Source organism: Monodelphis domestica, chromosome 3 (assembly GCF_027887165.1).
Source record: "Monodelphis domestica isolate mMonDom1 chromosome 3, mMonDom1.pri, whole genome shotgun sequence".
Lineage (NCBI taxonomy): Eukaryota > Metazoa > Chordata > Mammalia > Didelphimorphia > Didelphidae > Monodelphis > Monodelphis domestica.
The window spans coordinates 470,560,785-470,632,873 of NC_077229.1; the positions used below are offsets into that span (position 1 = coordinate 470,560,785).

The 72,089-nt window shown below is 38.1% G+C and overlaps 1 long non-coding RNA gene across 1 annotated transcript; it reads right to left on the reverse strand.

Annotated features, from left to right (window-relative positions):
* Positions 1 to 29,841: 29,841 nt before the first annotated feature.
* On the reverse strand, positions 29,842 to 47,105 carry LOC103097446 (uncharacterized). Its single transcript, XR_001628781.2, has 2 exons — positions 45,313 to 47,105; positions 29,842 to 44,955 (listed from the first exon to the last, which is right to left on the reverse strand). It is a non-coding gene; the product is annotated as an uncharacterized LOC103097446 (long non-coding RNA).
* Between the last annotated feature and the right edge of the window lie 24,984 nt (positions 47,106 to 72,089).

A 72,089-nucleotide genomic window follows, 5' to 3' on the forward strand; every position in this document is an offset into this window, starting at 1 on the left:
CATAGTGCTGTCATGAAGACCAAATAAGATAACTAATGTAAAGTATTTTGTAAACCTTAAAGAGCTACATAAATGCTAGCTATTATTATTGTTAATAAAGTCCATCCTTAATACAGCATAACTTCATGACCCATAATTCTATGAATTCCAAGAATTAGAAGTGGTATCTAAAGCAGATACCACTTATCCAGAAGGTTATAATGACACAATATCCAGAAACAAGTGTCATATGGTTTAAAAAAATATTAGTCAGAAGTCCAAGTTCAAATCACAGATCTACCCCTGTAAAGATTAAAATTAATCTCAATAATTAAAAAAATATTATATTTTAAGAGATTTATTAATGATCATTAGAAGTAAAGGAATAAAAAGGTAACAAAATAAAAACCACATGCCCATGGCTAATCAACCTGTTTAGACCAGGCCAGAGCAGCTTGCTCATGCTCTCTAGCTCTCTCACTCTCATTTTCCTTTCTTTCTCTCTAATTATAAATAAAAAACTACCATAAAAGTCATTCTGACTTGAGTAATTCATTAGAACTTAGTAATTAAATTTCTGGTGACCATACTCTTAAATATTCAGTCCAACCAAAATTTTTACCCCTTATGTCCCTTACTACCTATGTAACTTTGGAGAAGTCATTTACTGGGAGTGGATAGAAAGAGACAGAGACAGAGAGACAGACAGAGGAGTTCCTTCCAGAAATGTGTCATGTGAGTTCAGTAACTAGAGTCTGAGTGTTGCAGACACAGTTGGCTCCAGCTCATCCCAGAGGGAAAAAAAAAAAAACAAATACCTCTGATGGGAATTGCTGGAACTGAGACTGCTGGTTATTGTCATTTCTTTTGAGATAAGGGAAAGGGACTATTCTCCTTTCATAAACAAAATAGGTATTTCTATAGGATTTTCTGTCTGCTTAAACTCTTTCCAATTTTGATTGGTTTCATATAAAATCATGATCATAACTTTTCTGGGATGTCTATCTGTACATTCATTCCTAGCCTTTGTGGTAATTAGATAACTAAACAGAATGTTTCCCTCCTCTCCCTTGGAGGCTGAGCTAAATGAAAGAGAATCTCAGGGTTGGGATGAATGATGCTTCCATGTAGATGAACCACATGGGTGAGGAACATTTACTCCTGGGTTAGAGTCATGAATAGGTAAATTTTAGGGGCTTCAACTGGCTAGTGTTTCAGTGAAGAGTGGGGACCAAAGAATACTGTCATGGACCAGGAGAAGGTCTCACTCTCTGCCTCTCCCCCTCTCCTAGCCATCTGGTAAGAGGAGGGATAAAGGATCTGAGAAGATGGCCATGCACTGGGAAGCCCCCTTGGTCCCATACACCAGATTTAAAAGGGTCAGAGTTATTCCCTTATCTAAGCCAGGCCTGGCCTCACAGCACTATCTGCTAGTTATCTGATGTATACCTTGGAGATAAGAATACTGGGGCAAGGAGGATGGGAAGGGCACCATTTTCAACTCTCTGAAAGATTCAAATATTGGAAAAGGTAATATATAGTCTCTGCCATTGCTGAGGATGTGAATTTTAACTCCATAAAAAGAAAAACATCAAAGCAACTAGTTTCAAATACAACTTCTGCTGCTTATAAGCCATGGGATCTTGGACAAGTCATTTAAAACTCTAACTCTCAATTTTCTCATCTGTAAAATTATGGGATTGGACTAGATGACCTTTAGAACCCCCTCCAGTTCTAAATCTATGACTCACTCTATAAAAGAACTTCAGGAAGGTGAAGTTTCCTCTTATGAAAGGAGTGTCTTTTTCCCCCTTTTTTCTTTCCTTGTTACATTAAAGTTCCTAGGTATCTCCCTTCCTCCCTCTCTTCTCCACACTGGAGAAGTTATCATTTGATGAATACATACATATATATAGATATAGATATAAATATAGAGATAGATAGATAGATACACACTATATTTTGCTTGTTTTTATTAATCAGTTCTTTCTGTGGAGGATGACATCTCCTCTCAGAACTAGATAAATCTAAAAAAGAATAAACAAGAAAGAAAGGAATGTTTTGAACTCTTTTTATCTCTCCAGGCCTATGATTTTACTTGTGTGGAGAATAGCAAAGAAACTCCCTTTTGTTCTATAATTTACAGCATAAAGAGTTTCCTGGGAGTACTAAAAAATCAAGTAGTTTACCCCAAGACACACTGGAAATATATGTCAAGAAGAGGTTTTAATTCAGATTGTCCTGAGACTCCAGTCAGGTCTCTATCCACCATCAGACACTACCTCTTGCCTTGTAGAAAATAAGAACTTGATAAAATGTTTGTTAAGTTGAATTGAATTAAAAGAAAAATTGTGTGGCCATATATAAGTAATATTGCAGAAAAATATTCCTATATTCAGAGAGATATTGGACTAGATTAACTTTATGGTCCCCTTTGATTCTATAATTTTATCATTCTGGAAATATATTCAATGAAGCAGGCCTGGCAAGACTCCTACTCACCAAATATACAGATTCAATTATGATACTTCATAGGGAAATAGAAGATATTGCTAGGAGAAACTGAGATAGTAACACTACAGACTTAAGTTCTGGGTAAGAGACTGACTCAATGCCCTGGGAGCACAGGTGATGTTCCAATGTCTTCTACTAGAAGGTTGAAACTCTAGAAAAGGAAAGAAAATATGAGAAGGGAAAGGATGTATATGTAGATGGTGTCAGATTAAAATTGTTGTTGTTGTTGTTGTTTTTCCTGAACTATGGCTTAGGATATCAGAATAAAATACAATCTACCTTAAATTAGACTGAACTACATCTTGGGGAAAAGTGGTCTTCGGCAATAGTCATAGAAAATTGATCAAAAGAGTTTGAAAATAAATGAATGCCAAGGGACATGGGGAAAATCCAGGTAAAATATAAAGGAAGAACACAATAGGTACTCCAATAAAGGGTCAAAGAATGATAGAGAATAAGGTAAGTGTTTCTCTGCAAACTACTTTTTCTAAGATCTCTCTCAAGCAAGCATTCTCTTTTTCATGAATCTCTGGCCCATTAGGTAAAGATGGGAAGAAGGGGAGAGACATAGCATCTACACAGACAAGTATAAAATAATTCAGCAAGAGAAGAACACGGAAAACTGAGGAAGCTTCATGGAAGGGATGGTGCCCAAGTATAACTTTTATGGTAAAGTTTCTGATAGGCAGAAATAAGCACACTTTAGTCAGTCAATAAACATTTATTAAGTGCCTACTACATATCAGACAGACACTGCTAAGAACTAAGGCTACAAAAAAGAAGCAAAAGATACTGCCTGTCCTCATGGAGCTCACAGTCTAATGAAGGAACCTACAAGCAAACAATCATGTACAAACTAAATGCAAGATAAACAAGAAATAATTTTTAAAAAGAAGGCATGAGAATGAAAAAGGGTTGTTGCAAAGGCTTGGGATTTCAGTTGGGACTTAAAAGAAGCCAGTAAACTTTGAAGGATAGCTAGAGAAAATGCTGGGAACCAAGAGATGGACTATTTAATCTGCAGAACAAGGAGGCCAGTGTTACTGTATTGAAGATTACATAGTGTAAAAGGGAATTTTTCATTCCCTTTGTCTATTTTACATTAATCCAAGCTTAAAGTATCCCTGCTTAATATTTAGTAAGTCACTAACAAAGAAAGTTCACACGCCAAAAGGTCACAAGCACTGTACACACACACACACACACACACACACACACACACACACACACACACACACACACACATACACATACACGCTAGGCAAATTGAAGGCTGTGATTGATTCCTGAGATATGATTGATGAGGAGAGCTGTTGGGCAGATTAAACTGTATATAAGTGGGAGCCTGAGAGAGATTGAGGGTCTTTTTCCAGGTCTTCATTCTTGGCACTTCATTCTTGGCAGCCTTTAACCTAGGGAACATGAGCTCTGTTGAGATTCTTGGCGGTCTTGGCCTCTTATCTGCTGAAGGTTCTCAGCAGTTTTTCAGAGCCTTTGGCTCTTTGGATTTTGGCTTCCAGACTTTGGATTCTGGTGCGATTAGAATTCAGATTCACATTTGAGGTCTGGAGGCACTAGGATTAGGGCTTAGGGCATTTTTAGCTAGGTGATATTTTCTACCTCTGTCCTATATTTCCCTCTTTAATACCTCTACCTTGCTGAAATAAAGCTGCTAACAGCCTACTTACTCATAGTTTAACTTTAACTTTTATAAACAGTGACCACAACAATTCTTTTTTTTAACCATGATTATCTTTGTCAAACCAAATTTTTAATTATTATATTTGGCAACCAATTTTTAATTATTACAATAGGAAGGAATAGAGGCTAAGACTGGAAATGTAGGAGGTGGGAGGTTAGGTTCTTAAGGGCCTTTGGATTTTATATTTGATCCTGGACGTGATAGGGAGCCATGGCAATATGGTCAGATCTATACTTTAGGAAAATCACTTTGGTGGTTAAATGGAGGAGAAATTGGAGTAGGGAAAGTTTGACTTGAGCAGACCTACCAACATGCTACTGTAATTGTCCAGGCGTGAGAAGATAAAGGCTTGCACCAAAGTGTTGACAACGTCATTGGAAAGAAGGAGGTACATTGGAGAGAGGTTGCAAAGATGGAACTGACAGGCCAGGGCAACAGAATGGATTCAAGGAGGGAAAGGAGAGAAATAGTGAGGAGTTGAGGACAAGGACAAGTTTTCAAGCCTAGGTGATCAAGAAAATAGTTGCCCTCGATGGATGATAATATAGGGATACAGGCAGGATAGGGGTACAGTTTAGGGGGGGAAATAATTTCATTTTGGATATGTTGATTTTAAGATGTCTACTGAACCCTGAGTTCAAGAGGTCTAATAGGCAGCTGAAGATGTAAGTTTAGAGGTCAGTAGAGAGGTTAGGGTAGGATAGGTAGATTTGAGAATCATCAGCATGGAGATGGTAGTTAAATTCACAGGAGTGAGGAGATCATCCAGGGAAGTAGTATAGAGAGAGCAGAGAAGAGGGCCTAGACAGAATTCAGTGGGACACCTACATTTAGAGGGTGGATTTACATATAGGTGGAATCAGGCAAAGGAACCTGAGAAGGTAGTAGGCAGATAGGAAGGAAGAGAACCAGGAGAGAGTGGCATCCTGAAAACCTGGAGAGATGAGGGTATGAAGGAGGAAAATTATGATCAACAGTGTCAAAGTCTGCAGAGAGGTCAAGGAAAATGAGAACTAAGAATGGCCATTGGATTTGGAAACTATGAGATGATTAATAACTTTGGAGAGAACAGTTTCAGTGGAATTAGACCAGAAGTCAGATTGTAAGGGATTAAGAAAAGAATGAAAGGGGAAAAATCTATTGTGGATCGCCCCTTCAAGGAGTTTAGCCAGAAAGAGCCAAAGAGATGTAGAAGGTTAGTTGGCGAGGATGAAATGATCAAATGAGGGTTTTTGGGGAATGGGAAAGACATACCCATTTTTGCAGGCAATAGGGAATGAGTCAAGAAATAGGGAGAGACTGAAAAGAAGTGATAGAATGGGAATGACAGAAGGGGTGATCTACTGGAAGAGAGAGAGAAGGGAATGGGATCTCTTCGGCAGATTAGGGTTTAGCCTTAATAAAGAGTAAGGACACCTCATTCATGGATGACAGAGGTGATGGAGGAGAGAGTGCAGTATGCATGTGTTTGAGAAGAGATGAGGAAGAAGGGAGAAGAGAGAGCTCATGGTAAATGGTCTTGGTTTTTTTCTATAAAATATGAGGCAGGGTTCTCAGGTGAGACAGTGGGGAGAAGGAAGAATCATGAAACATTTGAGGAGCCACTATGGAGAATGGGATAGTTAATTGATGAGGAAGGTATAGAATTATCTAGCAGGAGTAAAAGCTCAGTTGAGGGTATGTAACATAAATCAGAATTGCATGATTTTCTCCATCTTCTCTAAGCAGCATGTGTGTAAAAGCAAAGGTTGAGCCTTGGCAGGGTGCATGGCAAAATGATAAAGGGTCTAACCACTCAGCAAGAGGACAGTATAGAGTCAAACTGGCTCACCAAGGGGTCAAGAAGAGAAGAAAAGGGAAGAGTGGCTAATGGAGGGGGGAGAGGCTGGAAGAGAATTGAGGAGTCAAAGGATTAAAGGTCATAGTGTAGACCAAGAGGAAGGTTTTATAAGGGAAGGCAGAGGGAAAGATAAAATAACAATAATGGATAATGGTTGTATAAAGGGATTTTAGAATTTTTTAACATGAAGGTGATACACTTGTGAGTGACGGTAAGATCAAAGGTATGATAATCTTTGTGTGAGGCTGAGTTGGGGTAGAGAAGTAGATCATGAGAAGTGATTAGGTAGAGGAAGTGAAGAGTCAGGGTGTTTAAAGGAGAATCAAAATGTTTATTGAAGTTCTCTAGTATAAAGATAGCAGGAGTTGTGGAGGAGAGAAAAATTGTGAGTCATGTACTGAACTCATTGATAAAGGAAGGGGAATGACCTGGGTTGGGGGGGGGGGGGCGGGGCTCTGTAGACAACAGGATTTTGACTGCTTGGTAGAAATGAATAGTATAAATCTCAAAGGAGGAAAGGTGGCTCAATAATGGAGGTAGGAGAAAAGAAACCTGGAAGTAGCAATCAGGAGCAAGAGTATTCCAACTCTTCCACCTCTGCCAATGAGCTGAGGGGAATGACTGAAGGTACAGCCAGTACTGGAAAGGGTGGCCAGGGGAGGTCTTCTGTTTCTGTAAATTCCCTTTTGCTGCCAACTTTCACACTTTTACAGATTGCTCTTCCTTAGGCATGTCACTCTTTTGCTCAAACATTTCACTGGCTCCCTACTACCTACTAAGTAATGCTCAAATGCTCAATCTTGATATGGCCCTCTATGATCAGGTGCTATTCTGTTCAGCCTTCTATTATATTACTTCTCTCCATGTACCATTTTGCTTTAGTCAAATTGTATTTCCCCAAATATCCCTACACTTTCCTGTGACCATGATTTCATTCACTTTATGCCTAGAATGCCCTTCCTCTACTTATTCATCTTTAAATTCTTATCTTTTAAACACTTTTACATATTTCTTCTGGAAAGCTTTTCTTGATTTCTCAAGTCAGTAATGACCTCCCCTCACTTTTACTTAATACCTCTCATTGCTTTTTATATATTATTTTATATTATAGTTATTTGTTTATGAGTCATATTTCCCCTACTATACTGCAAGCTTCATGGGCATGAGAACCATGTCTTATCTAAACTTTGTATTTCTCCCAATGTCTAGCATCTTACTATGCACGTAGTGGATATTTAATAAATGTTTGTTGAAATGCTGAATTGAATTCTGCCAAAAGCCGAGTATCTGATAAGCTCTTAAGTTATTTAATTGACACATTATTCCCATTTCTCATACAATGTTATAATTCTACACTCTCATGCTCTGAAAATTAAAAAAAAATGACAGGTATTTTTTATACTTCTAGAAAATGCCAAAAAACCCACCCCCAAACCCAAAAGGTCAAATTAGACCTTTTTTTTTTCTTTTCTTACCAAGAAAACTATAATTCACAGGGAAAGACAAGGGTCACCACTAATGGTATAGAATTATATGTTAAGCTATTTGTGAATGATAAAGGAGTCATTTCCCAAGGGTGATCTGGACCAAGAGTTTTTAAATAACTCCAAATGCCAGAAATGAAGAGGTAATAGGAGCTACCACATACTTGAAGAGGAATCTCCATTACAAATTCCCTTACAAACTGTCAGCCAGTCTTTATCTTCATTAAGGAGACCAACTACTTCCCATAGTAGCCTATTCTACTTGTGGGCAGTACTTAATTATTAGAACATTTTTCTTTACATTGAGCTAAAATCTGCCTCCCTGAAATTTATGCCCAGTGCAACTATTTCTGCCCTCTGGGGCCAAATAGAATAAATACCTTCCACATGACAAATATCTCTAGACCGCAATCATGTCTCCATTAAGTTGTCTCTTCTCCAGATCAAACATTCCTAGTTCCTTATGCTGATCCTTGTATGGTCTGGTCATCAATCCTCTCTTCTTCTCTATTCATCCTCCTTAAGCACAAATACAATCAATGGCAAATGAGAAGGAATATAAAATGATGCCAGACTGAAGGTATATCAATTATTGTTACAACTTCAGAACACACCCAAACAGAACCCACTGAACTAGTGTTTACCTCCTATTTTGTCTGCTGATATCATCTACTTCATCACCTGTGTCAACCAGAGCTCCTTTTCCTAAGCAAAGCCATTTTCATGGATGATGAGAAATGCCTTATGGTCCAAAAATGTTTCCTTTCCACCCTAGCACACAGTGATTACTATGAAATCTGACACAAATCCAAGACTGTTTTGGTAATTTTCAAATTCCCTGACAATGAAGTTACTGCTTTTGAAGTTTTCAAATGGAATAGCTATTGTTCATTCTATTTGTACCACTCCAGAAGAGCATGAGCAATTTTAAGCCATATTCTCTTCTTATTATTTAAGAAAATGAGCTGTGGAGAATTCAGCTAATACCACAGACCAGGAGGAAGCAGTACAGCTTAGCTCTCCACACAAGTGCCCCAATAATGATCTAAGAAGAATGTAGCAATTGGGAAATTTAGGAAAAATCATAGAGCTCCATATTTCTAACCAAATGTCACAAAATTGACCTATGGGTGAGTGACCATGGCAAGATTTGTGGAACAGGGATCAGAAAGTCAGGGCCCAGAGCTCCAAGTTAGGCTAGCAGCATAGGGATGCCCAGAGATGATTAATCCGGCTCTAAATCAGAGCCAACAAGCTGGGGTCTTTCAGATGGGTCAGGAGGATGGAACTAAGAGCAGTTAGGTCAACAATATGAGGAGGATCAAAGCTAATGTTGGATCTAGTCCCATCAAATAAGACTGAAGTCCTAGGGGGAAGCTGGGTAGCTCAGTGGATTGAAAGCTAGCCCTAGAGACAGGAGGTCCTAGGTTCAAATCTGGCCTCAGACACTTCCCAGCTGTGTGACCCTGGGCAAGTCACTTTTGACCCCCATTGCCTAGCCCTCACCACTCTTCTGCCTTGGAGCCAATACACAGTATTGACTCCAAGATGGAAGGTAAGGGTTTAAAAAAAAAGGCTGAAGTCCTAGAAATAATTTTTTGGTTATGTATGGCTCTTGTAATAAACAAGGAAAGGGAACTGGAGAAAAAAGAATAAAGTAAGGAAGAAAAGGGGAGAGGGATATTTAATATTTCAACTAGTTGGGGGACCCAAACAAACAAGGAAAGGGTGAGGGATCAAATGTTACTTGAATTTCATTCTCATCTGAAATAGTAAGAGGAAAATAAAACACAAAAACACTCAAGCATATTTGATAGAGAAGTACATTGAACTCCATGTGAAAACTTGAAGAAAAAGGGAGAGAGGAAAGTGGAAAACTGGAAGATGCCTAGAACGAGAGAGGAAAGAGTTGTAAGTAAAATAAACCCCAAGTTCAGAGTAAGAAGTTGGGAGTATGGTGTAGGTGAAACCAAAAAGGGTCCAGGGAGTGAGAGCTATTTACATCAAGCATAGTGCATACATGCTAAGCACAGCCCTCTTCTATGAAAGGAAGCAATGGGAATAAAAAAAAAAGGTTTAAAAAAAAGTTCAGAAGAAATATATACCAAATTCACAATTTGTTGCACAAACAAATTCAATGCAGTTAAGACAAGAAGTTTAGCAAAGAGGGGAAAAAATCTTTTCAGTGTTTTTCTGATGAATGTCTCATTTCCAAAATGGTACAGGGACTTCTTCAAATTTGTCAGAATAAGAATCATTCTTTCATTGATAAATGGTATGACAGAGGCTGGTACTAAATAAAAAGTGCTAGGCTGAAGAGTATGTAAAATTGATCACTTCGACAGGGGAAGGCTCCAAGGGATTGGAATCCTGAGGAGGAGAAGACTCTGGCTTGTAGAGTGGGGGAGCTCTCCGTCTGGAGAAGCCAAAGACAGAAGGAGGAAAAAAGACTTTCTCCTGAGGGTTACCCACTTTTCCTGCTGGTGGCTGGAAATCTTTCCCCCCAACACTTCCCAATTGAAGGAACTTTCTGAAGAGAAACTTGAACAGATTTTACCTCAGCTCCCATTGCCCAGGGGTGAATCAACCTGACTTCCTCTCAAGGGCTCAGGCTGCCAAAGACTGAGTTCCCCCCAATTCAAGGAGGGAGGAAAAGGGCTTAGATAGAGACAGGGACCCCTTTTCCCACATTCCTTTTCCATTCTTCCTGGCCTGTTATTCCTTTGGCATTACCTGATTGAGTTGACATTAAAAGTTATCTGTTCCCCAAGCTGAGTGTGAGTGAACAGATCAAGGGGAGGGTCACCAGCAGGAAAAGTGGGTAACCCTCAGGAGAAAGTCTTCTTCCCACCTTCTGTCTTTGGCTTCTCCAGACGAGAGCCCCCAACTCCTCTACCAGCCAGAGTCTTCTCCTCCTCAGAATTCCAATCCCTTAGGGCCCCTCCCCTGTTGAGGTGATCAGTTTCACACACTCTTCAGCCTGACACTTTTTCTTTAGTGCCAGTCTCTGTCACACTGGTCAAAAGATATAAAAAGGTAATTCTCAAGGGAAGAAATTCTGGCTACCTACAGACATAAGAAACAATGCTCCAAATCATGAATAATTTCAGAAATGTAAATTAATGCCACTTTGAAGTTCTACCCCATACCCATCAGACTGGCTGTTCTCCTTCATGATGTCATTGGTCCTCTTTGAAAATGAAGGGGAAACACCAATATTGTAGAATGGTCAAATGTGATAGATTTAGCAACTATTAGCAAATACAGTGATCCAGGGCAATTCTGAGGGACTTATGAAAAAAAGTGCTATCTACCTCCAGAGAAAGAACTGGTGGAGTAGGAATGCAAATGAAAGCATATGATTTTTCACTAGTTTATTTGATTTTATTCTTTGGGTCTTTGTTTTTTATGATATTATTCACTTACAAAAATGAACAATACAGAAATATGTGTCCTGTGATAATACGTATATATTCCAGATTGAATTGCTTGTCAGCTCCAGGAGGGGGAAAGAAAGGAGGGAGGGAAACAATTTGGATCCTATAACAGAAAATTTACATAGAAATTTGTTATTTCATGTAATTGGTAAAAATAAGTAAATAAATAAATAAAAATGAGAATGGAGGGCAAACAACAAATATCACATTGGTAAATCTTTTTTTTGGGGGGGGGGAGGTGAATGTTGGCGCACTCTTGGGAAAATAGGTACAATGGTATAGTTATTCTGGAAGGCATTTTGGAACTATGGCCAAAAATTTTATAAAGAATATATATTCTTTGACCCAGCAATAAGTACCACTCCTAGGTTTATAACCCAAGGAAATCAAAGAAAGATGGAAAAGGACATATGTGTACAAACATTTTATAGAGTTTCTCTTTGTGGTGATAAGAAACTATAAACTAAGGTGGTACCCATTAAATGGGGGGGGTTGGCTGAAGAAATTATGATTCAATGAAAGTAATGGAATCCTATAGTACTGTAAGTGAACCAGAACTTAAATCCAGGAATTTATTATTATGACTCCAGGAAACTGAAGCAAATAGTGAAATAACCAGGTTTAATCACATAACAGGTTGGTAAAATCAAAAGTCTGTTGTCTCTGTTCCTCTCAGGCTCTGAAGGCAAGATGGCTATCCTCAGGCCTGGAGCTCTCAAAACTGCAATCTGACTAATGTATAATGTTGAAAATAGGTTTAATGAAGTATGTAAATGAAGTAAACAATGACTGGGTATGGGTGGAGGGCCAAGGAAGTCCCTAGGCTAGTAAAACTATGCTTTTTTATGAAACTCTATGAGAGTTTCACAAGTCTCTCTTCTTTTCCTTTCAAGCTATCTCACAACTTTCCTGACTGTGCTATGACTCCCCAAAATTCCCAATCTTACTTTTCCTAGTCTTTAGCCTCTCCAAACAGTTTTTGGTAAAGGTATCAGGTCACATTGGCTAGATCCAGGTTGGTGACCAAAATGGTCTGATCACCAAAAGTCAAAACATCACAGATAGAATTCAATCAGATCAGGAAATGACTGGAAGGAATATCTCAGGATCAACAAGAACCAAACACAGGAGTACACAGGGAAATCACAAGCAGGATGTGAGGATACCAAAGTCCAGAAGCTATGAACTCTCTCACTGCTCCCAAACTTCTCCTCCAGGGCTGGCAATTAACACCCCCCCCCCAAGTCTCTCTCTCAAAATTCCAAGAGAGCCAGGAACATTCTTTCCCTTGCACTCCAGCCAAGATCTTATAGTTTTCACCCTGCACTCATTGCACTTTGCTTTACCTCTCATTCCTTTCTCTCAATAGGTCAAGTGACCTGTCCAGGGCCATACAGACCAGGGCAGGTAGATAGAACACTGGACCCAAAGTCAGGAAGACTCATCTTCCAGAGTTCAAATCTGGCCTCAGACATGTACTAGCTGTGTGACTTTGGGTAAGTCATTTAACCCTATTTGTCTCAGTTTCCTCAGCTGTAAAATGAATTGGAAAAGGAAATGACAAACCACTCCAGAATCTTTGACAAGAAAACTTCAAATGAGATGACAGAGTCAGAAACAACTGAAATGACTCAGCAACAACATAAAGGTGCCAAATAATCTAAAAAGGATACATGATCCGCTTGGCTTCTAAAGCCCTACACTCCCTGGCTCCATACTACTTTTCCAGCATTGTTTTATATTCCTCTCCTTAAATCAATGTGCCTTTGTCTTTGCTGGCCTCACAGGCCTCTTTCTCTTTACTACTGCCTCTAGGAATCCTCGGTATCTTTCAGAGCTCAAGCATCATTTTTTATCTCTTGTATTTTTTCTTTCTGATCCATCCCACTCCCTACCCCCAGGGTACAGTGCCCTTCTTCCCAAAATTACTTTTCATTTATTTTGTCTGGATAGGTACATAGATATACACATGTATTCAAGGGGAGGTTAATTTGTATTCTAGGGGTTGTTTATTTTGTATAGAGGGAGGAGAAAAGTGAGAGCTTCCCTTTTCAAATCGGGGGTTCAGGGGAGATAGCTGATGTTTAGGGTTGGCTCAGAGAGAGAAGAGGGGTTTTGAAGATTTTCCCCTTCTGCCTTCCTTCCTTATCTAAGGCTGCTCTCCCAGATTTGCTCTTGTCCCTTCACTACTTGAGACACTTGTTCACAGCTTGAGGAACAGATAACTTTTAATGTCAACTCAATCAGGGTAATACAAAGAATAACTAGCACAGAAAGAATGGGAAAGGGAAGTGGGGAAAAGGGGGTCCCTGTCTCTATCTAAAACCCTTTTCCCTCCCTCCTTGAGTTTGGGGGGAACTCAGGCCTTGGTAGCCTGAGCCCCCTGAGAGAAAGTCTGGTTGACTCACCCTGGGTTTGGTCCCTTGGCCACAGTTCAGACTCAGGGCAACAGGAGCTGAGGTAAAGTCTGACAGAGATTTGAAATGTCTTTTTCAGGTTTCCTCTTCAATAGTCTTTTCAATTGGCAAATGTTGGGGGGGGGGGAAGATTTCCAGTCACCAGCAAGAAAAGTGGGTAACCCTCAAGAGAAAGTCTTTTTCCACCTTCTCTCTTTGGCTTCTCAAGACTAAGAGAGTAACTCCTCTACCAGCCAAAGTCTTCTCCTCCTCAAGATTCCAATCCCTTGGGGCTCCTCCCCCATCAAGGTGATCAGTTTCACACACTCTTCAGCCTGACACTTTTATTATGTGCCAGCCTCTGTCACACACAGAAACATATTTATTTGTTTATAGAAATACATATTGTCTCCCCTAATTGAATGTAAGTTCCTTGAAGGCAAGGATAAGTCTATGTTTTTTTGTATTTGCAAGGTATTTAATAAATGCCTGTTGATAATGCTTTTGATCAAAGAAACCCATTTGTGATAAAGTTCAACATTTGGTAAATACCAAGGCAAAACTTTAAAGAAATCCTCTTTCATACATGAGTTAATAAAAATATTTTTGCTTGATTAAAGTAAAAGATGTTTCAGGATGTTCCATGGTCATTACTGGCTTCATCTTGTGACCATCTGGAGACCAGAGTGGCCAGCCAAGCCATGCAAATCCACACATACACACACGAATGTGTGCACAAACACACGCACACACATACACACTTTTACAAAATTCATTGGCATCGTACTCAAAATTTGCTCTGTTCTGCGAACTCTTCTGGCATCCAAAGTCTATTTCATCCACAAAAAAGCTTTTCAACAAATTGAGGTAGGTTATAAGCTTCTTTGAGATGATATGAATTCCTGGTCTTGGAAATATGATTTGGAAAGTTTAAATGTTTTTCACTGGCTCCAAATCCAAGGCTCTTCTCACAGCATAAACAAAGAAGAAGAAAAAAGGATACAAAGGAGAAATGAAGGACATATTTAAAAAAATTTTCAGGGCGAGCCAGTCCAAACAATGAGGGCTACAAGTGAAAAAGCAAACTCTAGTAAAAAATAATAGCCCTGTTTTAGCCAGGATAGTAAACATATAAACACACACTCTCTCTCTCTCTCTCTCTCTCTCTCTCTCTCTCTCTCTCTCTCTCTCTCTCTCTCTCTCTCTCTCTCTCTTCCTCTCTCTCTCTCTCTCTCTCTTCCTCTCTCTCTCTCTCTCTCTCTCTTTCTCTTTCTCTCTCTCTCTCTCTCTTTCTCTTTCTCTCTCTCTCTCTCTTTCTCTCTCTCTCTTTCTCTCTCTCTCTCTCTGTCTCTGTCTCTGTCTCTGTCTCTGTCTCTCTCTGTCTCTCTCTCTGTCTCTCTGTCTGTCTCTGTCTCTTTGTCTCTGTCTCTCTGTCTCTGTCTCTGTCTGTCTCTGTCTCTCTTTAAAAAACAGCACAAGAGGGCAATTAAGTGGCAAAATTGATAGTGTGTCAGACCTGGGAGATCTAGGTTCAAATTTAGCCTCAAACACTTCCTAGCTGGGCAAGTCATTAACCCCATTTAGTTAGACCTAGTCCTTCTGTCTTAGAGTTGTTACTAAGATAGAAAATAAAGATTTAAAAATAAATATAAATAAATAAAAATTTAAAAACACCATGAGAATAATGGAAATGAAGTAGAATGTATGAAAGAAAATCTATTCCCTTCTTTGAACTTACAAGAACTTGAATAAGTATCTATATATGAAACAGGAGACTGAATCTGTACTGAGATATTTTCCCTTAATAGCAACAGAATTGTCATTTATTATTAATAATATAATTTAAAATATAAATAATATTATTATCTAACCTTAATGACCTTAAATACTATCTCAGTTCTCCACTTCATCTTACCCATGTCAACCTGCTCCAGGGGTTTCCCTGCAGACATGAATTTGTGTGCTTGGCTTAAGAATGTGAAGAGTGGGAGGAAATGCAAGAAAATCCTAAGATAGATGTCATAGGTCACTGTGTTTAGGCCAGAGCTGATTCTGTGGGGTAGATGGCTTACAAAAATTTATTTTACAAATTTTAGAATTATTAGAAAAGACAAAAGTGTTTAAAATAACCTCATTTTGTGAGTTTGTAATAAATTTAGTAAAGAGTTGGGTCAGGTTCATTTAGGTAAAAACAAAACAGGATTTAGATCCTAAATTATCTAGCCTGGCTCTCTGTTCCCAATTATAAAGTTAGTCACTGAGGTACTTGGTTTTAAAATTAACTGTAAGGGAACCTTTTATGATGGAGTAATTTGGAACATTAAATCAGCCAGTTCTCTACATCAGATAATAGACACAGAGACAGAATGATTGAAATGAACACTAGTAGCTTTGTCTAGGGCCAGCACTATACAAAGCAAGATGGAAGGTAGAGCAAATACAAAGAATTTAGACAGTATGTAATACCTGCCAATCCACATAACTTCAGTTCTAAGGCAGAGGACTTGACCTGAATTGTCCAAGTTGGCTATCAACACAACCCAAATCAGCTGGATAAGCTCCAACTCTCCAATTTACTGATGTGTATAGCTTCATCAGATTCTACCATTGGGATCTCTATAGGTTCTCTCAGTGACCTTTATCATTTAAGAGTCAGAAACAGCTGGAAAGACCTACATGAACTGATGCAGAATAAAATAAGCAGAACCAGGAGAACATTATACACAGTAACTGCATTATTGTGGAATGATCCAATGTGATACACTTTGCTACTAACAGCAATACAATGATCCAGGATAATTCTGAGGGACTTATGAAAAGAATGCTATCCACCTCCAGAGAAAGAACTGTTGGAGTATAAATGCAGATGAAAACATATGATTTATTGATTGTTTATTTGGGTACATGATTTGGGGTTTTGGTTTTATATGATTATTCACTTGCAAAAAGGAATAATATGGAAATGTGTTTTGCATGATAATATGTGTATAACCCAGATTGAATTGCTTGTCAGCTTCAGAAAAGAAGGGAAGGAGACAACATGAATTTTATAACTTTGGAAAACTTATGTGGAAATTTGTTATTAAAACAAACAAATAAATAAATAAATAAAATTTAACATGAAGAAAAGAAACTTGAAGCACTAAAAAGTTATACAAATAGAAAAATATGGGCAATAATTGAAAAATAACCATTTTTATCATAGGAACACAGAATTTCAGCATGAAAAGGCAAGCTAGAGACATGCATATTTTGCTTATGACTTTGTTTTAATATTTTAATTTTTTATTTAAGTATTTTTCCAGGGTTACATGAGTCATATCTTTTATTTTTTTTAATTTATTTAATTAATCAATTTAGAATATTTTTCCATGGTAACATGATTTATGTTCTTTCCCTACCATCTTTCCACCCCCTTCCTGTAGTCAATGCTCAATTCCACTGGTTTTACATATGTCGTTGGTCAAGACCTATTCCCATATTATTATTTGCAATAAAGTGATCGTTTAGAGTCTATACCCCCAATCATATCCCCTTCGAACCATGTGATCAATCATATGTTTTTTCCTCTGTGCTTCTACTCCCATAATTCTTTCTCTGGATTTGGAAAGCTTCTTTCCCATAAGTCCCTCAGAATTGTCCTGGATCATTGCATTGCTGCTAGTAGAGAAGTCCATTACATTCAAATGTGCCACAGTGTATCAGTCTCTGTGTATGTTCTCCTGGTTCTGCTCCTTTCACTCTGCATCAATTTCTGAGTATAATTAAAAATCTATTACTCTAAAAATGAATTACATTTCCCAGAAGCCCACTGACTTCCTGTCATTAAATACTTCCTGTAGATAGGGGATATTAGGTGGGGATGTGGAAGGTCCCACCTCTTTACTTCCTGTCCTGAGCTTGGTGGTGGTAAGGTGGATGTTTGAACTGGCTGATCAGCCATGGGCATGTGCTCTTTATTTTGTATCTTCTTTATTCCTTGATTTTTAATGATCTTTAAAAAACCTTCAAAACTATATTTTTATTATTAAGATAAAATTATAATTTTTACACCTGGAGGTCTTTCCATTCACATAAAATACCTCCAGTTCATTATTCCTTTGAGCACAATAGTATTCCATCACCATCACCACACAAAAATTTGTTCAGTCATTCCCCAATCAATGGACACCCCCCATTTTCCAATTTTTTGTCACCACGGAGAGCGCAGCTATAAATATTTTGTACAAGTTTTTTTTTTCCTTATTTTCTCTTTGGGGTACAAACCCAGCAGTGGGTATGGCTGGATCAAAAGGCCTTTAGGACCTTTTGAGCATAGTTCCAAATTGCTCTCCAGAATGGTTGGATCAATTCACAACTCTACCAGCAATACCCAATTTTGCCAAATCCCCTCCAACATTTGTTACTTTCCTTTGCTGTCATATTAGCCAGCCTTCTAGGTATGAAGTGGTACCTCAAAATCATATCTTTTTAAAGGAAATACTCACAGAAGATAAAACATATTTGAAAAAAAAATCATGTGCCTGGCACTGTGCTAAGTTCTTAGGATATCAACAGAGAAGTAAGATGATCCCTGCTCTCATAGAGTTTACATTATTTATTCTTCCCTATTACATTCATTGCTATTAGGGGGAAGACATTATATAGAAGGGAATGGGAGTTAGGAAGATGGGACTTCTGTCTAGGGACTGATTGACATGTCCTTTCCACGAATGGTAATGTTGGTTTGATTTTTATTCTCAGAGCTAGTGATAGGCAGAGGGTAGGGTTGGAGACGGTATGCCAGTGGAGGCTAGGTAGGACCAGCAACAGCTTTCTGCATTGTCAGTTAGATATGGAAAGCTCTAAGAAATCAGGTGAGAGCGGTGAGGGCACCTAGATGGCACAGTGGATAGAGTGCCAGTTCTGGAATGAGGAAAACTCATCTTCTTGAGTTCAAATCTAGTATATGGCCACACATAAACACACACAGAGATTTAAAAAAAAAACACACAAACAAACAAACCAGCAACAACTATGTAACACAGAAGATAGAGTGTCAGGTCTGGAGTCAGGAGGACCTGGGTTCAGATCTAGCCTCAGATACTTATTAACTGTGTGATTCTAGGCAATTCATTTAACCCAGTTGGCCTTGGTTTCTTCATCTGTAAAATGAACTGGAGAAGGAAATGGCAAAAAATACTCCAAGTATCTTTGCCAAGAAAACTCCAAATGGGGTTATGAAGAGTTGGATACGTTTGAACAACCAATCAGGAGCATAGAGCCTCAGGGCTGAAGCTTCTGTACAATTTGACCTTGGATCAAGGAGTCACCACATTGTCAGAAGAGATACTGTAAACACTAAAAGTGCAGGATAAGAAAGAATTCTTTAAATTTACAGTGGAGGAAGATCCTCCTCTCTGAATTTAATTTCTTTTCTCTTTTTCAATCCTTACATTCCATCTTAAAATCAATACTATGTATTGGTTCTAAGGTGGAAGAGTGGTAAGGGGCAGGCAATAAGTGACTTGCCCAGGGTCACATAGCCAGTGAGTGTCTGAGGCCAGATTTAAACCCAAGATCTCTAGTTTCCAGGTTTGGCTCTCAATCCCCTGAGCCAGGTAGCTCTCCCTCTGAATCTGATCTAGCATTTAGGGAGCAAATTATAGCTATGCCCAAGCATTCCTATGGGGCAACATCTCTTTTATACAAATCTACCATATCCTGTGACCACAAGGGCTAGTGGACTTTTTCCACCTTTGTCCTTTACCTGCCCTCCCAGTTAGCTCTGCGGTTACCTGTCTTTTCAAAATAAGAACTGGGATCCCAAAGCTTCAGTTACACTCCTTCCTTCAGATTCCTAAGGAACAATTTTATTTTTGGCTCTTATCCCAAATAGGAAATTAAAAAGGAGCCCAGAGTACAAACATGGATCAGGTATAGAACAGGCAATGTTTTATTTTAATATAGAAAAGGAATACCAAGTAATAAATAATTAGAGAATGATTACAGTCAGTTGAAAGACTAATATTAAAGCCTCATTGGGGCATTTGCAAAAAGACTTCTTTGTCAGAACTTTTTATTAGTTATTTTACATTTCACTACAATGAGTATAGCCTAATCAATTTTAAGTGATCTCTTTCATATTCTCCTCAATCCTCTCCCCATCTCCACCTTCCTCATTCTTTTCCTTGGTGGACAATATTTTTCCTCTCCACCAATCTGCTTCTGCCACTGTTTGGATGGAATTGATCAACTGCTTGGGTCCTCAGGAGTTGAGAAGACATTTGTTACCCTTTGAGGTCTCACAAGGCTTTGTTGTTGCTGACTTTTGTTTCCAAGAAGACCAAAAACATCACAGTGTGATGCTATAATATGCAATGAATTGGATTTAAATAAGGAAGAACTGAACTTTTGCCTCATTCTCTCTTCCAGAGTATTCCACGTCAAGATGAAAGTCAGGATGGCTGGCAATGGCTCAGGATGTGATGGAAGACTTTGGAATCTTTGATGCCTGACCAAACTAAGCATTCCCTAGTACCTGCTTCAACCAGCTTTATGATCATTGGAACAAATTGTCCTCATCTGCCCATTTTGCTGAGTTCTCTCAGTCTTCACAGGCTTGGGGTAGACTTCCCCTAACTTACTGATGGGTTTGAAGCCTGCCAGTTTAGCCCATCTCCCAAGATGGTTCTGTTGGAGTGTGGCTGCTATCCATGCTACAACTTCTTGGGGCCACAGGTGAGAATTGGGTGAAAAGTAGACACCAAAAGTGGATAAGCAGCCCTGAAAAGTGCTCAACGAACTCTCCTACCACAGGTGTCAGTCCTCACTAAAGACCTCATACACTCTCCAAGACCCTGTACCAAGGAAAAGAAGACACAAACAAGAGGCATTGTAATATACTAAAAATAGATTTTCCTAGGAAGCCAAGAGCTCCCAGCCCAGTGTGGGGAAGGGCTTCCTTCCATCAGCCCTCTGGAGCTGAATCTTACTTACACAACAAGGTGGACAGGAAGAAGAGCCCTGGGAGCTGATATATTAATAGAGTTCTGGTCCAAAAGTCAAGTAAAAGAGTCATTATGGCTAACAAAAGAGCGATTACAGTAAGGGTTTAGTATCCAAATATATAAATAATTGACAAAGATCTAGATATAGATATCTATCCACATATCCATACATATATAATAGCTATTTTTCAATAGATAAGTGGCCAAAGGACAAAATGCATATGAATATATGTTTGTATATATAAGTCATTCTCCACTAGATAAGTGGTCAAAATATAGAGAAAACAGTTCTCAAAAGAATGGCAAAGTATTCATTCGTACATGAAAGAATGCCCCAGTCATTAATAAAAGGAATGCAAATCAAAACCACCCTGAGGTTTCACCAAACACCCTACAAATTGGCAACATTACTAAAAATGTTGGAGGGAGGAAGGGAGTGAGGTAAGGAGGGAGGGAGGGAAAGAGAGAGGGAGGGAGGGAAGAGAGAGGGAGGGAAGAAAGCAAGGAAGGAGGGAGGAAGGGAAGGAGAGAGAGATAGGAGGGAAGGGAGGGAGGAAGGGAGGGGGGCAGGAAGGGAGGGAGGGAGAGAAGAGGGAAGGGAAGGAGGAAGGGAGAGAGGAAGGGAAGAAGGAAGGAAGGAAAGAAGGAAGGAAGGAAGGGAGGAAGGAAGGAAGGAAGGAAGGAAGGAAGGAAGGAAGGAAGGAAGGAAGGAAGGAAGGAAGGAAGGAAGGAAGGAAGGAAGGAAGGAAGGAAGGAAGGAAGGAAGGAAGGAAGGAAGGAAGGAAAAGGAAGGTAGAAGGCTACTTCCAACCCATCCTTTCATGGAAGTGGAAGATCTACCAGGTCATATTGCACTTACTTGGGGACTTTTTCAATTTATAGATCAGGTTTTCTTCCTTTTTCTTCTACTATAAAAATTACTAATTGTTATAAGGGATGGCTCTGGGAGGGGAGAGGATGGATACTGGGGGAAATTATGATGACATTAAGAATCAAAGAGATCAGTAAAAAAAACTTAAAAAAAAAGAAGCAGAGGGGTATCAGTGGCTGATCTGATGTGTGTATGTGGTGTGGTGGGGTTGGAGAAGAAGAAACTCCTTCCTAATGCAATTCCCCAAGGCCCAGGCCTTGGCTATGGTCTACTTTTTCTCATTGCCATTCTAACTCCTCTATTTCTCACTTCTTTTCAGTTTTGAAAAATTATTCACTATAGGGAAATATATATGGGGGGACTATAATAACAAAATAAGGGCCTAATTAAAATTTATAGTAAGATTAAGAATGCATTCTGAATACACTACCTGAAAGGAATTTTAAAATTTTCTACTGAGTTTCTTTCCTGTCAGTCGTTTACCATGTCTTATCCTAGGCAGCTAAGTGGTATGGTAGATAGAGTGCTAGACTTGGAGTTAGGAAACCCTTAGTTCAAATCATGCTTCAAACCTTTACTAGCTATGCGACCTTAGACTAATAATGACTTCTTTTAGAGTCCATTTCCTCATCTCTAAAATGAGGATAATAAATAGCACCTATCTCCCAAGGTTGTTTGAGGATTAAGTTAACTAATATTTGTCCAGCACTTTGCAAATCTTAAAGTGCCACATGTAAAATCTGTATTCAATTATTTACCATCTTTGGGATGGAAAAAGGAGGGGGAGAGGGAATTAGAGAGGGTGGAAAAAAAGAGTGAAAATTTGGAATGCAAATTGTTTTAATGTTAATGTTAAAATTGTTTTTATTTATAATGGGGGGAAATTTTTTTAAAGGACCTATGTGTACAAAAATCTTTATAGCAGAAATTTTTGTGGTGGAAAAGAACTGGAAACTGAAAGGATGTCCATCAATTGCATAATGGCTGAACAAGTTGTGGTGTATGACTGTAATGGAATACTATGGTTCCATAATAAATGACAAACAAAATAACCTGGAAAGATTAATATAAAGTGATACAAAGCGAAGTGACCAGAACCAGGACAACATTGTACACAGTGACAATAATGTATGATGATCAATTGTGAATCACTTGGCTATTATCAGCAATTCAAGGATCCAGGACAACTCTTAAAAGACCCATAATGAAAAAGGCTATCCACCATCATAGAAGGAACTGACAGTCTGAATGCAGATTGAAGCATATATACCATTCTTCACTTTATTTCCTCCATGAATTTTTCTCTAGTGAAAGCAATATGTGTCTTGTTTCACAACATATTGAACATGGAAATATGTATTCTATGATGGCACATGTATAACCTATATCATACTGCCTGCCTTCTTGGGCAGGGGGGAGAGGAAAGGAGAGAAGAAGAATCACAAAAATGTCAGAAAATGATCATTAAAAATCGTATCAACATGTAATCTGGAAAAAAGTTTAAAAAACTTTAAAGTACCATATAAATGTTAGGTATAGCTATTATTATCTTCAGTTGCTTCTGAGTTAACTGTTGGTACTTTGGTCTTCTAAAATATGTTCTCCTTGATCCTCAAGGTCTGCATGTGAGAAATTAGGGCCTGAGAGATGGACTGGCCTCTCTGCTTTACAGACCCTTTAGTTCAGTTACTCATTATGATCTTTAGAACTATGGCTTTTGGAGGGGTATATGAATATTCTCTTACAATAATGACCAATAGGGAAGTACATCTTGTATGATATTACGTGCATAACCCAGATTAAATTGCTTGCCAGATATGGGATGGGGGAGTTCTTTGGTTCTTATAATTCTGGAAAGCATATGTTGAGTATTATTATGTAACTGGGAAAATAAAATATATTTTAAAATAAAATTAAAAAAATAAACTATGGCTCTCTCACCTTAGATTTGTAGACCATGGTCCTAGAGAAATATTATCATACATAAAACTATTGAGTCTTGTATTTGACTCAGTGGTGCCATTACTAGGTTAATGCCCCCAAAGAGAAAGAGGAAAGGATTCATATACACAAATATATTTAGAGTCACTTTTTTTTAGTTGTGAAGAACTGGAAACTAAGGTGTCCATCAATTTGGGAATGACTGAATGAATCACAGGGTATACATACATAATGAAATATTGGGATGCCATAAAAAGTATGTAAGGGATGGTTTTAGAGAAAGCTGGGAAGACCTGTTTGAACTGATGCAGAATAAGGTAAACAAACAGAAAAACAATTGACATAGAACAATATTGTGATTTCATGGTGTAGGAGATTCCTAGTGTGGAAAGGCAAATCACCTATATTATTACTAGGTTGTTGCCTGTGGCTCTAAGATGCTAAATAACCTTCCTATGGTCATAATCCTACCTGGTACCAGACAGACTTTGGGTCTTTCTGACCCAAAGACTCCCCCTCCCTTCCCCCCCCTCTCTCTCTGTCTGTCTCTCTGTCTCTGTCTCTGTCACACACACACACACCACATTCCCTCCAGCCAAGGTGTCAGTGTGACTTAGGGATCCTTTCAGATTATTAACTTGTCTCAAGGCAAGAATATACTATTTGGTCTAAATTATTCCCTAAATTACCAATGCAGGTTATTAATGGGCCTATAGGTCTAATTACATATGCAATGGTGACTGATGATAGTAATGAGCTTTTGTAATTAATGTTCCATAGAGGGCATTGCTAAATCCCAATGATTCTACCCTAGAATATTGCCTGTGTGTATTAATTGAAAATGAGTTTTGGTACTTCTCCAAATTGGGGATTACAATAAACTCAAGTTCACTTCTATGTGCCTCCTTACTCTCTAAAGAGCTTCCCTGGACAAAGAGCACTAGGAAATTTTATTGGCAGTTTATAATAGGATTCACTGAAATTGTTTTGACAATTTGGTCCCTCAAAAATTTCACATTAAGCCACTAGAGTTCCACAGGATCAGTGCTGAAGCTTGCTCCCCATCTGACAGAAATGGCAGACTGATGATGCAGAATGAGGATAGACATTTTCAGACGTGGCTAGTGTGGGAATTTCATATACTTGACCGTGCATATATACATATATTATAATTGTTTTATTTTCTTTTTCAGGAGGATAGGAGAGAGGTAAGAAGGAGAGAGAAATAAATGCTTTATTGGGGGAAAACATTTTATATGCTTGCAACAAAATACTATTGTGCCATAAGAAATGACAAACAAGATGATCACAAAAGAAACTGGAAATACTTATATGAAGTGGTGCAACTTATATGAAGTGAAATGAGCAATCTGTTATACACAGTATAATAATGCATCATGATCAACTATGAATGGCTTAACCATTATCAACAAAGCAAGGATCCAGGACAACTGCAAGAGACTCATGACCAAAAAAAAAAAAAAATATATATATATATATATATATATATCCATCACCATAGAAGGAACAGATGGAGTTCAAATACAAATGGAAATATTATTCTTTACTTTATTATTTCTATTAATTTTTCTTTAGTGTAAGTAATATGTGTCTTATTTTATAACATGGAAATATATATTATATGATAATATATTTATTACCTGCATTCTGCATTAGAGAGGGGGGAGAATGGGGAGAGAGGAGAGAACACAGATTACAAAATGTCAGAAAATGAATATTGGGAAATTGCATTGATGTGTAATCTGGAAAAAAATTTAAATTTTTAAAAGAAAAAACACTTTTAAAAGTGAATTAGAAATGGGACCAATAACTATTTTTAAAAATGTATCTGTTACTCTGAAGGACTTATGAGAAAGAAAGCTGTCTACATCTAGATAAAGAACTGTGGGAGTAGAAACACAGAAAAACATGTTTTATCACTTGTTTATATGGATATATGATTTTGGGTTTTGGTTTTAAAAGATTACTCTATTACAAAAATGAATAATATGGAAATAGTTATCAAGTGATTGTACATGTATAATAACCCAGGGCAATTGCTTGTCAGCACTGGGAGTGGGGAGGAAAGAGTGGAGGGAGAGAACAAGAATCATGTAATCATGGGGAAGAAATTTTTAAGTGAAACTAAAAAATTAAATAAAAAATAAAATAAGATTCATTTGTTATCCAAATATGGCCGCAGATACTCCTAGCTACCACAACTGCTAGCTCTTCTGCTTTAATCTCTGAACCCATTCTGATTCCTGTAACTCCCTGACTAAAATGCACAGGACCCCTTATGGCTCTTTCTACATGAAACTTCCTTATAGAAATCCTAAAAACTTCTAAAATAAGATTGTTATTAATTATTTTCATAGTTTAAAACAAAAAAGACAGGAATTGTTTCATTTATATCTTTGTGTCTTCAGTGCTTGATGCACTGTTTTGATGCTTGATAAATAATACAGATGCTTGATAAAAATTTTTCCATCCAAAAAAACCCTCAAACAAAAATAAGATCATTTATGTGTATCAAAATTTCTCACCAACCCTAAGGAATCCTGGCAGGCCATCTTGCCCTGCATTTTCAAAATCCTCAGCCACAACCACAATCACACATCCCATCTCTCTTCTTTTTTCTTCCTGTTCCTCTTCCACTAGTCTTCAAATTCTACTACCAGCTTTGTACAAGTTGAGCTAAGAGAAACATATTTCTAATACTTCAAAACATTCTAATTTGTGGGGCTTGTTTACAGTTCAGAGTTAAAAGGTAATTCAGAATGGCAGCATATTCCAATGGAAAGAATACTGGTTCTTTTTTTTTTTTTTTAAACCCTTATCTTCCATCTTGGAATCAATATTGTGTATTGCTTCCAAGGCAGAAGAGTGGTAAGGGCTAGGCAATGGGGGTCAAGTGACTTGCCCAGGGTCACACTAGCTAGGAGGTGTCTGAGGCCAGATTTGAACCCAGGACCTCCCATCTCTAGACCTGACTCTCAATCCACTGAGCTACCCATCTGCCCCCAAAATACTGGTTCTTATGTCAGAGGTGCTGGTATAAAATTCCACTTCTGTAGCCATGGGCTAGTTACTTAATCTCCCTGGAACTCAGTTTCCTCATCTGTAAAATAAGAGGGCTGAACCTTATGGACCGTTTTCAGCTTTAAAACTATGATCCAGAGTTTAGACTAAAATATGCTTTCTAGTTGAGACTTCTATTTGTAATTAATCAACCAAAAAGTATTCATTAAACATCTACTATCAATCAGAGACTGTGCTAAGCACTAAGGACACAAGTACAAAATGTGAAACAACCCCTACTTGTGAGTTTGTGTTCTACTGACAGAGACAAGAAATTTACAAATATAAAAAGCATAAACATAAATACATATGGGTATGCATACATAAATATACATCTATATAATAGAGAAAATAGAAATATATAAAGTAGTTAAATACAACCTAGTTTGGGAGGGTGGCTCCGTGTTTCATGCATCAGATTGCGTCTGAGCTACTTTTTAAAGGAAGGGAGGACCACATTCTAGACATTAGGTTTGGCCTCCATGGAAACAGGAGACATAGTATTGTGTGTGAGGAACAGAAATATTTTCTTGAACACAGAATAGAAGGATGTTTTTTTAAAAGCCACTAGAAATCACAAGGTACTCAGTTTTAAATTAATGTCACATTTAGAGTTTTAGAACAACGTAATTATTAAATTTAAAATATATCTGGGGTTACATTATTTCAAGTAAATAATAAACTGAATTACTACTGTCAATAACAAAGAACTTGTTAAGGAGATAGCTTTGGCAATCTTATACATTTAAAAAAGCCATTTTCTCTTCCTAGGAAGTAAAAGGTATCTGAATTAAGGGAAATAAAACCATTCTAAATGATTTTGTCATTTTCAGGCCTTTGAGAAGATTTGAAACTCCTCTGTATCATCTTGCTTTAAGGAGTTATCTAGGGTCCTGGACAAGTTGGATGAATCCCAACTGCCCAGAATCACACAGCCAGTAAGCATTAGACACACAAGTTAAACCCAGAGATTCCTGACTCTGGAACTAGCCCTTAATTCACTATTACAGATGCCTCTTGTTCTAAACTTAGCAATGCTTATTAATAATTCTTTGATCATTTTTCAATTGTTAGAAGAAGAAGAACCTATGTGATGCTATTTTACTGCTGCTTAAATATGTTAATAAAAACAAGTGGGTTTATTTTGTTTTTTACAATTCTGACAAACTAATTTTAGAAGCAGTAGCATTTTGAATATTCCAAAATCTTATGCAAAATACTGAGTTTTCTTTTGCAATTAATTATGTACTAAATCACATGAATGAACCATTTTTATACCAGTTTAAAATCCTCACCAGGCCAGAGGACAGATGGCAAAACATGAATTTCCAGTCATTCTGCAAGGGGGTAAGGGGGGAAAGTACTCTAGACATAATCATTGTCTAAGTCAGTGGTGTCAAACTCAAAGAGAAACAGCATTGCTAACCCATACATAATTTTCTGGTATGCTGTCAGTGGGTTGTAGGTTTGACACCTCTGGCCTAATTCATTCATTTTCTTATTTCAGAGAAATCTTTGTGAAGTATCCCCCTAAGATTATACTCAGCAGTGTCCAAATATGTCCAGCATTCTAAAAGCCACTGCCTGCTTGTTCTAGGCATGCAGAAATGGCACGATAGCTGAAATTTGTAGGGCTCAGTGATAATGGATGGTGATGAGATAGAATGGGAGAAAAGAGAAAACTTAGCCCATTAGGTGGTCTAAGTCACCTCCTTTTTGATAAAATATGTGCTACTTCAACATATTATTGAAGACAAGATATACAGGCTTAGCAGGGTACCTGTCACATTGGGTGCTTAATAAATGCTCCATGAGTAAGGAATAAGTTCACTACCATTTCCTTCAGGAGAAATAGGTAGACCAAGAGAGAGTACCAAAGCTAGAGTCAGGACAACTTCCAGGGTTCAAATCTGGCCTCAGACACTTACTAGCTGTGTGACCCTCGGCAAGTCATCTAGCCTTGTTAGCCTCAGTTTCCTCATCTGTAAAAGGACCTAGAGAAGGAAATGGCAAACCACTTTCTGCCAAGAAAATCCCAAATGGGATCACAAAGAGTCAGACACAATGAAACAGCATTTTCCTTCTTCTGTGGCAAAGATGGGGGAATCATTCCCTGGTGTGTTGGGAAAAGGGTACATCCAGAAAAAGAAAAGGTTAATTGAGGATTTATGGACTTTATATGGAAGAAGATATTCCATGGGGAAATCAACTCTCTTGGGAGTTCTCTTGGCTTCTTAATTTCTGATAGCAAGCTCCAGAGCCTCAGAGAGAATGAATTTTCTGAGTTTTCCATTTAGGGGTCTATCAGTCAGGAGTTGTTATGAGGGGCTAGATGTTTGCATGTAGGAGTTAAACATTTTCTGGAGGCCAAACAGGGAGTCAGTGTTTAATGAACCTAATGCTGAATGGGTTAATGAGGACAGTGATGACTGGGACACCACTGTGGAAGCTTGCTTGTGTTTATTGTATTTCCTAGGATTCCCTTTTCCAGTTACTCTTGTGGTTCTACTCTTCCCACAACCCCACATAATTAGTGCCTGTATCTATCTAGGCAGAACTGTAATACCTAGTTTATGTTTGCATGTATTTATTTGCATTTGCTTTGTCTTTGCCATTAGATCATTAGATTCCCCAAGGTTATAATTTTTTCCCCAAAGATTATTGACTCTTAAGAATTGAAGGAAACTTGTAGGTCACCTTCTACAATCCCTACCCAAATCATTGGTGCCTTCTAAGTCAATCCTTCAAAACTGGTCATCCAGCTTTTGTTTGAAAGGATTTTACCACCCTTTAAAGAAATCTGTTTTTAGATAGAACTGACGAGAAGTTTTTTCTAACACTGAGCTGAAAACTGTTTCCCTCCAACTTCCATGCACTGATTCCACTCTTCAGGGTCCAGCAGAACTGGCACTTTCAACTAGACAACACTTTACATTTTTTGAACATTTCTATCATACTATCTCTAAATTATCTCTTTTCCAGTTCTCTCTTCCAGTCATTGTATGACATAATTTCAAATCTCCTCAGACTTATGAGAAGGGATGCTATCCACATCCAAAGGAAGAACTGTGGGAGTAGAAACAGAGAAGAAAAACAACTGCTTGATCACATGAGTTGAGGGGAAATGGTTGGGGGTATAGACTCTAAAAGATCACCCTAATGCAAATATTAATAATATGGAAATAGGTCTTGATTTACACATGTAAAACCCAGAGGAATTGAGTGTTGGTTATGGGAGGGGGGTGGGAAAAGGGGAGAGAAAGAACATGAATCATATAACCATGGAAAATTTTTCTTTTTAATCAATTAAATAAAATATAAAAATAAACAAAAAATAAAATCTCCTCAGCATCTTACTCAGGTGAAATTTATCTATATCCTTTCTCAGATGTACTGCCCAGCACAAGCAAAATGTTCTTGATATTTTTGACCAGGAGAAAAAATTGCAGCACTGCGATCCATTTCATTGTGAAAACTATGCTCCTATTAAAAATGCCTGAGATTATTTTTTTAAGTGGCTCCAACTCTGCTTTAACTGCAGCCCAGGAAGGCTTTTTTTAATGTTTTGCTTTTATTTTATATTTTGAATAATTTCAATACAATTGTGTTTTTTTTTTGTAATCCTACATATTTTATTTTAGGCATTTAAAAGCACAAATCCTGTATCAGACTATTTTGTCTCCTACATCACACTTCTGATGAACATTGAATTTACAGTTAGCAAGAATTCCCAGGTCTTGCCCACATAAGCTACTTATCCTCTCTAAGCCTGGGTGCTTTGATCTGTAGGTTTTGGATTGTGTCCCCCAATCTCTTTATTTTACAGTTAAGGAAACCAAAGGTTTTAGAAGTTAGACCAATAAAGTCAAAACAGATATAACCAAAGCCTCAAAGAAAAATGTTAATTGTACCCAAGACCAACAAGTATGCCTGGAAGAGTTAAAGAAAGACATGAGTGGTAGAAGAAAACTTGTAGAAAGAAATGAGAGTGAAGCAAGACAATTAACATCTCAGTAAAAGAGGCACAAATAAATACTTAAGTAAATTGCCACCTTATAGCCTATCAGTACCATATCTCAAACTATATTGCAAAGTGATAATCATCAAAACAATTATACTGGCTAAGAAACAGAATGGTGGATACAATACAATCACAATGCACAGTAGTAAATAGCTATAGTAATCTAGCATTGGTAAACCCAAAGATCCAAGATTTTGAGACCAAAAAAATCACTATTTGATAAAAATTACTAGGAAAATTAAGTAGTTTGACAAAAATTAGGTAGAGGCCAATATGTCATACCAAATTGGGTACATGATTTAGATATAAAGGATGATATCATGAGCAAATTAGGGAAGCACAGAAAATTTTACCTTTCAGATATAAGGATAAAGGAAGAATTTATAACCAAACAAGAGATAAAAAGCATTATGGAATGTAAAATGGATCATTTTGATTTATCATTAAGTTGTTTCAGTCTTCTCTGACGCTGTGTCCCTATTTTGGCATTTTCATGGCAAAGGTACTGGAGTGGTTTGCCATTTTCTTCTCTAGCTCATTTGATAGATGAGGAAACTGGACTAAGTGACTTGTCCAGGGTTAGATTTGAACCCAGGACCTCCTATCTCTAGGCCTATCTACTAAGCCACCTAGCTGCCCCATATGGATATTTTCTTAAAGCTAATCACAAAACTGACATAGAGGTAAAATAAAATAATGATGGAGACTTCAACTATCTATACATTCATTATAAATTTAGATTTAGGGAGCAGAATTGGTGGATTTTAAAGCATTTTAAAATTCTTTAAAAGGGGGGAAAAGTACTGGAAATTGAAAGGAATGCTCATCAACTGGGAAATGCCTGGACAAACTGGGGCATATGATTGTGATAAAATGTTATTGTGCTGTAAGAAATGAGGAGGATGGTTTTAGAAAAACTTGATAAGCCATATATGAACTGATGCAAATAAAATAAGAATAATTAGGAGATCAGAATGCACTACCAGCAATAGCATTATTGCAATGATGATTGATTGTGAAAGCCTTGGTTATTCTGATCAATACAATTCCAATGGACTTATAATAAAAAAGAGAGAACTAACAAACTCTGAGTGTAAATTCAAGTATAAGTTTCTAATTTTATTTTTCTTGCTTTTAAAAATATGGCTAATATGGAAATAAGTTTTACAGATTTAACATGTATGACTGATATCATATTAATTGCCATATTAGTGAGTGAAGGAGGAAAAAGGGTAGAAGGGAGAGAATTTGAACCCAAAATTTAAAAAGAAAAAATACTTGAATAAATAACGAATTTATATAAAGGAAAAAGTGTGATCCTATGATCCAAAGCTTTAAAAGGAAAATTAAAGGATGAGTTGCTCTCACAAGCAAAATTCTAGCAACATAATCACAAATGATGTTGATAAGAAAAAAAGGAGGAAATCCAGACAGCTTTGGTATACAAGGAGCTTTTAAATGAGTTCAGATGTTTTTAAGCATGTACAAAAGGTAGAGAGGGTCATATAATAAAGAAAAAAATTTTAAGTGAAACATATTTACAGAAGATATGATAGCTTTCATCAAATATTTGCAAGGATATCATATGGAAAAGAGGTCAGACTTATTTTTTGCATCTACCAAGGGAAGGATCAGGACTTTTCTGGTAAGAAGAATTGTCTAATGATTTGAGTTGTCAAAAAACAAAATGATGCTACAAGAAATTCCTATCCTTCTAATGGTTCAAGCAAAAGTTAAGGAGTTCCCTTCTTAGAAAGCTGGTAGAGAGAATTGCTAAGTGAGTGGGGAGATGAGACAGAATCAGCAAAGTCTTTTTCAACTTGAAGAGTCTAAATTCTGTTTCTAAATGTAATTTACACTAAGTTCACAGTTTTTAACATCACAAGTCTTTCTTGCAGTATTGTAAGTAAATGGATGTGAAATGCAAATAGCAATAGGAATGAGAAGAAAAAAAACAAGAAATTTTATTAACCACATTGATCAGTTTGCCTGCCTTTGTGGTCTTTTTTAGCTCTCTGAAATTCTATGAATGGGAGACACATTTCCCTATTTTTAAAAAAGTCTTGGATTGTATTCATTTGGAAGAGGTGATCTTTTCCACTACTAATTTACTCCACACTCGCGTAGACCACTTTTGGAAGGAGCATGCCCTGGACTTGCTCCAGAAGGCCTAGCAGCAAACCCAGATGTAGCTGAATCAGTCATGCCAAAAGTACAGCCCAGAGGCGGGAATGCTTTGTGGCTCAGGGGAGAGTTACTGCAAAATCAATGAAGCAAGATTTTTAAGCTCTTATTCAAGATCCATCACCTGTGTAATCCTCCACAAATTCTCTGAACCTTAATTTCCTAGTCTGCAACAAAGAATGTGATAAACTGATCCTATACTGTTGCATGAATAACTAGTAAAATAATTACAAAGTATAAAAACTAAACTATATGTGTAATAGATACATATATTAAATATTACATAAATACATGATTAACAACTGATTATAGAAAAGTACTGATTAGGCACTTTGGTCCTATAATTTTAAAAATGATATTTATAAAATGCTTTAAAATTCATCAAGTGGTGCCCTCTCCACAGCCCCTCATGGAAGAAGCAGTGAAGATCAGTCCAGCAATTAAGTGACTTCCAAAATCACAAAGGTTGTAAGAGTCAAAGTTCAATTCCTGGCCTCTTAATATTAAATCCAAAGCTTTTCCCACTACATTGTACTAACTGATTATACTAAGTGAGGGTTGAAAGTCATAGCCGAGGGAGGGAAAGAAACTCTCCTTTAATTGAAAACAGAATTTGGAAGAAAAGGCTCAAAATGTGGTGAAAGGCGTTCTTTCTAAAAGTTCTTAAATACAATGCGTCAACATTCAATACTTAGGAAAACATGATGCTGTGGCATGCCAGATGAAGTTGAACAACAAGAGAAACCTTCTGAGCCATCTTAACTTGGAAAACAATGCTTCTAGAAAAGAACCATCCAGTCTTAGAAAATCCACAGCTCTTATGTTGAAGAGCAACCAGTTATCAACTGAGGTTTTGGTTTTTTTCTTTTTTCAAACAGTTGAGGGAAGGCAGATTTTCATTGGTTAAAAATTTTTAATTAAAAAATTAATGAGTGTCCAGTTATCATTATGGTTCTCGGTGCTTGTTTTATAAAGAAGTAAAACACTTAGAATGGAATGAAAACAAAAAAGTCAGAAAATCCAAATATCTTGGTATAGATATTTTTATATTTCCTTTTAAATTTCGAAGATGGCTGAATTTTGATAAACAACTATTTGATTCAAATCTCAGTTCTTGTCGGTATTGAAGACTTTCCACAATATGGCCCCAGTTCTCCTTTCCATCCATCTCAGCTACTATTCTCCCGTTCTTACTCTAAAAGGGAACCAAATTGAACTATTTGTCAAATGAACACAAGGCAGACACCTCCTGCTTTCCTATTAGCTTGCTTTAGCTCATTCTCCCTAGAATGTCTTAGCCTTCTCCCAGGCTCTTCATATTGGAATCTGACCCACTCATTCTTCACCTCGTATAAGGTCATTAGTGGCAAGGAGGCACCATCAGTGGCTCAGGATGCTCATCTCCAATTGGTGAGATCTGGTCCACATACAGATGCATGTGCTTCTGTATTTTAAGTGACCCAAATGTTATTACCTCCCATTTTACAGATGAGGAAACTGAGGCAGCAGTTAGGTGACTTGCCTGGTGTTACATAGTAAGTATCTGACATTGGACTTAAATTCAGACCTTCTTGACTCCAGGTCTGGCAATTTATTATATCGCCATCATACCACCAAGATGAAGTTCAGAAAATTGACAGATTTTAAACTTCTCACTGTTGACCTGGCAGCAGGATCTGCTTTGGGAGTCAAGAACAAACTAGATACAAGGAAGAAAAGCAGCTTCAAGTGTCTACAAGGAGGGGGTGCAAGGTAGCTCAGTGAATAGAGAGCTGGGACTAGAGAAAGGAAATCCTGGGTTCAAATGTGACTTTAGACACTTTCTAGCTGTAAGACCCTGGACAAATCACCTAAGCCCAATAGCCTGGCCTTTACCAGTCTTTCTACCTTAGAACTGATAGTAGTAAGGAGTAAGTCAGTATGAACTAAGACAAGGTAAGGGATTTTGTTTTGCTTTGTTTTTGTTTTGTTGTGTGTGTGTGTGTGTGTGTGTGTGTGTGTGTGTGTGTATTAAGACTCTACAAGGAGCTTAGGAGAAGGGTACAACATCCCTGAGGGGATCTTCATTGAGTACCCAGCAAAGGGCAGGAATAGCCTGCAAGCCACCAGGAATTATGAGTTATCCCTTTTTATATGTGCTCTCTAAGCTTAAGCCCACTTGTCCTGACACTCCATAAGAGTGCTCAAAGGGGACCGTCAAAGATGCTTTCTTTTTCTGAAAAAGAAGAATGTTTTCTACCTACTATTCTGATTTTAACACTTTGGTAAACTGGTGATCTCCATTTCTAGAGCTCTCCCTCCCCTGACTTCTTTCAAGTCTCAGCTAAACTCCTATCTTCTCCAGGAAGCCTTTCCTGCTCCTCAATTCCAATGCTTCTCTCCCGTGATTATTTGCAATTTATCTCCTATATACCTTGTCTATCTATATTACTTGGATATTATTTCCCCCATTAGGCCGGCAGCTCTTCGAGAGCGAGGACTATCTTTTCCCTTTCTTTATATTCTTGTGGCTGACACACAGTAAATGCTAAATAAATGTGGAAGCCTGATTCACTGATATCAAATGATAATCACTGAGAGCAGCACGTGGTGATATATATGCTCTCTCAGGTGGGCCAAGTTTGGGGCATCACAGTATAACATCAAAGATCACTATCACAGACTTCCATAACAGATATAATAATAATAATAACTTTTAAATATTGTGAGAATTACTGAAGTATGACACAGAGTCATGATGTGAACATATGCTATTGGAAAAATGGCGCCAATGGACTTGCTTGACTCAAGGTTGCCACAAACCTTCAATCAGTAAAAAGCATGATATCTGCAAAGCACAATGAAGTAGAATGCAATAAAATGAGCTATACATGTAGTTAAATTATATATATATAAAATTACATGTAACTATATAATCTATAGTTATAGCTATAGTCATTAAGGAAACCTCCTCCAAATTACCACTGGAACTCTTGAAGAGACAAGTAAGTAGCCACCATAGTTTGGGGACTTGGTTAGAGGTTGGGATGGGAACTGGGAGTGTGAATCCTAAGTTTTGCTATACATAAAAACTGGACAATGAATCTGTTAATTCAGCAAGCATATAGAAGTACTCGAGAGACACTGGGTTGATGAGACTTGTCCAGTCCTGTTCAGGACTACTCATCCACCTTTGGGGTCCACCTTTTCTCCAACTCTCACCTTTGGCTCCAAGAAGCAAGAACAGTGGCCAGACCCCATAAAACTGACTGAGCTGAGGGGATACATAGGATTGAAGGGAATCGATGAGTTAAGGGGATGTCTACCCAAAGCATGGGAAGATTTCCTCCATTGTAATGGGAGATTCATGCCAAAGGCCATGAATATGACTGAAGCAGGTGCCATGGAGCACTTCGAGCCTGGTCAGATAGGGAAGATGCCAAGGTCATCCTGAATCCCTGGCCACTGCCAGTCATCTTGGCTTTTGTCTTGCCACTGGACTTGGATAAATCTGGAAGAAAGAATGATGTTGATAACTTTGTGCAACGTAAGTCAACTTCCTCCTCAATGTCACTGGACCTCTTAGAAAATGATGGATGAACAGCAATATACCAGGTGCTATGGTTAATATAGAAAAAAAATGCTTCATAATCTCCGAAATTAAAGAATTTATGTTCTAGGCAGAAAGATGATGCATAAATATAACAGAAAACCAAAATATGGCAAACACATAAAAAAAGCAAAAAGAGCTAGTGGTAGAGAACTCTTTCAGCTGAAGGGATCCAGGAAGGCTTCTCAGAAGAGAGAGCAGTTGGGCATTTAAATGAGGAGGTAGGAAATGTTAATACCAAGAGCAAAGGATATGATGTGGGCAAAGGTACAAAAGCCAGAAGGCAAATAATCAGGGAATATCAAATAGTAAGCTATCTGTTACTCTGGGTTGGGTTATATGAAAAAGAATATGTATTAAAGCTGAAAATGCACATAAGCACATTGTAAAGGCCTTGAACTCTAAAGACTCTTATAGATCTTAATTTAAGATCCTCTGAGTCAGGCTAAGAAATTTAGACTTTATTTAGTATACTCTTCTAAATCATAGGAGGTACATAATGAATATTTGTAGAACTGAACATAATTGATTTTGGCAATCAATAGGGAGCCATTTAATACTTTAGGACAGTGGAACAATGCAATGACAGCTGTGAATTATGAAGACAATAATTGTCCACAGCAATTCACATGGATATTATGATTATTAGTAAATTATTCTCAATGTTTTCAACTTTTATTATTTAAGTAGTCAGTACAAATATTTTTGTCTCCACAGATACTATAATCTTCTTGTTGGTGGGGTTGGTTTTTGTCATCCCTCCCCCCCAAACTTTATCAGCTCCCAGCACAGAAGCTGCCTACACCAGTGGAGACTGTTAACTTGGCATAATCTTTGTAGCAAATACAAAATTGACAGTAATTGAATCACTTTATTGATCAGTCGTGTCCCATTCTTCATGACCACATTTGGGGTTTTCTTGGCAAAAATGCTGGAATGATTTACCATTTCCTACTCCAGCTTTGTTTTACAGATGAAGAAATTGAGAAAAATAGGGTGAAGTGACTTGCCATACATGGGTCACATAACTAGTAAGTGTCCAAGGCCAGATTTGAACCCGGGTTCTTCCTCACTACAGGCCTGATATTCTCTCTATTCACTGTGAAACCTAGTTGCCCAAAGTCACTAGCATTCTTTACCAAGCTTTAAGAAACAATCAGGTAAAAATGTGTTGAATTTCCAAGGATCCTTAAACCCCAATTCCAAGTTTTCCTCTAGTTTTTCCACCCATATATCTATCATATAATCAAATTTCTCTGTTTCTACTCTTCCATAGATTCTCTGATATTTTCTCTTATGCTCTTTGATTCAATTCCTTATTCTAAATCCTGAAAATCTCTATTGAATTCAGAGAATTTTTCTCCAATAAGAAATTTTTTTCAAATCATTAAGATTTTACTCTAAAATTTACTCAAAATTTTGAATATGTTTTGCTTGATAATACATGTATAACCCAGATTGAATTGCTTGTAAACTACAGGAGAGAGGAGGGAAGAATGGAGGGAGACACCATGAATCATATAACTTTGGGAGGTAAAAAAAATAAATCAATAAAATGAAATTTTAAAAAGAGTATGTAGTATCATTTTTTAAAAAACAGAAATTGGTTATTTGAGGCACTGTAGAAATGTGGCACAGTCTCTGTAATGAATTCAGTCTAATTCTGACCAACTGATAAGTAAATATGAAAGGGGACATAACACCTAGGATCCGGAACAAAAAGGGTAGATTCATGAGAAAACATGCATTGTTGATAGCCCCAGAGCTGCCCCTTAACTGGCTGCAACACTGGGGAGTTACTTAACACCTCCCTTTCTCTACCTGCTCTGCATGTTTTGGTATATACTTATTTATTTTCATCTTGTCTCTCCCCATCAGAATGAAATGCTTTGAAAGGGCAGGATTGTTTTTGCCTTTCCTTGATTCCCAAAGGGATGATTTAGCCCACAGTGCCTGACACACAGTAAATGCCCAATACTTGCTGAACAAATGATTGAAGGGGCTAGAATTGGTGAACTTTTATGTCCTCCATAATTCTAAAATTCTGTGATCTGTACTTGCTGGCCTCCCAGCAGAACTGAAATGTCTAAATTCAGATAAAGTAGAATCTGAATATATAATGCTGACAAACCTTGAACCTATTTGTTGTTTTTTCCCCCCAGATCTATCTTTTGGGGGGGAATAATCAGAGATGGAAAGGACTGGGAAAGGTATCCTGGGATGGCATTGGAAGGAGGCTAAAGCAATAATTACTCTTCAAAACAATTGGGCTTATGAGCTAGTTTAGAGATCTTCTCTGTACAAATATAGTATTGTAGGATACCAGGAAACAAATTCCAAAATGGCAGGTCATGGGGGCACAGGGGTGGGAAGAAGGGCAGCAAGAGAGAGCAGGAACTTTGCAAATACTGGCCTCATTCCTTTGCTAGGAACTGCTATCTCCTTCACCTCCTCTGCTGCTGTATTTAGAAAAGATTAATTCAAAACTGTGAAATTAAAACATGATGAGTGACAGTTCTGAGAGAAAACAGCTGTGGTATTAGATTTTCATCATGTCAAGCCTGAGATCTGTATTTCAGGTCACTTTTTTCCACTGGCACTGGTCCTGAAGGACAAGAATTATTGTCTTTCTATTGGCTATTTTCTAAAGCACCTGTTGTTTGCATGGGGCAGGAGACTGGTTGGGTTTGAATGGGAAATGGGTCTATTTCAAAGAACTGAATTGTCCTCGGGAACTTAAAGAATTGGGTTTGGCACATAATATCTCAAAAAATAAAGCAAATTATAAAGAATATCATTATCAGTGGTAGTAAATATCCTAGTAGCCCCTCTCTTCTAGGTGATGATTCAGGAATCATCCATAAACATTTTTTTCATGAACAAAATTTTAGAGTAGAAGAAACACCAAGTACATCCATTCCTTTGCTCTCAGTGGACTAGAGTTGAGTAATTTATTATTTGCACCAAATAATAATACTAGTCTTTTTTTTTGCCAGTCAAGGGATATGAATCTAAATGTCGATAAAGAACCCACGAGCCTTAAGAATAAGGTCTTATTTTTCTCTTTGCTGGCTAAACATAGGGCTCCCTATTCCCCACACCAATGTCATCCACAAGCTGCAATGACAACAAAATCATTGAAACATCAGTTGTGTCAGAAAGCCATTGGCAAGAATATACCCCAGTGTGAAGGAGCTATTAATGGGACCCACAGCTAATACAGAACTGGAAATGCTCATTAGACTCTTTAAATGCACAAAATGAGTCACTGGGCTGTTCTATAAATAGGAATAGACCAATGTCCCACAGAAATATTTTCATAAGAAAGCAAGTCCTGTGAAAAGTTGTAGTCTAATATCTTTTAAAATACTTGTCTTCAGAAAGAGAGCAAAGAATGAATGTTTCACTTTGGTTTTCTTGTTCTTTTATCTTTAAGTGACAAGGTCCCCTACTAAGGAGGAATTGGGTTCCAGGTAGACCCGTCCAATCCCTGTCTTGGAGAGCGCAGTCCATTCTATTTATTGCCCCAGTGCAGTGGATTAAGGATCCACAGGTTATTTAGCCTGTCCCTGCAAATTCCGCTCCTCACTCCAAAACTATGTGCGTGTCTATTTTCCCGTCTCATGCAGCCCCACCTCGTTATTATCAGTTCTGTTTCCATGAAGGAGTATTTTGGTGAATAACTACACAGGAAGAAGTACTCCCTAATGAAAGCTGTAGCAACCAGGATCCAGTCGGGGGCAGCAGAGAGCTATAAGCTGAGACCCCTGCTGAGGACCCAAATCTTTCTCAGCTGTGGTAGCAATGGATGGTGGCAGAGGGAGTGAAGTCAGCAGATATAAAAAGACAAGGCAATATCTAGTTATATTGGCTTTTGACTAGAATGGTGTGGACTATCAGCTCGGAAGAGAAGAGAGAGGCTGCTTACACCAAGGAAAAACTTCGGAGTCACGGTTGAGGGATATTCCGAGGGAATTTCCCAGAGGCGGTTGGACCCAGACGTGGGTTGTACAGACGATGCTGAGGGGAAAAGAAAAGAATCGAATACAAAGGGGGTATGCCAGGTGTGGGGAGATTGGAACACTTCTGGCAAGAGGAAGGGGCATGAGTCTGTTTTGAGAATATTTTGAACCTTAAATTGGATCGAGGGAAAAAATTAACAAAAATATAATACAGCAATAAGAAAAAAATAGCATTCTTAGGGGCTGACCCTCATATGCCTAGAATGCTCCTCTGCTTCTTAGATTCCGGACTTCTTTCAAGGCTTAGCTCAAATCCTAAATAAAGGAACTTTAGCTCATTCCGGGCAGCTACTGATGTCTCCCCCTCTCCAAGTGCCTTCTGTCTACTTTGTATCTGTCTTGTATGGAGAGCTGTTTATATGTTGTCTCCACCATTAAGTTGTAAGCTTCTTGACTGTAATGACTCAGGGGGATTTTGCTTCTTGCCTGAAATAAAGTATTAATTGGTATAGTATCCATTGTAGCTTAATATGGCAGCTCTAAGCAAAAAACAGTAACCATTTGCCAAGTGAGAAGTCTTATTTTTAGCAATGACTCTTTTCTGATTGTCCAATGAGTATCCTGATACCTTACCTCTACTTAGAAACAGAAGTCATTTTCCCTAATCTCCTCAGTTATCAAACAACACAGAAACAACACTGTAAGAAAGGAAGTCAATATGAAGTCAATTTGAGTCCTTAAGGACACTGCTCAAGATCTGCTCAAGAATTTTCAGTGGCTCCCAACTGTTCCTAGGGGAAAATAAAAACTCCTTTTTTTCCTGGCATTTAAAATACTTTGCAATTTGGTTCAAACCTGTCTTTCTAGACTAATTTGGCATTATTTCTTCTAAAGACATAAATATTCCTGGCAAAACATTCTATCTCTACAACCTCCTTGACTGGGATGCTCTCTCTCTCCTCACTTCCCCTTTGGGCATTCTATAGTCCCTTCAAGCCTTAATTCAATTGTCACCTCCTGTAAGAAGGCTTTCCAGACTTCATACTGACTTGTACATAGTGTCTCCCCACTGACATACTCCAAAGCCTGTTAGCTCTTTTTCATTTTTGACATATTCCAGCACTTAGCAAACTTCCTGGAACATAGTAGGTGCTTAATAAATGCTACTCCTCGTTGTTGTTTCCTTCCTACTCTTTAACAGTTTGGCTGGGTTTGGAAAAAAAGAAAAAAGTGTGACAGCTTGAAACATGGAGTTTTGTTAAGGGTTAGAAAACTGAAGTTAAAATAATCCACAGGAACTTTTTTTATTCTTGAAGAAGGCAGGATTAATTTCCTGTGAATTATGTTTTGGGTAGTTAAAGTCTAATAATTAGTTACTCTTCCATCTTGACACCACTGTTGGGTAGCCATAGGTGTTACCAATTTGTGAAGAGTCCCCTGGCCCTACTCCCACCCTTCTCTTGTCATGGATCATTTCCGAAATGTGGATCTTTTACCATTTTAACTTGTCCCTTCACCATAACTATTGATCTCAGCAGTAGATGATGATTTCTTTTGTATTTGATTCTACAGGTTTTTATTTCATGATTTTAGGGTTTAAATTTTGTGGTAAAAATATCTGATGGTAGAGTTTTACTTTGCATTTAAAATCTCAAAACAGTAAAAAATCTCATTTAAAGAGGCAATTTTGATATTGCAAAGAGTTGTTTATGAATTACGAATGATTTGACTTCAAGTACTATGAAGTTTACCTATGTGTGACCTTGGGCAAATGATTTAAACTCTTAATGCTCTGAGAAACTTTAAAATTTTTAATTAAAAACCAATAGCAAGGGGGAAGTTCGGTGGCTCAGTGGATTGAGAGTCAGGCCTAGAGATGGGAGGTCCTGGGTTCAAGTCTAGCCCCAGACACTTCCCAGCTGTGTGACCCTGGGCAAGTCACTTGACCCCCATTGCCTAGCCCTAACCACTCTTCTGCCTTGGAGCCAATACACAGTATTGACTCCAAGATGGAAGGTAAGAGTTTAAAAACAAAAACAAAAACCAATAGCTGGAGGCAGCTTGGTGACTCAAATGTGACCTCATTCACTCCTTAGCTAGGCAAATAACTACCTACCCTTTACTGTTCTTCTGCCTTGGAACCAATATACACTATTGATTCTAAAACAGAATAGAAGGGTTATATATATATTTTTAATCAATAGCAGATCAACATTGCTGGAGTGAGTTATCACACCAGGAAATCATTGCTTTGGAACTACTACTGCACTCCAAAAAAAAAAAAAAACTGGCAAATATGTCCAGGACAAAAATTATTTGCTCAGCACTGACTCAGCACAATTTTTATGTTTGTATATTTGTTTGTATATGTATGTTTGTATAAGACATAGATGTGTACACATGTATATATGGAGGGTATATATTTCTATAGTTTGGGGGGATGGCTATTTAAGCTCTTTAAGAGCAGGGACTATGTCATATGTACATACAGTTGTTATTGTTTGTCCTTCATTTTCTTTCTTTTTTTTTTAAACCCTTACTGTCTTAGAATCAATACTGTGTAGTGCTTCCAAGGCAGAAGAGTGGCAAGGGCTAGGTAATGGGGGTTAAGTGACTTGTCCAGTGTTGGGAAGTATCTGAGCCCAGATTTGAACCCAGGAATTCCCATCTCTACATCTGGTTCTCTATCTACTGAGCCACCCAGCTGGCCTGTCCTTCATTTTCAAAGAAGACCAATGATATCATGGGGTGATGTCTTGACTTGTGCATGAATTCTTTAATTAACCAAAAATTTTGATTATTTTAAGTAGGCCACAGTTGCAAAGAAAAAAGCTCCTAGAATTCAATGGACAGGAGGGAGGAGATAGAGCATATTGGAGGGGGAAAGCTAGGAGGTCAATTTGATTCTAAAGGAAAGTGCATTAAAGGAAGTAGCATGAAGAAAGAATGCAAAAGTGAGTGGAAACCATATCTTGGACTTTAAGCCCCAGGCTCAGGATTTTTTTTTTATTCAATTGGGAGGCATTTAATATTTTTAAGTAAAGAAGTGATATGGTCAAATCTATTTTTACTATTTTTAGATGCAAACTAATGCTATTAAATATTTTTGCAACAAAATGTAAACCCTAATATTAAATAAATTAGAATGACTATGTGGAGGATGAATGGATAGCTCGAATGATTAAGGACCCAAAGTTCTAAAGAAGTTTTAGAGGACTTTCAGCATCTAAGCTGATTTTTCTATAGAGGATTTCTGGGGAAGTATGGACAAAAATCACATCGCATGGGGGGGGGGATCACATAGGATGAAAAAGATGGAGGAGTTATAATTAACATGGGTGAAGGGAGTATCTAAAGCAATGAAATAATATAGTCTTCAAATCATTCATTTAGTTTTTAAATTCTATTAGAGACTGACTTTTCCCCCAGGTACTCTTCTAATTCATGTTCCTTGAGCCCCATTTCTACTTCTTTTTTCCTTAGAGACCAGATTCTATGAATCTTGTTAAGTTGAATTTGGATTGAAAAAAAATCTCTAATTTGTTCTTTTCCCATGTACGCCCAACTTTGATCACAGTAGAATCTCGCTTCATCTGGGCCAGCGTACTTCTAAACTGTTTCAATACCCAGAATTTAAAAAGCTTCCAGTGAAAAGTAGTTAAAGTGTTAAGAATCCAGGAAAAATAAGAATAATTTACAAAACAAACTCAAACACGAATGTGATATGAAAACTTCCTTTTACTCAACTCTTTGGGGGGAAGGCATTTTAGGATTCTAACTTTTTCATTTTTTATTTCATTTGCCTTCTCAAAATACATACCTGTAGAGCAATTTAATTACTTTTCTGCTCTTTGTTAAAAAGATCTTACCAGTTTAACATTAAAAATAATTGTTTTTAAAAGAATCATTATATAGAGATGTGAAATATTCTCAAAACCAGGTAATAATAATAATAACTGGAATTTATATGGCTTCTACTATGTGCAAGGCTCTGTTCTAAGCACTTTGCAAATATTATCTCAGTTGAGCAACTTAACTATCCTGAGAGGTAGGTGCCATTATTATCTTCATCTTACAGATAAGAAAATAGAGGCAAACAGAGCTTTATTGACTTGCTCAAAGTCATGGCTAATAAGTGTCTGAAGAATTGGCCAACTTTAATTCATTCAATTTAACTGAATTTAATTCAACTTTAATTCAATTACCCTTTAATTCATTAATATGCTATAGTGATCACAGGAGAACAATTCCCCAGAGAACATCACATAATAGCAGCTTACATTTTTAAATGTTTTTAATGTTAAAGTGATAAGCACTTTACCATTATGATTTCATTTGATCGTCATAACAACTCTGGGAATTGAGTGCAATTATCATTCCCATTTTATAGATGAGAAAACTGAGGCAAACAAGTTAAATAACTTGCTCAGGGTCACATTGCTAGTGTCAGAGGTTAAATCTGAACTCAAGTCTTTCTGACTCCAGGACCAGCTCTGTTGTCTATTACTCTTTAATTAATGAATATTTTAAAGTAATCAAGAAAATCTCCAAGGGGGCAACACTTCTCATTTCTCCAAAAAGAATCAATTACGGTGAGAGGTCCTGGATCCTAACCGCGGACCTGGGGTAAGTCACTTGAACCCTGATTGCCTAACCTGTACCACTCTTCTGCCTTGGAAACAATACACAATATTGATTCTAGGGCAGAATTTTAGGGTTAAAAAAAGTCCCAATCACCAAACTTGGCTCTGTTGATATCCATTTAAAGCAAACACAACATTATACATAAACACATTAAGTCTGGTGATTACCTTGTACAGGAAATGAAGGCAAATATATTGCAAAGTCACTTTTAGAAAAAGAAAATACTCAGTGCAATAAACATTTTGCCTTAAGACTCCTGTAACCTAATAATGCAGAGTGCTCGACCACCAATGATACACATCTGTCCTCCACGTCCAAAATCTAAAAGGAAAGAATATCACAAGAACATTTTTAAAGTTGTGTTGGTGCCTTCTGTTTTTGATCCCACGATTACTTCTCCGTCTACTCTGCCTCCCCTATAGAACCCTCCCAATGTAATGACGAAAGGCAGCTCTTCTGAACTGCTGAAGCAACACCTGTGGGGCAGTGATGCCCCACCCCACACCTTCAGTCTCCCGCCCTGGTCCCAAGTAAGGCAAAAGTGTTTCAACATCTGCTCTCCTAAACCAGGTCGACTCGCTTTGGATCCTTCAGAATAGCCCTGTCTGCATAATTAATCACACAGTAACCACTACTGGAAGGAGAACTAGAAGCAACCACAGAGATCCTTCTACCCACCTCTCCTCCCTCGGAAAGAAACCGAGATCTTGGACGCGTCCATCACTTTGCCCGAGGTCACACGGCTCTAGTTTAGTCGCAGAGCCCAACTCAAAGGCCAGTCCTCCGCCTTTAGCCAGATCCATCACTCAGGGGTCCACTGTGTGACGGACAGAATGGAAATGACACTTACGCAGAGGGTGATATTGCAGCTCGTCCTTCCAAAGCGTTCCTCGCTTTTACTGTAAGTCACTCGTGCCAGCGCACGCCATGTGCAAACCTCATTTGCGTCACCACAATCACCGGTATGTGCCAGGGGTCGTTATCACATAGCCTAAGATGTAGGGCTAAAACAGGATGAGAGTTTTTAGTGCGGCAGGAAACGAAATGGGCACTGGGCTTATGGACAAATCCTTGTAAAAATAGTCCGTGATTTATTAAAGCAGGCTTGTGACGAAGGAATTCTGATTAATGGACTCATTTTGTTCTCTCGGGAAAGAACTGTTTTACCATGAAAATAACGCAAGTCAATCCACCGCTTGCTTGGGACGGAATGGTCGTGAGCTCTGTGTGCCGCTCCGTCATTAAGAGAGAGACAGCCAGGCACTAGTAACCCGGGGCTGAGCCACAAAGCGGCGGAGAAGCATCTTTCTCTTTTTCCCGGATAGGCTGAGATAGAGCAGCTGACAGCCGGGGAAATCCATTGGCAGGGAATTCAGTGAGTCAGCGCTGAGTCACGGTCTTTCGCTACGTGACTAGGGGAAGGCTCAGACGCCGGTTCGCTGAACAAGGCCAGCATCCAAGCGCCCGCGATCCCACACGTGCAGCCCGCGAGACCCTCCCCGTGTCAGAAGCGCTACATTGTCTGCAGCGACCTCGCACTCCCTTGCCCTGAAGCGAGAGTTCCTCGCGCACGCGCGCGTGCTCCGAGCTCTGGGACAGCCCGCGCCACCGGGGCGTCTGGGGAAGCGAGCTCTGCTCTTAGCAGATGGCTGATGCTCCAGTCCCCTGGGCTTCCTCCGAACGGAGCCCGAGCCTGCATTTGTGTGTGTGCGGCTATGTGTTTCTTCCCTCTTCCTGGCTTGCTGACCACGTGCCGATCTTCTGATACATTGTCGCCTTTTCAAAGGCAGCCCAGGAAGAATGAATTAATAAAAGCGCGTGTGGGAGTGGATGCGTGGGAGAAGGTCTCGGCGCTGCGGGCGCTCCACTGATTTCCCAGCATTTGCACGCCTAGTGCGTGATGCCGAGGAACCGGGAAAGGCTTTCTTAACTCTTCCCTTCTCTACCCGGGCCAGGAAAGATGTGCTTCCAGGATCATTTGTATTGCTCTGATGGGAGCCACCAGCCAAACAACAAACAGAAATCAGCTGGGTTGAATTCTTAGCTAGGTAGCACAGCTGGAGTGCTGGACCTGGAGTCAAAAAGACCTGGGTTCAATTCCAGCCTCAGACGCTAGCTGTGTGACCCTGGGCAATTATTAAATGCATTAATAAAATTGTCCTTGTGATGCCATATCTTGGGCAGCTTTGTGCCAGTCTACTCACTCTCATGCAGCTTTCTGTTGCTTTTTGGGGTGATACACAACCTTTATGTACCTTCGGTGTTCAAGGGAGGGAGTGTGGAGGGAATACGTTCACCTAGGATCTACTATGAGCCAGGCACTGGCAAGAGCTTGATCCTGACAACCCCGGGAGCTAGGTAGTGTTATTCCCAGGTTAACTGACTTGCCCAGGGTCTCCTAGCTAGCATCTGAGGCTGAATCTAATTCAGCTCTCCTTGACTCTGCCCATGGTGTTGTGCCACGAACTGCCTCTAAGTCCAAGGCATTGCATTAAATATAAAAGACAAAACACAAGATAGTCACAGGGGGAGAGCATAGGACCCGGTGGGGTTTCTGGGGCATGGGGGAATGTCCGAGTCATGAAACTATAGTAGATGGCAGGACTTTCTCTTCCAGAGAGAGGCTAGGGTTCTTCAGCTTTGGGTCATGGGCTTCTTTGGCGGGCAGGTGACTGAGCTCCTCCAGATCGCAGATGGCTTTTTGCCATGGAATCCCAGCCCTTAGCACAGTTCCAGACACATAGCTCCCGGGTCAAAACCCGGGAGTTCTTCTGTTTATTAAAGATAATAATAATAATAATAATAATATCCCTTATCCTTGTGTCTACCAATTAGACTTCAAAACATGATTAGGGGTCAGGCACAACGCTGACCTTTTTCAATCAGGAAGACCGAATAACCAGAGGTGGAAGGGGTTCCCTAGGATCTGGACCCAGCAATGACTTCCGTTCCTTGGTGGAGCTCCTTTCATGGAGGTGGGGGTGGGCTCTCCCTCTCCTGCTCCTCCCCCCATGGCAAACCTACTACATTTTTTTTCAAACCTTATGACTCTCGTCCATATACTAAGGGGATTCCCCCCCCCCATTTTCTGACATTGCATGGATGCTGCTGAGCCATCTGAGAGGTCCATCTATTATCCATCCACCTCAATGTATGACTAACCCAGCTCCTTTCCCAGTCGTACTCCCTGTGACACCTCATGTGCAGCTTTCTCCCAGGCTACTCACTCCCATTATGCAGCTTTCCATTGCCTTCTGGGTGACTCACAACCTTTATTCTTGGGAGGCTAGTCTTCCATGATTCATAGCCACAGAGAAGATGGCCCATACGAAAAGATCGGCCTTTGTTTCAGGGAGAAGCTTCAGAAACACTTCACAGTTTCCCTCCCTCTCCATATTTTATTCCTGGCAGTGTATAAAGCAAAAATAGCAGTGCTGAACCCAAAAAACCCAATGTCTACACACGGGGTCACTCCGACGATCTGGTGCTCCGGAGACACCTCTCTCGACTGCCGTGAACAGGTCCCTTAAACCTGCGGCTAGCCGACTGGGTGTCGGTGAGACTTTCTAAGCTTAGGCTAACAATCGGTTGCCAGGCCTGAAATCAAAGCTTTGTCAGCTTGGTAAATTCTGCTGTAGGTTGGGCTCTCCTATCATGGCCTGGCATCATTCCCAGGCTAAAAGGACACAATGATGCATCAAAATAGGACTTTGGTGGAAGAATGTACGGAGACAAAAGCAACACTGAGTCTTGCCAACCAAACCCTCACCATTATAATAGAAAAAATTAAGCTTAGGGGTATAAGTACTTTAAAAAAAGAAATATAACTTGAAAATCGGATTTTTTTCTGGTATAATATGTTTCCATCAATTAGGAATACTTATACAATTTCTTTTATTGATAAGAAAACTTTTAGAATATATAAAACTTATGGAATGTAGTTATCTGAGTGTCTATAATTCATATTTCCATATTAGTGCTACTTTTCTTAATTGCTAAACTACATCCAATCTGGGCTAGAAGTGCCTCCTTTTTCCTCCCCCCCCCAAAGAAAAAAAATTAATTCTTGCATTTATTTTGTATACATCTTGATTATGCATATATACATATGTGCTCCCTACTAGCATATAAATTCCTTGAGTACAGAGACTGTTTTATGTTTGTCTTTGTATTCCTGGTACCTAGCCCAATGCTTGGCACACAGCAGATGGTTAATACACGCGTCCTCAATTGATCTCTGCAACTTGTTTTTGTGCCCAAAAAAGCTTTATGAAGCTGGGGCCTAATATTGTCTGTGATGAGAGAGAAGAAAAAACTCCTAAGAAGAGTAGAGACATACACAGCCCTAGTCCATAGAAGAAAAAAAAACAAACCTATGTGTGATTCAAGACTTCCAGGCAAGACTCCCCTCTCTTTAGAAAAGAAGTATTGTCTGTCTCTTCACATAATAGTTCTTATTCATACACACACGTATCTCATAAAGCCTTGGGAAATCAAGATTTACTACTCAGAGTGTCTGCCTGTTCTCCCTTGAATAAAAAGTTCTTTTCCACCCCTTCTTCTCTTCATAGCTCATCCACCCTCGCTCTCTCCATAAAATGTTTCCTTGCCATTCTGGGCCACCCTGTTCCCTTCCTCCTTAGGAATCTGTCAGCATTTCCCTTCCTTTAATCAATCCTTCAACCTGGTATTTAATCACATACTGGCTCATACTGTCGTGTAAATGTTTCATATGTTCATGTGTTTTCTCTCTAAGTAGATTGTAAACTGCCTGAAATCAGCCTACTCCAATCTCGGGCTGCTGTAAAAGAGATAGTGTCCAAAACTAGGGAGGCAGTGGTCCCTTCGTACCCTGCCCTGGTCAGGCCACATCTGGAAGATTGTTTTGTTCTGGATGCCAGTTTAAGAAGGATCTATCGGCAAACCCCAAAGCTTTTAGAGGATGACAGCCCAGATGGTAAAGTGTGGTGAGATCAAACCCTAGGAAGGCTTAAAGGAACTGGGAATTTTTTAGCCTGAAGAAGGGAAAACTTAGGGGAGACATGATATGTTTCTTAATGTATTTGAAGGGAAGACATGATAAAGAGAGATTACACCTGTTTAATTTGACTAGGGAGGAAAGAATGAGGAAGCAGCAGTGGAAGTTGCCATGAGACAGATTCAAGATTAATGCAAGGAAAAAGTAACAAAAAGGCTATTCAAAGGAAGAAGATCATCTATAAATGAGAAAAATATCATCAGTAGCTGAGAAGAGGATGGATTGGTGCAGGAAAGACTTGTAGAAGAGAGTTTTCTTGCTAAGAATTAAGTGACAGCCTTGGGAGATGGTACTTTGTGGTGGTGGTGGTTGCTCTTTTTCAGTCATTTTTCAATCCCATCCAAAGCTTCATGGCTCTATTTGAGCTTTTCTTGGCAGAGATATTGAAGTGATTTTCCATTTCCTTCTCCAGCTCATTTTACAGATAAGAAAACTGAGGCAACCGGGGAGAAGTGACTTGCCCAAAGTTACACAACTAATAAGTTCCTGAGGCCAGATTTGAACTTAGGAAGATGAGTCCTCCTGACTCCAGGTCTGATCCTCTATCCATTCCACTATCTAACTGCCTAGGTAGTACTTTCCCCCTCACTAAATCTCTTCAAGCAAAGATGGAACAACCAGCCACATTTCATGTAGATTAAAGCTGGTTCTGCTATCAGGCCTCCTAGCCTCCCACATCTTAGGTTTTGAGATCTATGATTTTGTCATTCAGTAGTTCAAGAACTTATATTTTTCTTGTTTCCTTCAAAACATATAGTATAGTTCTATTCACACAAGAAAACTGAGAAATACTAACACAAGCAGAGTGTCTGAGCAAGAAAGGATCTTGGAAACAAGAGATGAGGCTCAGAGTATCTAAATGACTTAGTCAAACTTAGAAGTCTTTGATTTGGGGGTAATTAAAAATTACATTTAGCAAAGGCTATACTGATAAATGGGGACAGCATGATAGAGTACTGCATCTGGAGTTTAAAAGTTTAGGAAGACATGAGTTTAAATCTGGCCTCAGACATTTACTCACTGTCATCCTGGACAAGTTATTTCAGCCTGTTTGCCTCAGTTTCTTCATCTGTAAAATGAGCAAGAGAAGGAAATGGCAAACCACTCCAGTATCTTTGCCAAGAAAACCCTATTTTGGACTGAACTGGAATGTCTGAAGAACAACAAAAATATGAGTATGAACTATATAAAACAAATTATAGGCATATCAAGGGTTATCAATTATGGTTAGAGAATCAGAGTGATGTAATTTTTTAAATGGAAGAGACCTTAGAGGTCACAGGTGAGGAACTGAAGCCCAAGGAAGTCTAGGGCTCACAAAAGTCACACAAGTAAAAGGTGACAGACATGGATTTTGAACTCATGTTCTCTGGAAGAATTTTTCTCTAATTTAGTATATATACATCCCAGTCAGCATTCAATAAGTATGAATGGAATTAAATTGAATCTTCTAGTTCAGAAAGTCTCCTTTTACAAAGGACTTCTATGCCTCACTAATTAAGAAGAAATTTCAAGAAAAAAAAAAAACTGGCCAGAATTCCACCCACATTAAAGTGAAAAAGCTACAGGGAGCTTGGAGAGGAATTTAGTTTGCTATATGATTAGCGTGAAGTGTCCTTACCAATTGTTTGCTAAAAGTAAAAGAAAATTAGTAAATTGTCTTTCCTCCTAATCAGCTCAAAGAAAAAAAAAGGATAATAAACACAGGATACATTATTGTCTAAATCTAAGTTATAATAAGCATAGCTTCCTTCCTCCAGATAAAGTCAAAGCTTCGTCTGATATAGCTGAAAGAAAATAGGAGGAAAACTCAATTTTCACTATTCCCTGGGGGAAGGAGCTTTTTTGAGGGTATTTGTTGAAACAGTTCCAAAACCTGACAGGGAAGTCAGCCAGCCCAGGCAGCCAATAGCTGAGCCCAGCTCTGGGGTATGTGTCACTGTGTTAAATCACTATGGAATATATAAAGGAATAGATATGACCCACCTGCAGGAGGTAATAACCTAATTTAGTCCATATGATTAAAAAAAAACCCACTAATAAGTAGCTCCGGTAGGTAGGTTGTAAAGTGTTAAGCCTGGAATCAAGAAGACCTAAGTTCAAGTCTGACCTTAGACACTGACTAGCTGTCTGACCCCACGAGAGTCATTTAACCTGCCTACCTCAGTTTCCTCAACTGTCAAATGGAAATAATAATAGCACTTACCTTGCAGGATCAAATTAAATAAATCTTATCAAATGCTTAGTATCCTAAGTTTACCAATGGCACCTTGATACACGAGCGCCTTAAATCACAAGCAATTTGAGATATGAGCAGTTTTGCTTTAAGTCATGAGTGTATATTTAAATCATGTACTTCCGCAACCCTCCCCTAAATAGCCTGCTGAACGTTCAGCTTCACAAGTTACACAAAGCTGTCTCTTTTAGTGCAGTATTTATCTGGCCCTGTGAGCATCCTATTGAATCACTTTTGCTTTCTTCTTTACCTTTGTCTTTATCAGTTTGGGGTTTTGGGGGGCACATTTCCTAACATTTAACCATGGGATCTGATGACAGAAGAATTGAAGGAGTTAAAGCAGCAGCAGCATATGGAGGTTTTGCAGAAAATTAGTGGGAATGAGACTGAAGTGGATGAGGTAATCAGTATAAGCAAGATTAAGGAAATGTTGAGGATTTGGGAAAAAATTAAACAATTTATTGAAAAGACACACCCAGAAAAAGTTGTAACAGGTCATGTGTTAGAGCTGTGTAACAACACTTGTTTCATAAAAACATTCTGAAAGAGAGGAAGAAACAAACTCCCATGAAAAGGTTTTTGTTGAAACAGCCTCTAAGTAAAATCGAGGTAAGTGTGGCAAAACAGCCAAAATTCAGTGAAGAAAATGATGATAGTTAAGTAAAGTAAAAAATTAGCAATTAAGTTTAGCAGTAAAGTTACATATCATAAATAATGTGTAAGGTCAATTTTGCATTTAAATGTAGCATTACATGTGTAGAGAGTAAGTTATGTTAAGAGATAGCACACGAAATTAAAACCTTCTCCTCCAGTATCTTTGCCTGACCTTGAAGGTAAATAATATTTCATAAGCAAGTTTATTGCTTCACATTCTTTCTTATTATCTATAAATACATTTGTTTGTTATTTACAAAGTACATTTTTGTATTTAAAAGCACAGAAAACAAATTGTATGTGTTTTGGGGGCCTAAACAGATAATTGCATTTCCATTCATTTAAATGGGGAAATTTGATTTAAACACACAAGCAAATTGAGTTACAAGCTTGGCCATGGAACAAATTAAACTCGTGTGTCAAGGTACCACTGTACCTGGCATGTAGTAGGTACTTAATAAGTCCTTTTCTTTATTTGGGTTAATTCTAGATACTTATTCAACCTCTTATAAATTTGACCAGTAAATGAGTCACTTTTGTACAAATCAAATTCCTACAAAGACTGAAGACCAAGACCAAAAAAGAACCTAAACATCACATTTCAAAAAATCATAAAAAACCTATCCAGATCTCCTAGGGCAAATTATAAATGAAAAGAATCCATTAGTTTTTTTAATTAACTTAATTTAATAATTTATATATATAATTTAACTTAATTTAATATTAAAACAAATAGCAAATTACCTCCTGAAAGAAATACCAAAATGAAAAGTCCTTGAAATATTATGCTAAAATCAGAGGTTCCAGGTAAAGTAAAAAATACCACAAGCAACAAGAAAGATTTCAAATTCTGAACAGGCAAAATCAAGATCACACACAATTTAGCAATCCTTACTATAAAGTAGTAGAAAACATGAAATACAATATTCTAGAAACAAAGAATATAGACTTATAAACTAGAATAATTTATGCATCAAAACTGAGTCCAGAGGGAGGAAAAATGGATCTTTAATGAAATACAAGACCACCAAGCATCTCTAATAAAAAGACTATGTGTAAAAACTTTGAAATACAAATGTAAAAGCCAAGAGGTACATAGAAAGATAAATGTGAAGAGCAGTCCTAAGGGATTAAATAAGTAAAAACTATTTATATTCTAGTATAGTGAGGTAATTCAAATATTTTTGTCAGAACTTATTCACCATGAAGGCACAGAGGTAATAAAGAGACAGAATACCTAAGGGTTTTCCAATTCTGTTTTGATTATCTTTTTTAAAAATGGAAATGGAGGGAAAGAGAGAGGAAGAGTAAGGATGGAAAAAAAAGGCTTACATAATTGGGGAAGTCTATAAAATCAATTGAGGAACAGCTAAAAAAAGTTATGATACATACATGTGATGGAATTCTATTCTACTGGAATGAATAATGAAGGGAACGGTTTCAGAGAAACTTGGGAAAACTTGTATGAACTTATCTAAGAAAGAAATAAGCTGAACCAGGAGATGAATTTGCAGAATGGCAATAATATTATAAATACCTTTGTATAATTGTAAAAACTTTTGAAAGTCTTAGGTCACACCTAGGTGGCTCAGTGAATTAAGAGCCAGGATTGGAAATGGGAGATCCTGGCTTCAAGTGTGATCTCAGACACTTCTTAGCTGTGTGACCTGGGGCAAGTCATTTCATCCTAATTGCCTGGCTCATACTACTCTTTTGCCTTGGAATCCATACTTTGTATCAATTCTGACAGAAAGTAAGGGTTTTTAAAAAGAAAAAAAAGACAAAGGAACTCTGCTCAGCATAATGACCAACTATGATTCCAGAAGACAAATGATACCTACCTCCTGAGGGTGAGACAAAGGAGTTAGAGAAGAGAATGAGAGTTTTGTTGTTGGGTTTTTTTTTGACATGGTGAATATGGAAATTTGTTTTGCTTGATTATACATATTTACAACAATCTATAAAAAAAAGTTTTAGATGTAGCCAAAGCAGTTTTTAGGAGAAAATTTATATTTCTAAAAATTTCCATTGATTAAAAAAAGAGAAGAAAGGATTAATTGGGTATTTAACTTAAAATAAAAAAACAACAAATTTTAAATATCTCCCATAAAAACCCAATTTAGATATCTTGAAAATCAAAGAGGCTAACAAAACTGAAACCAAAATATCACATTGAAATAATATATAAAACTAGGAACTATTTAAAAAAATAAATGATATTAATTATTAGCTAATAATTTTAAGAGAGAAGAAAATTAAATCACCAGTATTAAAAACGGAAAAGCCAAATTCCTAACCAATGAAGGAAATATGAAAAAAAGAAGAATTTGAGCTAAATACAGGCTGATCTAAATGAAATTGGTGAATATTTGCAAAAAAAAAAAAAAGATAGGATGCCTAGATTAGCAAACAAGAGATAGAGAATTTAACCCAATCCTAGAAAAAAGAAATTGACAAAGCCATAAATGACTTTCCAAAGAAAAAAGTCTCAGGAACAAATTTATTTACAAGTAAATTTTTTCAAATATTTAAACAATAATTGAATTTAATATTATGTAAACTATTTTTAAAAATAGATAAAGAATATTATAACATTCCTGTTATGATCAAAATATGATCTTATTACCTAAGCCAAATAGAGAGTCAAATACAGAAAGAAAACATACCTCAATATCCCTGTAATTCTGATTCTAAATTTTTAAATAAAATATTATCAAAGAGACTACAATAACAAATGATGAAAATTATACGTTATTACAAGGTTAGATTATGCCAGGATACTGGATTGATTCAATATTAGGAAAACTATAAGCATAACCTTATTATTATTAATTATTACAAATATATATTTATATATATTATTACAAATATATATTAATTCTTACAAAAGCCATATCAGTAGATGCAGAAAAAACTTTAAAGTGCAACTTCATTCTGCTTAAAACACTAGAAAACATAGGATTAAATAAATATTTCCTAAACATGGATAATTAATATCTATTCAAAACCAATAAATAAGAGGCCATTCTAATAAGATTGAGGGTAAATAAAGATTCCTATTATCATCATTTATCTTCAATATACTGCTAGAAACGCTAGCTATAGCACTAAGTCAGGAAAGTGAAATTGATGCAATAAGGCAAAAAGTTAACAAAATGATCACTTTTCACAGATGAAATGATCATTCACATAAAGAACACTGAAGAGCCAATTAAAACAATGTTAACGTAGTTGCAGGATATAAAATAAACCCACACAAATCATCAATATTTCTGCCTATTACTAACAAAAATTTAGCATAATCTGAGAAATTCTACTTAAAGAACTCTAGAAAACTTTGAAAAATTGAAGCTACCTGCCAAGACATACATAGGAACGACATGAATACAAACTATGTAACATTCTTTAACCAAATAAAAACAGATCTGAATAATGGTGGGAATATGAATTGCTCATGGACAAGTCAGTTCGATGTAACAAAAATGATAATAGTACCTAAATTTATTTTACTATACCACTAAAACTATCAATAGATTACTTCCAAGAACTATGGGAATAGAAACACAGAAGAAAAACAACTGATTGATCACATGGATTGATGGGAATATGATTGGGGATGTAGACTCTAAATGATCATCCTAGTGCAAATATCAATAATATGGAAATAGGTCTTGATCAATGATACATGTAAAACCCAGTGGAATTGGGCATCAGCTATGAGAGGGAAAGAACATGAAACATGTAACCATGGAAAAATATTCTAAATTAATTAATTAAATAAAAATGTCAAAAAAATAAAAAACGATTTCTTCATAGAACTAGAAAACATAATAAAATTCATCATGAAGAATCTCAAGGAAACCAATGGTAAAAAAGTGGGAAGGGAGTCTAAGAGTACCAGATCTCAAAATATGCCACAAAGTAGTAATAATCAAAACAATTTGATACTGGTTAAGAAATATAGATGTTGATCAGTGAAAACAGATTAGGTTCACAATAAGCAGAAGCAAACAATAATCATAGTCAAATTTTTGATGAATCTAAAGGTTCCAGCTATTGGGACAAGAACTACAAAAACTATTGGGAAAATACTAGAGTAGGCTAGCAGAAACTAGGTACAGACCAACAGCTCATATTATATCAAGATATGCCCCAAATGGGTAAATGACTTAGACATAAAGGTTGACATCATGAACAAATTAGAAAACCATAGAAGAAGTTACCTATCAGATTTGTGGATATGGAAAGAACTGATCACTAATCAAGAGAAGGAGAGGGTGGAAAGCAGGTAAAATGGACATTTTTAATTACATAATATTAAAACTTTTCCCCACAAACAAAACCAAAGTAGCTAAAATTCAATGACAAGTAGGTCAGTGGGGAAGTGGGTAAAACTAGTAGTAAGTTTTTCTGATTAAGATTTCATTTCTAAGATTTATAAGCACTAATTCAAATTTATAGGAATAAGAGCCATTCCTCAATTGATAAATAAAAGAAACTATTAGGCAGTTTTTGGAGGAAGAAGTCTAAGCTATCAATTAAAATGTGAATTAAAATAATTCTCAGGTTTCACCTCTCACTTATAAAATTTGAAAAATTGACAAAAAACAAAAATTACAAATGCTAGAGGAACTGTTGAAAAAATGATACATTAATGCATTATTGGTGGAGCTGTGTCCAGTCATTCTGGAAAGCAATTTGGAACTAGGCCCCCAAAGCTACTAAATTATGCATACTTTTTGATACAACAATACCACTACTAAGACTATACTCCAAAAAAGTCAAACAAAGCAGGAAAGGATCCAGATATACAAAAACACTTACAGCAGCTTTGTGGTGGAAAGAACTGGAAACTGAATGGGTTTCCATCAACTGGAGAATAGCAGAGCAGGTATGTTATAAAAATGTGACGAATACTATTGTGTTGTAAAAAAAAAAAGGTGAAAGGGATAGTTTCTGAAAATAACCTGGACAGATTTGTATGAACTATTGCTGAATAAAGTGAGTAGAATCAGGAGAACAATATACAATAACAACAATATTTAAGATTAATCAGTTTTGAAAGACTTAGAAAATCTGACCGATACATTGTTCAATCAGGTTTCCAGAGGACTCATGATGAAAAAAGCTACCCCTTACCCATAAAGAGATGATTTGCTTAGATTATGGATTGAGATGTATCTTTCATGGCCAATTCAGGAATGTATTTTGCTTGCTTATTTATCTGTTTATGACTGAGGATTTTGTTTTTCTTATACTCTAATTTTCTCAGTATGGGTGATCTGGGAAGACAAATGATACCAAGAAAGTAATTTTTAGAAAAAAAAATTAATAGAGTGAGGAGAAAAGGAGAGCAAGGAAGCAAAAGGAAGGAAGGAAGGAAGGAAGGAAGGAAGGAAGGAAGGAAGGAAGGAAGGAAGGAAGGAAGGAAGGAAGGAAGGAAGGAGGGAGGGAAGGAAGAAAAGAAGGAAGGAGGGAGGGAACAAAGGAGAGAAGGAGGGAGGGAACAAAGGAGAGAAGGAGGGAAGGAAGGAAGAAAGGAAGGAAGGAGGGAAGAGAAAGGAAGAGAGAGTTAAAGAGAGAAAGAAAGAAACAAAGAGAAAAAGAAACAAAGAAACAGAGATAGGGAGGGAGGGAGGGAAGGAGGAAGGAAGGAAAAGAAGGACTTTATTTGCTTAGTTGTGCCTGACTTTTTGCAGACACTTAATAAATGTCTATTGACTGATTGGTCAAGGAGTAATAAATTAGAGACCAGGTTAAATCAAAAACCCATCCTGAAAACTGATTTCACAGTTTTTTTCCCAAGGGATTAATCCCTATCCTATCAACATTTTATAATACTGTAGCAAAAATATTAACTTTCAAGCAAACAGCTCTTTACTTCCATGGATGAGAAAAGCAAGATTAATAACAATAACATTTGCATGGTTAGTTCTCCACACTTTCAAAATGTAGTATAGCTTTTATACAAAGCTCTGTGAGGTAAACTAGCCCAAAATTATTTTTCCTTTTTTATAGATGAAGTAAAGAGTCAAGAAGGAATTAGGTGACTGGTTGAGGCCACAGCAATTATAATCTAGACTTTCTGACTCCTAGGCTAAGCGTGATACACAGACCAGGAAAGGACTGAATTGTTTTTATTACCTGGGGACAGGTGTTCCTGCAGGCTCTTCACTGTGGGATATACATGTGTGTGTTTGTGCTTGAATATAGAAGGAAGAGTTAGTATTACCCTATAAGTAACAAGTTGGATGTTTGGATTGGATATACACAAATTGGATATACACAAATCATTGTTTCCCAAGCTAGGAAGAGGGCTCTGGACTATGTTGTAATATTGGCTCTAGGTCACACTCAATTTAGAAGTGTTAAAATCCACTAAATTACTCTCTTTTTGGCCTAAACTTGAGAAATTTGAGTGGACCACCATCTATTCTATATTGCCCACATTATGCAGACAAACCTAAGTATCTTCCCATTTACTTTCTATGTGCATGTGGTCAGCTAGGAATAGGACAGGGACAGTAAGGTGCCTCTGACCATCTAAATAATAGTTTCACCCTAAAACATTCAAATGAAGGACTTTTTCCTGGTTCAATAAAGTAGTTTTTCTCAGATTTCCAGAGATCTAAAGCAATGTTTCATATCTTTCAGATATCTTTACCCTATTATCTCCTCTTTGACTTATTTTTCTGATAACCGGGTAGCCCTTCTCCTTGACAAAGCCAATGCCTTTACATTTACTCTTGGTCCCATCCTCTCCTGACTTCTCCAGCAAAATACCCTCACTATCTTCTCACACATTCCCTAATCTTCCATCTTTTCCTTTCTTTTAGCTCTTTCCCTGTGGTTTACAGACCTGCTCACGTCTCCTCCATCCTTAAAAAACTCTCATTTGATTATATCCTCGTGTAGTGTATAATTATATGATTTACTGTTACTTATGCTAACTAATGCTACAGGAAATACTAATTAGACTTACAGTTTTTAATGCATGCCATCAAAGTTTACTAATCAAATCGTGCAAACAATACCCATTAAAAACAGACCACTACCAATGTGATGTTGTACAGGTCTGATAACCTTCTTTCTGACCTAACTTGACATGGTTCCCTCCCTACCCAGCCCAAGACCCTGTGTCACCTTTGTGGGAGGTAGCTTGATAATTCTCTAACATTTCCTTCAACCAATCAGCATTGTCCTTCAGCCATGCTGACTTGTTCAACTCTCTAGAGTAGGGACAAGAGCAAGTCCTACTTTCAATTTAGGTACTGGCTGATGATTGTCATTTCAGATAGATTTTTATACTTTTAACTAAAGTTTTCCGTATAATTTGATGGATAGCTTACTTCAAAATGATTAATAAAATAGTTTATAATATTTTCTCATGGATGGTCTGTTTTATCAGAGCATCTACCTATGTCTATCAGTTATTTTAAAGAATACACATGTTACTACATCGTACCACACAGATGCTTACCTTATTGTTGAAAAGCAATTTCTAGAAAAACAGTTTATTCAATACAGCTCAATAACAAAATAGAATCAGTTGTGCTAAGTTGTCAAACAATCTTATTAAGAAAATAGAATTCATTCTAATGGATCACTTAAAATAAATTGACATACCATCTTATTAAGGCAATAGAACATATTCTTTTTATGTGAATTAAATTTTTTTTCAAATTACATACATAAAATTTTAAGTCTCATTTTTAAAAGTTTTGAGTTTCCTTGTATAAAAATATTTACAGCAGCTCTTTTTGTGTTGGTAAGGAACTGGAATTTGAAGGGATGTCCATTATTTGAGGAATGACTGAATAAATTGTGATATATATATATATATATATATATATATATATATATTGGTAATGGAATATAATTGTGCTATAAGAAATGATAAGACGATTTCAGAAGAAGCTAGAAAGATCTGTGTTGTAATTTTGGGGGACTCACACTCCTTAGATGGAGCAATGAGGGTTGAAGGCAGTGAGGAAAGAGTTGATGAAAATGGCCCTCACTACTCCCTCCCACAGTCCCTGAATTACTTGAGGGAGACAAAATGGAGATCTCCCCTTGGTGAAGGCTTGCCCCTTGGTGGCCGTTCTGGCCCTCAAGAGTGGCGGGGAAGTCTTCTCTACAAGGAGAGGTAGGTGGGACGTCAATCCAGATATGTGCTGCTTTGGGGCACTCACAAGCCTCCTCCTCGTTTCCTCTTGAAAATGGGCAACAAGATGGAGTCTGCCAATGGGCTTACTCTCTAGATGTAAATAAACGAGATTGAATTCACTATCTGACTGCTTATTTGATTTAATTGTTGATTGAGGCAAAGGGTAAAGGTTAGAGGGGTTGTAGGTCACCCTAAATCTTTTCTAAATAAATGTAATTACTGAAGTACAAAGATTTCTCTTAGCCAGGGAAGAGGTAGAAAAAGGGGGGAGAGCACTGCTCACCAATTTGAGTCCAGTATCTCAATAGTTCATGAAATGAAAGTCTTTGAAGAAATTAGGGTTCTTGACAGGAACCAGTGATGTTTTAAACAGGAACCCGCAATGTTAAGATTTCTGTCAGTGTCAGAAATCTCCACAAGTATCTTGAAAATGACCCAGAGAAACAGCTCCTCCTTCCACTCCCTTCTGTGTCTCTGCCCTCCAGACCCTGCTCCTCAGGAGAATTTCCCAGAAGTCCTTGTTCAGTTTCCAACTTCTGTTTCTGCCTCAATCTTTGTAGAGCTCTCCCAACAGTTCTTTTTTTCTCTTCCTACTCCCTATCATTACAGTGTGATCTGATGAAGAGCAAATAAACAGAACCAAGAGAAAATTGTACACAGTAACAGCAATCTATATATAATAATCAACTGTGAAAACATGACTACTCTCAGTAATGATCTGAAACAATTCTAAAAGACTTATGATGGGGAATGCTATCCACCTCCAGAGAAAGAATTGTTGGAGTTGGATGGCTGCAGATCAAAGCATATTATCTTTTACATCAGTATATTTAGGGTTTTATTTTGAGGTTTTAGTTTTGTATGAATGTGTTCTTACAACAATGACCAATATGGAAGTATGTTTTGTATGATAATACATGTATGGCCCATGAAATAAAATAAAATTGTGCATAGAAAAAAATGTTTTGAGTTCCAAATTTTCTTCCTCCCTCTTGTTCCCTACTCCCTGAGCTGGCAAGCAATTAGATTTAGAATATACATGGACCATCATGCAAAACATATTAATGGAACTTATTCTTACCATAGTTATCAGTTATACTCAAAATCAACAAACTTATTCCTATTATCCTAATGATGTTCTTAAACTTATCCTCACTGCATCTCTCTAGTAATATCTTATAATTCTCTCTCTGTGGCCAAATTCCTTGAGAAAGATTGGTTTCATTCAACTAAACACCGAAGTTACCAGTGACTCTTAATTGCCACATTTAATGCCTTTTCTTAGTCCTCATTCTTCTAGATATCTTTGCTCTAGGCTTTCACAACACACCATTCCATCTTAACTGTATCACAGTTCCTTCTCAGTCTCATCTATGAGTATTTTTATCCTTGTCATACACCCAAATAAAGAGAACGCCTCCATGATTTTGTCCTGGCCCTTCTGCTCTGTTCCTCTATATACTATCTCACTTAGTGATCTCATAAACGTCCATGGGTTCAATTATCTCTATGAAGATAAGTCTTAGAGTCATACAAATATCCTGTGGTGTGCTGGAGCCAGCTTGAACTGACTCCTAAGAGTCAATTATTAAATTTTTTAGCATGAGCACTTACATCTCAGAAATCTCAAACTCTACAAATTAGAAACTGATGTGCCATTGTGTTTATCATCTAAACTTAAGAAAGTGTTAATAATTTAGATAAAATTTGCCAGCATTCTGAAGGTCATATTGGAAAACATTTACCATTATGCCTTTGCATATATCCAACCCTCCGTCTCTTTCTTGGGCTTTAATCATGTATATCCAACTGCCTTTCAGATATGTTGAATTGGGTATTCCATAGGCATTCCAAACTCAACATAACCAAAACAGAACTCATCTTTCTATCTCAAACCTTTTGAAATTCCCTAATACTATTGAAGAAACGTCTATCAATCCAATCATCTAGGCTTACAATTTGAATACCACTCTTAATTCTTCACCCTTACATGCCCCACATGGACAATCCATTATTGTTTTGTTTTGTTCTCTTAAGCCTTATTTTTTGTCTTAGTAAGGACTCTAAGACAGAAGGGCTAAATGACTTTCTTAGGGTCACACAGTTTAGGAAGTGTCTGAAGCTAGATTTGGACCCAGGTCCTCTTGACTCTAAGACTGGCACTCTAGTTGCTGTGCCAGTCTAGCTGCTTCCTGATCCATTGTTTGCACCTTCACAGCCTCTCTCATATGCCTCCCCTTCTTCCTACTCATACAACCATAGCTCTAGTTTAAGTCCTCATGACCTCCTACCTTGAATATTGCAATAACCTTCTAAAAACTTTCCTTGTTTCAAAACTTCTCTTCTTTCCGATCCATCCTCCACACATATGCCAAAGTTAATTTTCTGAAGCCTAGGTCTAACCATATTACCCATCTGCTTGCTTAATGAGCTCCAGTGGCTCTGGATTACCTCAGAGTTTGGATATGAAGTCCTTTGCTTAGCATTTGACATTCTTCATAACTTTGTCCTTTCTAGTCATGTCTTCTCCTTCCCTCCATGCATTCTATTATCCAGATAAACTGCCCTATTTGAAGTTCCTGGAACAGTCAGTCAGTAGCCAAGCATATAACACCTATTATATTCAGTCCCTGTGTACAGGGCATACAAAGAAAGTCAAAAGGCAGTCCCTGCTTCCAATTAGATAAAAATAAGCAATCCACAGGATAAAGGGGAAATAATACAGGGAGTGCACTAGAATTGGTGGGGGGGGGCGCTCTACCTTCAGGTAATAGGTGGGATTTTAGTTCGGAGTTGAAGAAAGTCAGGATAGCCAGGAGGCAGAGATGAGGAAGGAGAGCATTCCAGCATGGGAGAACAGCCAGTGAAAATGCCCAGTAAAAAGACTTGTAAGGGGCAGCTAGGTAGCAGTTTGGATAGAGTGCCAAGCCTGGAGTCAGGAAGGTTCAAATCTGGCCTCAGAGATCTCCTAGCTGTGTGAATATGGGCTAAGCCCAATTGCCTAGCCCTTAATGATCTTCTGACTTAGAACCAATACTTAGTATTGCTTCTAAGAGAGAAGGTAAGAGTTTAAAAAAAAATGTGAACTAGAAACAACAAGGGAGCCAATACCACCAGATGATAGAACATAAAGGGTTTTATGGTTTAAGAAGACTGGAAGTCACAAGGGGAAGTCCTGAAGGTTTGAATACCAAGCAGTGGATTTTATATTTTTGTGTATGTGGGGGCAGAGGGAATCTCATCACTGACAGCTGCATGAAAGATGGACTGAAGTGGGAAGAGACTTGTAGAAGGAATGCCAACCCCCAGGTTATTGCAATAATCCAGGAATGAGATAGAGAGTTGGGGGCTTACACCCAGATGGTGTCAAAGTAGAGAAGGGGATGCATATAAAAGTAATTACAAAGGTAAGGATGGAAGAGCAGACCCCACATGTGTGGCTATCTTGACTTTAAGGAAATTCATTTTTAATATGTACAATAGGCACTTGGAGATGCAAGACTGAAGTTCTGCAGAAAGGTTAGAGCTGGGAAAGTGTAGCAGGTATGTGGTTCTAAGGGGGGGCACAATAGATATTTCTAGCCTTTTCCCCCAAAATACTTCAGGGAGACTTTAATTTCTGCCTATAGCAGAAGTGAGAAGTTGGGGCTGGTGGCTACTTTGCTAGGATTACATCTATCTGTTCCCTTAAATATTATTATTCTAGGGGACATGAGCAGGTTCAATCTAACTTCAGATTCTTGTCATTATTATTAAGGAGAATGGGAACCCCTAACTTTTATATTCAAGACTTAACCTTTTTCCCATCAAATGTCAGTTCCACAATGAATGCATATAGTGAATAACAAAGAAAATCCAAACCAGTAGCAAAACAGAAATCAGAGAAAGAATATGTAGGACAATATGTAAACTCAACCAAGAGAGTCTTTCATCTTGCCTCAAGGGGAAACTCTTCAAAGTTTCTAGAGTAGCTAGCTGGGATAGGCACCTGATGGGGACTGCCAATTGCTCTCATATCTTCCTTGAGGTTTTCCTTGAGCAGCCTGAAGTGAAGTTGGCATTTTCCATATTTGCCCTCAAAGCTGAAATCCAGAAATGGCTGAAGCAACTCAGAGCTTGAAGAGTCCAGAAGACTTGAAGTCCGAAGAGAACTTCAGCAAATTGGAACCTTTCCTTCTGGAAGGAAGCCAGGGAATCTGAAATGTGGAAGGGAAAAGTCAGAGCATTCCAGGTATAGGAGAAAGATTATGAAAAAGCATAGAGATAGGAGACTCTCTTTACCTCCAGACTTGCACATCTAACTGCCTGTTGGATATCCTGTGGGACAAGACATTCATCTCCACCAAGGAGAGAGTCCCATACCAATGGCCTTTGAAATATGCATTACCAAAAAGTAAAATTAAAAAAAAAAAGTCTTTGCAACAAATTAGACATGGGGGGTTGAGACAGAGTGAGGAATTGTTGAAAATGCTTAAACTGCAAGCCTGGGAAACTTGGAATATGGTGCTATCTTTAACAATCGGAAAAAATAAGAGGGAATATCTTTAAGTAAGAGGGAAATTAGGAGGCGAGTAGTGTTTGGAGAGAAATATGGGTTCTGTTTTGGCTATGTTGAATTTAAGTTATTGACAGGAAATTCATTTTAAGATAGACAACAGGCACTTGGAGATGCAAGACTGAGGTCAGCAAAGAGATTAGAGCTGGATAAGAGGATAGGAGAATAACCAGCATAATAATGATATCTGAATCGACAGGAGTTGAGATCACCAAGTAAAATAGCACAGAGGGAGAAGAGAACAGAATCCAGGATTGAACCCTGGGAGACAACTATGCTTAGTTGCTTAGACCTGTGTGCTTAGACCTGTATGAAGGTCCAACAAAGAGACTGAGAACAAATGGTCATACAGGTATGAGCAGAACCAGGGAAAGAATTATAAGGAAGGGCTAGCATGAGGAGAAGCTTGAAACAGAGAGACCAATTAACAGGCTATTGCAATAAACCAGGAGTGAAAGCTTGGATCACAGTGGGGGCAGTGTCAGAGGGGGGAAAAAAAGCCACAACAACAACAGAAAATGGCACAAATAAGAGATGTTTTAACTATAAAATCTACCGAATCTGACAATAGATTGGTTATGGAGGGCGAGAGTATGAGGATTTGAAAATGGCATCCAGGTGATAGTCTGAGTTCCTGGGAGGATGATGTTCACACTTAAACCATATAAGGGAAATTTTGAAAGGAGTAGGCTTGGGGAGGGGGTGGAGATGAGTTCAGTTTTAGATATCTCTGGGGCATACATCCAATAGGCAGTTGCATATGCAACTTTAGAGGTTAGAAGAGTCTCATCTCCATGATTTTTCATGGTCTTTCCCACATGCCTGAAATGCTATGTGTCTTCCTCTCTATGTCTCAGATTGCCTGACTTCTTATTAGGCTCAGTTCAAATTAGCAGGAGGAATTTCTCAGTTTTCCCCTTTTTCTCCTCTGACATATTGCTGGTGCTTTTTCTCCTATATGACCTTCCATCTACCCTTTATATATAGTTTATTTGTACCTAGTTATTTAATCTCTCCCATTAGCATAATATGTGCTCCTTAGGGCAAGGACTGTTTTTACCTTCTTTGTATCTCTAGCACTTAAGCACAGTGCCTAGCACATAGTAGACACTTCATAGATGTTTATTGACTGCCTGAATCCAAGAGGAAGATATTTAATGGGAATCAATATAAAGTCTTTCACTTGGGATCAAAAAATCAGCTTCTTAAGTGAAAGAGGGGAGAGGACTTAACAGGTAACTTCATCTGAAAAAAAAAGATCCGAGTATTTTAGTGTACTGAAGGCTCAGTGCAAATAAACATAGCACTCACAAAACACATGCAATCAGGCTGTACCAAGAGGAAAAAAGGAAGGTAACTGGGGCCATTGTGCCTTTATCTCTCTATTCAAACTTCTGTTAGGATAATAGCAGTTAGAATATGTGGCAAATAGGCATCCAGGTGTAAGTTCTCTGGTTAAACTTCTAGAATAAGAGAAAGAACATATGACTTTCAAATGTAAGCCATGTGGCTCAGTCCCAAGTACACATGTTCAGGTCTCAGCATGCTACAGCACTAAACACAAATCTGGTTACTCTTTTTCCCCCCCACTTATCAATTGTAATTGCATTTATGGTAATAGCATGAATGTGAGCCAGAAAGATTTGAGCTCCTGTTTTCACTATAATTGAATTTTTTTAAATCTTCCAAAGCTAAGTTCAATTGTCCCGTGACATTGCAAATTTATATGTAAACATCTCTTTGATTGGTTAAAGTAAATCTAATATTGTCATGTGTTTATGAGCACATATAATGAGACCTGAGCACATATATCTGAACCTAGACCAAATGACTGATACTGGAAAAAAGCCATATGTTCTGTGTAAAACTAGTCAGGACGCAGATACAAGGTACAAGCTCTCTTGTACCTTGAGTGAAGGTAGTTTATTTGGTAGCCTATTGGCACCTTCGAACACTACACACACACACACACACACACACACACACACACACATACACACATCTTGATAAAGTGAAAGGAATCCTGACTATAATAAATGGTTGGATTTGCTCAGGCTTCTGTTTTGCTAGGAGATTCTGATACATAACAATAATCCTTTGCAACTATAAACTAAGCTTAAGAAACAGGGACCAACCAAGCCCTGTCCTAACTACACCAACAGGACCTGGATTTAGAACAATTCTAGGAACCTTTCCTAATAAGATGATCATTATCTTGCCAGAAGAGACTTCTGAGATTTCCAGATTAGATAACCTTTATTAGCCTATCTCCTCAAGATCCAAAAGTCACTACAAGGAGTTACTGTCAAGAATTTACTGTTACACCCTCTCCCTCAAACCACAATCTGTTTTTTTTTTTTATCTCTTTTCCTCATCTTTCAAACTATAAAGGCTACCTAATTTCTGTATTTAATGGGCTTTTCTCCTTAGGAGAGAGGTTCCCACATGCATGCTCATTCGGCTGCAAAGAATACATTAAAATATCCTTTGCTTCTTCCTCAGCTTCTAGTGTCTCTCTGACTCTCAGTTAAACTCTGGTCTCGTGGGGTTAGACACTCAGAAAGATAGTAGGTTGACAATCCATATATCTATGTATCTATCTATACCCTTTCTCTCTCAGATTAAATTTAATACTTCCAATTATAACAATGAAAATACTTAACTCTCCCCTGATTGTGAAGATGAAATTGTAACCCCTGTCTATTTTTAGAACACAGTACTTAAAAGTTAAGTATGGAGATCTACCCATTTTTAGATTTAATCACCAAAGGTGCAAACACCCCATTTCACACATTGAGTGGGGAAGGTCTGTGACCCATGTGTGTGTGATACTGGATTACGAATTGGAATTGACTGCCTTCTGGGCAGTCCTAGAGCAAAGCGTCAACTGTGATTGGTAGACATAAAATTAGGGGAAGGCCAGGAAGTGACACAAGAGAAAATGCCTTTAAAAGAGAGAGTGCTACATAGAGTTTGGGATTTCTTGGAGCGGAGTTCAACTTGGACTTCCACTTCTGCTGGAATTCAATTCTTCATGCTTTCCAGTTGAAGCTGGTAAAGAGGGGCAGAAGGATCTCCTGACTGGACCTGAGACCCTGTTTTCCTGGTGAGGCTGATAAAGATTCTGCTAACTGGACTGACACTTGGTGAGTGATAGGCTGACTCTTAACTGCTGGTTTTTCTCTGAAGAGACCAGCCTCAGGAAAGATCTATCCTCTCGAGAAACTGCCCAGTTCCTCGGCTTTGCCAAGGCCAGCTGAAACTAATTCTTCCCACCCAGAGAGCCTGGGAGTAAATTACTCAGTGCTCAGGCTAGATATCTTACCATATCCTCTCTCTGATTTCTTGCTTCACTCTTTCTACATTTTGTAAATAAATTATAAATAAAATCTCTTTGGAATGAATTAAATTCCTGGAAACTACACTCTTAAATAACCAAGTCCAACCCTTTAAAAATTAACCCCATTTCCCCCTTATACTCTCCCTTTCTCTACCCACACAGATACACACACACACACACACACACACATACATGCATAGGCAGTTGGATATTTCTATATAGGTGAGAGAGAATAAACCTAGCTGTACTGGAGAAGGAGGAGCCAGGGACTTGGGAAGGAGAGATAGGTGGTGGATCTCCCCTTCCAAAATCTTAATATAGGCAAAATCATATTTACCTTTGTGACTAAGTGGGAGAGGGGGTAGTGGAACATAATTCATGCTGGTATAACACAAGTGTTTTAAAATAAGGAAAATGCAATAAAGGAGAAAGAATTAGATTTGGAGTCAGACAGTTTGGACTTTAAATTCCAGTTCTTCCATGTGAACTGGAACAAACTCCAGGAATTGATGCAGAGTGAGAGGAGCAGAACCAGGAGAACATTGTACACAGAGACTGATACACTGTGGTACAGTCGAATGTAATGGACTTCTCCATTAGTGGCAATGCAGTGATCCTGAGTAACTTGGAGGGACTTACGAGAAAGAACACTATCCACATTCAGAGGAAAACCTGTGGGAGTAGAAACACAGAAGAAAAACAACTGCTTGATCACATGGGTCGAGGGGGGATATGATTGGGAATGTAAACTCTAAATGATCACTCTAGTGCAAACATCAACAACATGAAAATAGGATTTGATCAAGGACACATGTAAAACCCAGAGGAATTGCTATGGGAAGGGATGGGAGGAGGGAAGGGAAAGAATATGATTCTTGTAACCAAGGAATAATGTTCTAAACTGACTAATTAAATAAAATTAAAAAAAATAAATTCCAATCCTACTCCTGCCTTCCTTGTGGAGACTGGGCAATTCCTTCACTTTTCAGTGAGCTAGATCCCTTCTGGGTAAAATGAGGGGATCAATCTGGTCCTTTTCATCTCTCAGTTACAAAAGAAAAGATGTATCAAACAGGTGAGCTTAGATAGAAATAAAAGGAGAAGCAGAAAAGACCAAGTTCAAAGGGAAACACAATTTGGAAGATAAGTTGAGAAAAACAAAAGAAAATAATTCTCATTGTCAAAGAGTTGGCATCGAGACACTTAGAAACAGCACAGGGTAGAGAGTTTTATAACATACAGCTCACAGTCTGAATCTCACCCAAGCAAGAAGCCCAAGGGGTACATTCATCCTGGGGGGGGCACTTCCTCGTGCCATTGTGTACTCCCTCAAAATGAAGGCAATAGCCAGCTTTGCTTCAGAACTAGGATGCTATCATTTGGATGCCTGGGAGTCAAAGTGTGCCAGTCCTGGAATGCTGGGTCACCCCACCTTCCCAACTCATTCCTGGCTGAATTTAGGAGCATCCCAGTTCCGGCACATAGAGAGAGGCCATAACCCAAATTGCACTTGAAACTTTTGGCTCAAGGGTAAAAGCCAAAAAAGCAATAGCCAGAATTCAGGTACTGGGAGGTAAATCCTTGCTCACTGGATCATTCACCCACTTCCTACCTTCTGATCTGAGAAGTCACCAATAGAATCAATATTGGTAACACCTCATCTTCAGAACAATGATTAAGGCAATCCTGTTTTGTTTTGTTTTTGCCAGAGGATGTTACTACTGGATAAATTAAAATAGGCACTTTGGAAAGTATAGTAACAGTTTTAGGCTTTCAGGGAACAAATTAACTAAATCCAGGATTTGTTGTTGTTGTTGTTGTTGAGTCATGTCAGACTCTTTGTGATCCTGTGGACAATAGCATGCCAATGATGTCCGTGAGATTTTCCTGATGATCAACAGTGAAAGACTTAGCTACTCTCAGCAATATAACGATCGAGGACAATTTGGAAGGATATTATTCACCTTCAGAGAAAGAACTGCTGGAGTTGGAATGCAGATCAAAGCATACTATTTTTTACTTTAGTTTATTTTGGTTTTTATTTGAGTATTTTGGTTTTATATGATTATTCTCATAAAAATGAACAATCTAGAAATATGATTTGCATGATAATACATGTATAACCCAGATCAAATTGCATCCCAGCTCCAGGAAAGAGGAGGGATGGGAGGGAGGGAGACAATTTGGATCATATAACTTTGGAAAACTTATGTGGAAATTTGTTATTACATGTAATCAATAAAATAAATATCTTTTACATGAAATTTTCCTGGCAAAGATACTGGAGTGGTTTGCCATTTCTTTCTCCAGTGGATTAAGGCAAACAGAGATTAAATGACTTGCCCAGGATCACACAGCCAATAAGTGTCTGAGAACACATTTGAATGAAGGTCTTCCCTGACTCCAAACCCAGTTCTCTATCCAGTGAGCTAGCTACCTAGCTGCCAGAGGGGTAAACTAGGTGATCTGAAAAGTCTCTCTATGCCCTCTGTTCTACAAACATTAAGTTTACATATCAGAAAGTAGCAAAATATAATTAATTTAGAGACAAAGATGGGTCAATAGCAACATTTTCAGATCATACTAATCTTATTTATTCACCTTTTAGACAAGAACTTTTTTTTTGCATAGATCACTCACTTTTGTAAGTTAATTTTCTTCATAAGAAAACAGAGCTCACACACTTCCGGTTAAGATGGCGGCTTAGAGAAAGCTGAAGTTCAGATCTCCGGAAAACCCTTCCCGACCGATCTCAAACTAGAAGCTCCTAAGGCGCCGAAATTCAAAACGATCAACAGCACAGACCCTGGGAACCCTCCTCCTGGACCTGGACCCGGTTCAAAAGGTACGGCTCGCCTTAAAAGCCAGAACCCGAGATCCCTCGGACCTCAGGGGTAGGAGCGCAGAGTCCAAGGCTCCCGGAAGCCGCAGCCGCGCCAGGCTCAGAGAGCAGGGTCTGAGGAACAACAACCCTCAGGGTCTTCTACCCAAGTCCCAGTCCGGGTGAAAGTTACTGCCTGGGGCTTCCGCTGCAAAGAGCCAGTCGGTCAAAGAGCCCGTTGGTCCGGGTGAAAGTTACTGCCTGGGGCCTCCGCTGCAGAGAGCTGGTCAAAACAACAGCAACCCTCAGGGCGGGCAAGACAGCCTCAAGGGCTGGATCCTGCTATCCAAGTCTCAGTGAAAGTCTGTGCTCTCGGAGCTTGGGGAAGCGGCAGCCCATCCCCCCGCAGGCCGAGGAAACAGCCTCACGGCCAGGGATTCTGAAGGCAACTTCCGGAAATCGAGCCAGGGGGAGAGTGTGGCCTCGTGGTCCGACCCTTCCATTCCAGTTCCAGTGAGGCATATTCAGTTTAACCCAGGGAAAGTCATAGAACCATCTGCCCAGGACTAAAGCCTCTGATCACCAGACAAAGACAAGAAAAGCCAATCCTCCACGTTCAGAGATGACAAACTCCACAGAAGCAC